The 72,089-nt window shown below is 39.6% G+C and overlaps 2 protein-coding genes and 1 non-coding gene across 3 annotated transcripts; 2 read left to right on the top strand and 1 right to left on the bottom strand.

The window, feature by feature from the left end:
- Positions 1 to 9,570: 9,570 nt before the first annotated feature.
- On the bottom strand, positions 9,571 to 12,352 carry LOC107775430 (protein STRICTOSIDINE SYNTHASE-LIKE 5). Its single transcript, XM_016595159.2, has 6 exons — positions 12,106 to 12,352; positions 11,444 to 11,656; positions 11,232 to 11,299; positions 10,397 to 10,633; positions 10,062 to 10,194; positions 9,571 to 9,978 (listed from the first exon to the last, which is right to left on the bottom strand). Exons 1-6 carry the CDS (start codon positions 12,247 to 12,249, stop codon positions 9,700 to 9,702), a joined length of 1,074 nt encoding a protein of 357 aa, XP_016450645.1. The 5' UTR covers positions 12,250 to 12,352; the 3' UTR covers positions 9,571 to 9,699.
- An 18,830-nt stretch (positions 12,353 to 31,182) lies between these two features.
- LOC142166755 (U6 spliceosomal RNA) lies at positions 31,183 to 31,285 on the top strand. Its single transcript, XR_012697132.1, has one exon. It is a non-coding gene; the product is annotated as a U6 spliceosomal RNA (small nuclear RNA).
- On the top strand, positions 31,285 to 51,223 carry LOC142166357 (uncharacterized). Its single transcript, XM_075225441.1, has 2 exons — positions 31,285 to 31,934; positions 48,430 to 51,223. The coding sequence occupies exon 2, from the start codon at positions 49,709 to 49,711 to the stop codon at positions 50,630 to 50,632; it is 924 nt and encodes a 307-aa protein (XP_075081542.1). The 5' UTR covers positions 31,285 to 31,934; positions 48,430 to 49,708; the 3' UTR covers positions 50,633 to 51,223.
- The last annotated feature ends 20,866 nt before the right edge of the window (positions 51,224 to 72,089 follow it).

Genomic DNA, 72,089 nt, shown 5'->3' with positions numbered 1-72,089 from the left:
CAGGCGCCATTCCGGCATTTTCCTCTTATTAGTTTTTTCCCCCTTTTTTCTTTTTTATTTATTATATTTTTTTATTTTGCAGTAAAAGAAATGCGACCGGATCCGATGAGGATTGCCTACGTATCACGATGCCTACGTGAATCAGATCATTACGTAGTTCGAAAAACACAAATGAGCGTAAAAGAAGCAACCTCTTTATTGTTGAAATGGTCTATTACAAACTACATTTTGCAAAAGAAAGAGCAAACTTTGAAAATAAACCTAGACTCAAAATAGACTAATGGGAAAAATAGGCAGAAGATGCTAAGATACAGACTTGACTTATGAGTGCATTATGGTTTTGAAAATTGGTGTCCGCGGGGCATCGTTCGGCCTTGCCGCGGTCCTAGGCGTGAGATCCCTCTCAAGTTGTTCCAGCTCATGCATGGTCTGCTTGACATAACCCATTACCGCCGAGAGGAAGGTAACGCTGGTCATGTTCTCACATCGTAGACATCGTCTGGTGATGGCATGGGCAATGGCCTTGATCCTATCCCTGGTTTGCTTCTTCTCTACGAGTAGGCGTTTTATCTGATCGCTACATATCTTGAATACCTGAGCATCCTGCATATGCTGATTCTTCAGTCGTCGTACTTCTAACTTCATCTGGGCTAATGAGTCATACCAGTATCTGCTCTCAATTTGGGAATTCTTGGCCTGATCAGCTGCTTTGATCTCAAGTATAGCCATCTCTTTCTTCATTTTGGCAACAGTTTTCTCGTGGTCGCCTTCCAATTGATTCAGGTATTGGCGATGCTTATCTACTCTTGTATCCCACTGTGCCCTGAGCTCTGCTATGACGTTTTCAGATTTCTCCAAACCATCTTGCCATTCCCTGATTTCACTTTTAGCCTTTTTATCATCTGCTCGTCTGATCGACGCCTTGGCTGTTTATCCACATCCACCTTTATCTGTTTGATCTGGGCTCTGAGCATTTTGTTTTCCTGAATTAACCTGTTCTGCTCTCCCAGATTGGAAGCAACTTGCACATTGTGCTCATATTTCAAGCCTTCCACTTGTTGCTTTAACCTGCTGATTTCGGCGCAATAGCCTCTTTCCTTTGCTAACCAATCCCACTGCCTTTGCGAAGATTCGGTGAAACTCCGGATGTGGGGTCTCTTAGACGGCCTTTCATGCTCAAATTCCCTTCTATGCCATGCAAGGTAACCTGGCGCCGTCTCTCCTTTGGCCCGATCCCGCACGCAAGTATCTGATTTCAAATATTGACACTCACTCCAGATTTGGCGAATCTTCGCTTCTGGGAATTGTCCGTTAGGACTTATCTCAACTGCTTGAGTGCTAAGATCTTCCTCATGAGGTACTGTCTGGCATCTTCCGAACTGTCTCAAAACTCGGCAGGGTGCGTAAGGTTGAATGCTCTTAAGCCCCATCAGTAAGAAATAAGTTTTAGCTGCCGACATATATAGGATCTCATCAACAGGCAACCATCCTAGCGTCCATTGTATTTGGCTGGCAGTAAGAGCTTGAAAGAACGAGGTCCAGGCCAGGACTCCTTTGGGCAAACTGATCTCTTTGGTTCTCGTGTAAGATTCTTCTATGCAAGTCTTTTCCGGGGAACCATGGCTCAAAATCTCGGAATGATGGCAGAGGTGCTCGGTCATCCATATCTGTAGGAGCAAGTTACAACCTTCGAAGAAATTTCCCCCAGCTTTACAAGCTATAAGAGCTCGAAAGATGTCAGATACCACCATAGGCGCGAGAGTACTGTCACTTTGCGTGAGTAAAGTGCTGACGACCCCGGATATCTTCAAATCAATGTTTCCGTCTTTCCTTGGAAATACCAGAAGGCCCAGGAACATCATTATGAACGCTACCCGTCTGTGCTTGTCCCACTTCTGACGAACACCTTTGCTGCACAGTTTGTTGATTGGATTATTGAATCCCCCCTCATGACCGTACCTATCATATATGAAGCATGAAGTACAAAATCCGGCTGCCAGATCCGGGTTGTGGACTGTTCTGGGTATCTTCAATGAATCTAGGAACCGATGTACCGTGACGACTCTTGGGGCGACCAAGTATTTTTGCCTCAACGGAAGTTCAGCATTTTCGATGTACCCAGCCATTTCTTCCAAAGTCGGGGTGAGTTCAAAATCAGAGAAATGGAAAACATTGTGCGCCGGGTCCCAGTAAGTGACTAAAGCTCTTATGATATCTCCCCGAGGCTGGATTTCCAACAAACCCACGAGACCTTTCAGATATTTCTTAACCTCATTTTATCCTTCAACACCTAGATCATTCCACCATAGTCATAACTTGACAGGGATTTTGGTCATTATTGAAAAATGTTCATTTTGCATCGTGCTCATCCTGCACATTTATTAAGGTGATTTTAACAAAATGACTTGACTCAAAAATATTTTATAAAGGGGATCAAGTTTTGAACACGTCCTTTAAGCACTTCGGGGACGAAGATTTTAAGGCTGTGTGGGTCAACTGGACAAAAATACTAAACAAAACCCAAAGGTGGCTGTTTATGCAAAGTCAGCCTTCCGGCGTCCCGTTCGGGAACATTCGGCTATTTATGACAAACCGCATCACCTGACTTATTTATGACCTTTTTTATAGTTTTTCAAATTAGAAAACTCAAATATTGCCAACACGGCCTTTCAACGCCTCGGTGACGAAGATTTTAAGGTTGTGTGGGTCAACTGGATCAAACCTTGAAAAATGACTCAAAGGTGGCCGTTTATGCAAAGTCAGCCTTCCGGCGTCCCTTTCGGGAACATTCGGCTATTTATGACAAAACAACATCACCTGACTTATTTATGACTCTTTTAAAATTTTTAAAATTTGACACGTCTTTTTCTTCTTTTTTTTATTTATTTATTGATTTTGGCTATTTTAGCAAAAATGGGGTTGAACCCGACGAGGGTTGCCTACGTATCTCACATCCGGTGAGAATCAAACCGGCGTAGTTCGGCCCATCATGAATAGAGAAAATCAATTAAACCCAGAAAGCAAGAATATTTTTTATTATTATTATTTTTTTTAAGGAAATATTTGGACTATTAGTCTGAATTTAGAAAGGAGGTACTACGAAAGAAATAGCATTTTTTTTTTGAATTATGAATTTCGTTTTTTTTTCTTTTGCTTTTAAATAAATACCCTTTTTTATTTTGAAAGTGATAAAAAAAAGGAAATTTTTTTTTATATGTTTTTTTTAATAAATCAAACTAGAAAAAAAAATTTTTTTAGGAAAACTCCGGTGAGGTTTTGACACTACTTGGGCATTGGTTTTATTTTTCCAAAATAAGTAATTATCTCCCCACACTGCTATTTTCCCCTTCTTTTTAGAAACCGGTCAGCATGCGGAATCGAAGCAAATAGATGCGCAAAACAAATAGGATGCAGCAGAGTGGTCTTTTCACTTCAGGTTGCCTGTCCTAGACGGACCCAACCCCTGTGTTGAGCCCCCTAAGTCAAATGCAACGTGATGCAAATAAATGTTCCTACTAGGGATCCGGCATGAAGTTTCGTTATACTAGATTTATACCCTGGGTATTTGTTCTAGACTATGTACCCGAGCGGACAACTCGAGTCGAGGAGGGGGCTACGTACCGGGGACCCGCGAGATCGTTCGGCTTTGTAACTTGTCCGACCTCTTTCTTATTTCAGGTATTGACACTAACAGAATAGGGAGTCTCGACCAGCGAGCTTCTCCCCGGAGGTAAGAAGAGAAAGGTTTCGGCACAGTTTATATACAGTTCAGATAATATCAAAGCGGTAAAAGACAAAATTTAGCACGTTATGCAAAAACATGTAATAAAGATCAGATAATAAAGCCAAATATAACAATTATTCTAAGCTCGAATTCTTGAACCCTGAACCAGTGGTTCTGGGTTTATCTCCCCAGCAAAGTCGCCAGAGCTGTCACACCTCCTTTTTGCGCGCCCGGCCCCGAAGGGTAAGATGCGCGAGGGAGTTTTTCCAATTTAAGTGATAATATTCGAAATGGGATTATTTATTTAATTCAGAGTCGCCACTTGGGAAAGGTTTGGTTTTTGGTGTCCCAAGTCACCGGTTTATCTTGAATCCCAAATCGAGGAAATTTTCGACTTTTCCAAATGAAGTCTTCGAACCAGAAATTCTAAGTAAGGAATTCTGTTGACCCGAGGGAAGGTGTTAGGCACCCTCGAATCCCGTGGTTCTAGCACGGTCGCTTAAATTGTTATAATGGCTAATTATCTGATTTAAATACATGTTGTGACTTACGTGCTTTTATTAAGTTTAAACCCCTTTTATTATTATCATTTATTTTTTATAGAATTGCAACGTCGTGAAAATGCATCTCGAACCACGTCACAATCAATGCACCCGTAGTTGTTGACCATTTCGACTCCGTTGAGATTTGGATTTGGGTCACATCAATGTGCACCCGAGTTTAAGAATGTAATTTAATTAAGCCGCGCCTAAAGAGTCTAGCGCGTTATTATTTTTGTAGAAGGCCATGAAATTCCTTAAACGGCCTATCCTGAATTCTAAATAATTATTATGGTTATTTATTGAGGGCCCCGCAATTTTGCATTTTTATTTGGCGAGGCTCGTCTCTATTTTAGAAAGGATATCCTAAAGTGGCTACATTTCTAATTTTGTCTCTAAAACTAGAAGAAAAAGGTACATGCTAATTTAATTATATGTTTTGGCCTAATCCGGATTCTTATCAATTTCTGATTAATTATTTACAAAGTGAAGAGACGTCATACCTTGTGAAACATGCTTTAATTGGACAAAGAAATTACATACGAGCTGACGAAGTACATCACTTAACCCGAACAAACATCCTTGAGTCGAATTTAAATTAAATTGCTTAAAAGGATTAATAGAATTCCTTACCAAAAGGATGCTACCTATGGTGTAAAAAACTTATCTTAAACATGCCTAATAAAATTGCAACCCAAGAGTCTAAAAAACTGTATTGTATTTTTTGCAAGGTTAAAAGGAACCGTCCAACCTATATATTCGAAACATGCTGAAGAACGAATTTAAATTAACAACTATACTAATGGTTGCATATTCCATGGATTGTAGTTACATCCTATATACCATTAGATCAATTGCATATTGTGGTTTAAAATCAGCATGAGCTTCAATCAGATACAAACTTACTAATGTACTTCCCTATTGAACTACAAACTAAATTTACACGATTAACAACATTTATGAAAAAGGCAGTCAGTAAACAGCGGATAATTATAACTCCTTCAGATCTTTCAATTCATGCATTCCAATGTTACAATCAGCTATACACCAATGTGAGACTCGAAATGTGTACCTGGAAATACTGAAAATGCAAAGGAGAAGAGGAAGAAGATAGGGAAATCAGCAGCAGCAAAAACAAAATAGCACCAGCAGCAACAAACGAAACAATTGGAGTAGAATCAAGATCCCAGCTAGACCAAGTCTCAAAGTGAACCAACAAACAACCAGCAGACTCAGTTGGCTTTAGAAGAAATCAGTATTGAACAAACAGGTCAAGACCAGTGAAATCAAGACAGCAAAGAAGAATGCAATTTCTAGTTTTATCTGTCTGTGTTATCAAACAGAGTTCTTTCCCAGTTTTCTGTTTTTTTTTCAGAACTTCAACTCTCAATCTCCAACTAAGTTTTCTGTGTGTATTCTCTCTGTCTCTGTCTATGTGTGTGTATCTATGTCTATCTTCTCAGATCTATATCCTCTGTATCTCTTTTTCTCTCCCTAATCTCTGGTCCCCTTTTATTTTTTATTTTTTTTTTTGCAACTGATGGAAGACCTGCTCTTTATAAGCCTTAACATCAGTCCTTTAACAGCCTGTTAGACCAACAGAACACCCCTCCCATGTGCTATCTTCTTTTCAGTTTCCACTTAGCTATTTAAGTATTAACCCCCCCATCACATTCCCTGGCAGACTTACTCTTTAGTAATGTTTATTATTTCTGAAACTTAAAGCAGAATATGGGCAGCAGGATGTAGTCTGACAGCATATGCTGTCAAACTATTTAATTCAAAAAGCACTTAGGCAGAGCACAGGCTGTGCACAAAATGCACATGTTGTGCACAAGTGCACATGCCCTCGAATTTCAGAACTGTGACTAAACAAAACATTCCTTTGGCATTTCTGATTCAAATTAACAACTATAAGTAAACAAACTTAGTTCCTAATTGATTCAAGCAAATGCTTAGCAGAAGTAAGTCGATTTGTTATTGTTCGGACAACTGAAACTAATTGACGACATATGTCGACTCGACTATACTAGTTATAACACATACAATCGAAACCAAAATCAGACATTTAACAGTATCGGACACATGATTCGAATTGTACTGACTAAGCAAAATTGTACTCGAGGAATCAGTTAGTCAGTTCAAATTTGAAAATCAGCTAATTGCACAACACATACATACATACACATTATCAGAACGAATAGAAGAAGGACTCAAGACACCGAGGTTTAGGCAAAGTGGACAGGACACAGTTGATAAAATTCGAAACAAATTACACAAAATATGAACAGCCTTTTAAACAAACATGGACTAACAGAATAAAGAAAAGAAAGCAAAACTCACCTTAAATCCCGAAAAATCAAAAGCCTTAACTTGGATTCGAAAGACCTTTCTTAAGGCTGAACGGACTTTAATCGAAGTGTTTCTCAGATGAGAAACACTTCGATTAAGGTCCATTAGACCTTAATCTCTTCGGCTTGAACAAGATACGGACCAGTGACGAGGAACCCTAAGATTCCAAAAATTAGATTCGGGATTCACGCTTCCCTGGTCAGATTCGGACCAAACCAAGCATGGTTTGGTCACGAGGGGCGTCTGGGGAGTGTCTGGTATGAATTTAGGGCAGATCGGTGTAGATCGAGTTTTGATTCGAATCTTCAAATGAAGATTCGAGAAGGTGGGATGGGATTCGAGTTAAGTAGTTAACAGATCCATGTTCAGGATGGCAAGGGGGTTCTATGGTGTTAAGGGTGGGGTTACCGGCGTCCATGCCGCCGGCTTTCATGGTGAAGAATACGGGGGCGGCTAGGGTTTTGGAGGGGAAAGGGATGAGGACGAAGGTGACCTAAGGCTGGGGTTCGGATAGGGGGGCAGGGTAAGGTTATGGGTTTATATAGTTAGTGGATAGGTGGATCCTGGCCGTTGGATGAGACGTGATGAAGGGCCAGGATCCTTCAACTAACGGAGAACGGTGTCGTTTCGAGGGTAAAGGGTTGGGGTCGGTCCGGGTGAGACGGGTCGGGTCTGTTAGTGGGTACGGGGTGTGAGATCTTGGCCGTTGGATCAGTTTGGTTTGAATGGTTGAGATGGATCGGCATTGAAACGACGTAGTTTTGGTGTTAAACTACGTCGTTTTGTGGCCTGGGGGTGGGCTGTTCGGACTGGTGGCTTGGGCCGTTCATTTGGGCTTCAGATTTTGAAATGGGCACGGCCCAAATTCATTTTAAAACAAATTTTTACCCTTTTTTTCTTTATTTCTAATTTCCTAAATACACAACCTAATTAAATAAAACTAAACACCATTAATTAACATATTTATTTCACGCGTATAAAATGTTAAAAGTAGGTAAAATTAAACAAGGCAACAAATCAGGACAAAAGAAATGCATATTTTTGTGATCTCCCATTTAACAATCGGATTACGGTTCACATTACGCACGACACATACATTTTGTATTTTGTTTTAATAAAAATGGGCAAAAATCATAAATAATTAACAAAGTGCCATGTAAAATCCAAATTTTTACAGCACGACCATTTGTTATTATTTTTTAATTCTTTTGGAGCGATTGTCGCGTAAGACAAAAATCACGTGCTCACAATGCTAAGTCCTTAAATTATATTCATTCTTTGATTTGAGAGTATGGACTATATTATTGTTGTGAGGGCACTTGTTTCATGATAGATAAGTGGAGTATGGACTATATTATTGTTGTGAGGGCACTTGTTTCATGATAGATAAGTGATGTTATTAGCTTCTTTGACAGAGCAGGTGAACGAGCTTAAATTTGGTAAGTTAGAGTCCGTCTCTGAGGTTAGAAGGTTAGAAGTTTGTTGTTTGTTTGTGACTTGTATATCTTGCATGATGATGAGGAAGTGTATATCTAATGGTTTGAGTTGCTATAGGGCCTAATTGTTAATACCAACCGAAGTGGTGATATTTCTATGCTTGATTTATTGAGAATGATTTTAATGCTTACTCGAGGACGAAGCAAGAGTCTAAGTGTGAGGTGTTGTTGTTCGGCAAAAAATACATATATTTACCCATTGTTATCTCATATTCTAGTACTTTTAATCATCTTTTGAGTGTTAATTATATTACTTTGTGCTTAATATTATACTCTAATTGTGTAGGAATAAAGCGGTATGAAGATGAAGAAATTTGGAGCAAAGTTAAATAAAACACGAAAAACAAAAATGAATAAAAAAAGGGGGGACACCCTTTTGTTTTTTTTGTCCCCCAATTTGAAGACAAGAACAAAGGATACAATTGAAATACAAATGAAGGCAAAAAACGCACCTGGGAAAGACAATCTAAAGAGCAGGCGGCAAATTCACTGTTCTCAGCGCCACGTCCAGCGCTAGGCGCGGGCCTGGACGCCAGGGCGGAGGGTTTTTTCTATTTTGCTCGGGACAAGGTTATTTCGGTCCTACATGATCCCAACTTGTATAAAAGGGGTCTTAAACCTAATTTGGAGGATATCGAACACACTTTGAAAGAGAATTCACGTGGGTCAACATACACCACGCTTGGGAGGCTTCTAACTAATTTTTCTTCTCTTCTCTTCCTTTAATTTCATAATTCATTAGTTCTAGAGTTTTGGGTGTTACATGAACATTGTGGTTTGAAGCTTGAATTGTTTTTATTATTTTATCATATTGGTTTATTTATTCAATCTTGCGCTTAATTATTTGATCGCTTGATCACCAATTGAATACTATCTACGAATCTAAGATTGAACTCGGAAGAGGGAATTCTAGATTGCATATAATATTGAGCAGAGCAAGATCTTAACTCTTAGGGAGGACGGATTTGCGGTTAGGATAGGAATATACTTAATCGCCTTGCTTGGTTACTATACAGGAATTATTAATGTGTTCTTGTTAATTCTAATTCAATAGGAATATAGGTGTTAGATTACCTTGAATAGGCGAGTTGTACTTCGGGAGAAGGATACGAGCAATATTAACTCCGTAAATCAATAAACTAGATAAATTAATTAGACGATTTAAATGGAAAACTCAATGGGATTGTTAGCTAACCCATAGCTCTAGAATATTCACTCACATTGGATTCGTCTTTATAATTCGCCAACTTGTTTTCTTTAACCTCCTAGTTTGTTTCTTTAGATTAGTTTTAGTTAAATATTCATACTTTAGAATTCGCTTGAATAGATTAATTGTTTGGGTTTAATTTAGTTGATAGTTAATCACAAGTCCCTGTGGGTACAATATCTGGACTTACAATCCTATATTACTTGTCGACCACGTATACTTGCGTGTGCGTTTGGGAGCAACAAACATCTCGTTAAAATCTTAGGACCTGTGGTTGTCCTACAGCTATGATGATATTATATTTCTCAAATTTGCTAAACATACATTCTAGGAATCAAGACGTACAATTTATAGACCATAATGTGAGCAAGTTAGCAATGGCTACACAGTTGAGGTCGTCAGTGGTAACTTTCCTATGAAGTCACAGTTGAGACTTCCCAAATATAGATGACCTTCATACTCCAGCACAGATGTCACAAATGACATGACCTTTCCAGTTGGATCATCAAAGCCTTTGATTATCTTCCCATCAGCTGCGACATTCACTACCATAGCTTTGTGGTATGCTCCAAGGACCCAGTTCATCAATTTGGGGAAAGTTGCCAGCAAATGTTTTGAAGCTCTTGACGAGTGTACAAAATTTAGTCTACGAGCTGTAAACTGTAACAGAGGCAGACACATCAGTCGTTAAATTGGCACAGCAGATGAACCTTCTCTGCTACTGAAAGATGTTTATAACTTACCTCTACTAGAGCTATCCAGAACGAACCATCTGGAGCAAGCTTGATGTTGTCGGGTAAACCAGTAAGATTATCGACGAAGATCTCTGTTTGTCCTTTGATTTCCTCCTTCAGCCAATACTTTAGGCACCTAAATCTGATTATCATGGACGAAAAGAATGTTGAATGCAACTTGAACAATCAACTTCACAAATTGGTTCCAGGTACCAAAAGAATGTGTTCATGAAGAAACCGTGCTAGTCAATGGATCGGAGAAGCATGTCTAAACATCTCATGAGCTCACCAAGTTATCTTATAGTTGGAGGTAGAAAATCATTTAATCATTCGAGAATACTTACTTCCACGTTTCACAGACAATTAAGTAATCTTGATCCGCAGAGAGAGCAACGCCATTTGCAAAGGCCAAGTCATGAAGAATTACAGAGGTCTTGTTCAATGAAGGATTATATTTGAGAAGCTGACCATGGGGCTTGGCCTCAAGCACGTCAAGGTACCATTCGTGGAGTCCAAATTTGGTGCTTGGGACACTGAAGTATAGACTCCCATCTGATGCTTCCACCACATCATCTGCAAATCTGTACACACTCTAACTTTTAGCTTGCAATGGATTTTCATTAAAATTTTATAATTGATGGACATAAGGATCCAGAGAAATTTTATAATGTTGCTGCTAACAGCATCATATAAACCATCCCTCAGGGCTTTGGTTCATTGGTGAGGACACAACACATAGATGTGTCAATTAATTAGGCGCAAGTCACAAGTTTAAACTCTGTCCCAGACAAAGCTGGGGGAGGACGGAAGAGTCGCATCTGGGCATAGTCACCTTTGCCTAACTACGCACTAATTTAATATTGTAACAGCAGTTCAAACTTTATGTCCCACGAGCATATTGTATTGTTCATATTATCTTGGATGCTATAAACAAATTACACAAATATCGTATGGTGATATTGTGAACTAATTCTTCCTTGCTCGTTAGGCATCGTTCATTTCCCGAAATTTTGTTGGATTGAAGTTACAGAATGGTACTTAATTTTTAAAAAATTCCTATTTTTTGAAATTATATCAACTCGAAAAAAAGGCCATGCTCCATCAAAGTATCATAAGATATATATTGCTCTTGGCCTCAATGGGCAGAGAATTTCAAGATAGAAAAGTGAAATCTTTTACCTTATTTTTTCACCATTGACGTGTGAAGCAAGAACACTTACGCCATCTTCACTAACCTTAAGCAACCCCTGCACATCATACAATTGTACCTATTAGAAACTTTAGGTGTGCTGCATACATATTGCCACGGAAAGACTATCTAAAATTTCTTAAAATCTATTAGGCAATCGTTACTTAGCCAAGCTATTCATTTAAGCTGCAAAATTAATTACCTCTTCAGCGTCACATACGATGACATGACCAGCAGCTGATACTATAAGTCCTAGTAAAGAATTACTCCCAATATACTTCCAACTCTCCCAAGTCCCATTCTTGTGCAATCTTTTGATCCAACCATCTCTAGTTGCTGTATATAAAACTCCCATTTTGTCCACTGCCACATCTTCTGGTCTATCCAGAAACCCTTCTCCAAGTTTACTTACCCTCTGAAATTAACAGTCCATATGTAGCATTTCGCATCACAGTTAAAAAAAAGAGTTCAAGTTTTACACACACAAAAATATAATATTACACACTCAGGTCACCTAATAGGTAATTATAGGTAAATCGTTTAAACATTAATTGGTAATCTCATAAATATATATGATAACTATCACATGCTATCACAAGTTAAAATTCATTGACAACAACAACAACAACAACAACAACAACGACCCAGTAAAATTTCACTAGTAGGGTCTGGGGAGGATAGTGTGTACGCAGACCTTAACCCTATCTCGAGGGGTAGAGAGGCTGTTTCCGAAAGGCCCTTGGCTCAAGAAGACGAAAAGAGACTTAAAATTCATAGACTGTGTATATAAATTAAATCCATAAAAAGATTGAGGCAAGTAAGAAAATATTAAGTTAAGGAACCTTTTTTTTTCTTTTAAGTTACCTGCAAATAGCTCTTTGATGTAAATGTAGCGGCAGAAGGAATTTCAAGAATCTCAGGGGATATTGGTGAGAAGAAAAAAACTTGGAGTGAAATAGCCAGCAAAATAACTACTAAAAAGCTTGAAAAAAACAGCATGGAATCCATAGTGTGTTTGCTCGAGACCTCTAGTGCAGTTTGCAGATGAGAGGCAAAGTTCAGTCCTTTATGCACTACATCTGATAAAAACAATTTCTTTGGTCCAAAATTACTATCAGCTAGCCACCAAGTTTGGAAAGTATTTGTGGCTGAAAATTGTCTATAGGGTAATTGCTATAATAATTATAAGTACCAAAAAGCACACTAATTTAGGCAGTTCTACTAGAGAAAAATGGAATATAGACACGTTTCTTGTTAATCAAGAGTTTAAAGAAGAAAACATTTGCTCATCTTTGTAACAGGGTATTTGGGAAAGAAAATATGCGTAACCAATATATTCAATCAATAACATACCCTTCCTCTTGCCCCTTTTCCCCTCCCGAAATGTAATAAAAAAATATTACTTCTAAAAAAGGCTCTTATATAAGCTACTAACTGATATTAAATATTGATTTAATTGAAGAAAAAGAAAGTATAACTTGCTATTTATTGGACTAATTAATAGTTAAAAAAAAAAAGAGATAGAGTAATAGATAGATCAACAGTATATTTTAGAGAGAAGGTCTGTCTTCTCTTTAAAACTAGCGATGATAGGTCCGTAATGGCACGGGCCAAGCACACTACTAAAATATTGAGTTGTGTTTTTTCCTGTTTTTTGGTGCCCTTACTCTTTTTTCACTTGTTGAGTAATTGAGATTTTGATGACTAACAAAGTTTGTTTAAATGCAATATTCGAAAAATCAAGTTCTCAATGTAGCTGCTTAACTGTTCTAAGAACCAGCTCCTCAAGGTAAAGGATCAGCTCCTCTAGTTGATGATTGTACGTCCGTGCAAGACAATAACTTTATCTTAAGGTTACTCAGGTCCAAGTTTGTTGGAAGAAGAATGCGCTATATGTGATAAGGGTTGTTGCCCAAGAAGATACGAATAAATCAATAAGAGACAATAGTCCCAAAACTTCTGGAGTCCTTGGAATAGTAAGAGTTCTATCAAACAAGAAGCTGACTATGCATAGGACTCCTAGAAGATCTTGAAGTCCAGGCGTTTAAATACTATCTATTTTGGACTTATGAGATTATCCTTTTACACATCAACTGAAGAACTACATTTTGTTCACTCTAGTCAATACCAGTATTGCGTTCTTTTTGAGTCAGTCTAGTGAATGTGTTTTGGGAAATCGAGTTATAATCAAGTGCTGAGGCGGCTCGACATATTTTGTGGCCTAAAGCCAAACATTAATATGAGGCCTTTTCTTTTTTGAAAAATCTTTATACATAATTATTGAAGTCTATTTTTTAGCTTTTGAGATGCAAAATTATTAATTATTTATTATAATTGATTTTTTCTAATAATTCTTTTTTCAATTGATAATATAGTTAATCAGTTTATTAAGCTTTCTTAAGACATTGTTGATCTTAGTTAGAATTATTATTAATCTTAATTTTGAAAATTTTCTTTCGGTTGCGGCAATAATTAGAGAAATTAGTTAACATTAATACATGAGAAATATAGAATTTAGAAAATAATCAAGTTTTTGTCTAATTAAGTATATCAACTAAGGTATTATTTTTGACAACACTTCTCTGTTAATTTATTCATTGAATATCTTTATCAATTGTTTTACTATTTTTTTCTCATTTCTAAATCAATTCATTCATTCATATGAAACCTGATTTTATATTGATAATTTATTTGTCATGACCCGGAATTCCCACCTTCGGGACTGTGATATCGCTTAACATTTCACTTGTTAGGCAAGCCAACGTTAGAGGATCTTTAAGACAATTTTAACCAATTCGAATAAGTAAACCAATTAAATAGAAATGAAGTTCATAATACAGTGCGAAACAACGTAATAAACCAATATCTAATAAAACCCGGATTTGGAGTCACAGGTACACGAGCTTCTAGAATTTCTACGAATAGTAATTGAAATAAGTACAATTGTCTCGAATGAAAAGAACAGTAAATAGGGAAAAAGTGGAAGGGGACTTAAGGTCTGCGGACGCCAGCAGATCTACCTCGAGTCTACAAAAGCTAATTCGAGCTGAAACGCTTCACGGATAGCTGAGACCAGCACCAAAATCTGCACAAGAAGTGCATAGTGTAGTATGAGATAACCGATCCAATGTACTCCGTAAATGTCACAACCCCGGTTCGCCCTCTGTGAACCATCGTGACGAAACCTAGTCTCTACGACTAGTTAAGCCTAAAATGCGAAAGATAAACCAAATTTGCGGAAGAAAAGAAAATAATTTAAAACAGAAATAGTGTAATAAAACAGCATTTGGAAGTGCCACTCGGTATACACAATATCAACTCTCATAAACTAATACAGTTTTCCCAAAATCCGGAAACCCATGAATCACAAGCCAATGATACTACATAGTGCTCTAACTCCATAATAGTCTAAAACAAAGTAAATACAGAAAGGCTGTAACTACAAGAGAGAATGGAAAGAGACTCCTCGGTATGAGGACGCGGCAGATATACCTCGAAGTCTCTGAAGGGTCGCCTCGCCTCAAGGATGGTAAGTTTGAGTCGAAGTACCTGGATCTGCACATGAAAAACATGCGTAGAAAGGGCATGACCATAGCGGTACTTAGTAAGTGTCAAACCTAACCTCAGTCGGGTAGTGACGAGGAAGGTCAGGGCCCTACTGAGATTAAATAAATATAGAGATGGCATAATAAGATAAGCAGTACAATTGAGAATCTACAGTAAGAATTTAATACAAGATAATAAGGAATACAATAACTGAAACAGAGATAAAGACAATCACCAGGAAATGCCACTCATAACAAGGATGATAGCCGGGGATCTCTCAGTATCCTCAATATATATATGCCGGGGATCTCTTGGTATCCCGAGGATATCTTGGTATCCTCAATGTATACAAGGGATCTCTTGGTATCCTCAATATATGCTAGGGATCTCTTGGTATCCCGAGGATCTCTTGGTATCCTCAATATACGTGTCAGGGATCTCTTGGCATCCCGAACCTCAGTTCAAATCATAACACGTACAGGGGATCTCCCGGGAAGCCGTCCCGTAGTCCCAAAGTAAAACACACAGCAACAACACAAGAATACTCAATTAAGATCAATTTCGTACCAAGTAAAACAGGTAATTCTAATTTAACATGCTTCACATAATTCAATTAAGGCAGTTTAAGTAAATAAACAATTAAGTCAATTAGACATGCTTTTTCTAAGCTAATAGCAGGTTTAAATTGCAAGTAAGATGAAACAGGAAAAAGGAACACAATTGAAATTACTTAAAGAAAACCGGATTTTCAATAATTAGCTCAAGTACGCACTCATCACCGCACGTACAGGGTTAGACAAGCCACTTACCTCGAACCAGCTCAAAATCAACCCGAAACCATGTCTTTGCCACGAGTACTCGACTCCAAATGGCCCAAATCTATTCAATTCAATTGCATAATGTAAATAACACTTCAAGTAACTGATTCTACAATTAAATTCTAAGCTAATACGCAAAATTAGGTAAAATGACCAAAACGCCCCTCGGGTCCACGTCTCGGAATCGGGTAAAATTTACATTTCCAGAATCTTCACACTTTTACGAGTTCAGTTATACCAAAAGTACCAAAATCGGACCTCAAAGGGTCCCTCAAACCATCACTCAAAAGTCTCTAATTAGTCAAGCCCTAACCACCAATTTACCACTGATTTTTCTTAATTTTTCATGCTTAAATTGATAAGAATCATTCCAATAACAAGTTTAGGGACCAAAGACCTTACCCCAATGAACTCCTTTGAAAATCCCTCTTGAAAAGTGTTCCACAAGCTTCTTCCCGTTTGAAAAGAGATGAAAAATGGCTTAATTTCACGAAGGCAAGTATTTATATGTTTCTGCCCAGCGATTTCCGCATCTGCGGTCAAGGGAGCGCACCTGTTACCGCACCTGCAGAAGAATGAATCGCAGGTGTGAAAAGTCATTTAACGGGCTGGGTCCGCATCTGCAGTCGCTTGGCCGCATTTGCAGCATCGCATTTGCGAAAAACCCAGTCGCACCAGCTTCCGGAATTCCATTCCGACCCTCGGATCAAAATCTCACTATCGAACCGGAAACTTCAAAATTCGACTTTCTGCATTTCAAGCTTAAATTAGCTACAGACCTCCAAAACACAATCCGAACATGCCCCTAAGCCCGAAATCATCCAACCGAGCTAACGGAACCATCAGATTTCCATTTCGATGACGTCTTCACACTGTTCCGACTACGGTCAAATTTCCAACACTTAAGCTCTCATTTAGGGACTAAGTATCCCAAAATTCTCCGAAACTCAAAATCGAACATCCTGGCAAATCAAAATAGTAGAAATAAACACGGGGAAAGCAGTTAATAGGGAATCAGGGCGTAAATTCTTAAAATGACCGGCCGGGTCGTTTCATCCTCCCACACTTAAACATTTGTTCGTCCTCGAACGAGCATAGAGACATACGTGAAGTAGTGAAAGGATGAGGGTAACGGCTGCGCATATCCTACTCGGTCTCCCAAGTCGCCTCCTCGACCGGCTGACCCCGCCACTGAACCTTTACATATGCAATGTTCTTTGACCTCAGCTTCCTAACTTGCTTATCCATTATTGCCACTGGCTCCTCAACATAAGATAGATCCTTGTCCAACTGGACTTAACTGAAATCCAACACGTGCGACGAATCACCGTGATACCTCCGGAGTGTCGAAACATGAAATACCTGATGAACTCCTGCCAAGCTGGGAGGTAAGGCAAGCTCATAAGAAACCTCCCCAACACGCCTCAATATCTCAAAAGGGCCAATAAACCTCGGACTCAACTTTCCCTTCTTTCCAAATCTCATAACACCCTTCATAGGCGAAACCCGAAGTATAATCCGCTCTCCAACCATACAGGAAACATCACGAACCTTCCAGTCCACATAACTCTTCTGTCTGGACTGGACTGTACAAGGTCTATCCTGAATCACCTTGACCTTCTCCAAAGCATTCTGAACCAAGTCTGTGCCCAATAATCTAGCCTTACCCGACTCAAACCAACCTACCGGGGATCTACACCGCCTACCATAGCCTCGTACGGTGTCATCTGAATGCTGGACTGATAACTATTGTTGTAGCCAAACTCTGCCAATGGCAAGAACTGATCCCAAGACCCTCCAAACTCAATCACACACGCACAAAGCATATCCTCAAGAATCTGAATAGTGCGCTCAGACTGCCCGTCCGTCTGAGGGTGAAATATTGTACTCAACTCCACCCGAGTACCCAACTCATGCTGGACAGATCTCTAGAATCTTGATGTGAACTGAGTACCTCTATCTGAAATGATGGAAAATGGAATACCATGCAGACGAATAATCTCCCGGATATAGATCTCCGCCAACCGCTCCGAAGAATAAGTAGTACACATAGGAATAAAGTGAGCGGACTTGGTCAGCCGATCCACAATCACCCAAATAGCATAGAACTTTCTCAAAGTCCGTGGGAGCCCAACTACAAAGTCCATGGTTATCCGCTTCCACTTCCACTCTAGAATCTCTATCTGCTGAAGCAACCCACTCGGTCTCTAGTGCTCATACTTCACCTGCTGACAGTTGAGGCACCGAGCTACAAACCCAACTATATCTTTCTTCATCCGCCTCCACCAATAGTGTTGTCTCAAATCTTGATACATCTTCGCGGCACCCGGATGAATGGAATGCCGCGAACTATGGGCCTCATCTAGAATCAACTCCTGAAGCCCATCAACATTGGGTACACAAATCCGATCCTGCATCCTCAATACCCCGTCATCACCAATAGTCACATCTCTGGCATCACCATGCTAAACCTTGTCCTTGAGGACAAGCAAATGAGGGTCATCATACTGACGCTCCCTAATACGATCAAATAAGGAAGACCGAGAAACCACGCAAGCTAGAACCCAACTAGGCTCCAAAAGATCCAATCTCACAACTGGATGGCTAAGGCCTGAACATCCATCGCCATAGGCCTCTCCGATGTTGGTAAATAAGCCAAACTCCCCAAACCCTCTTACCAGCGACTCAAAGCATTGGCCACCACATTGGCCTTTCCCGGGTGATACAAAATAGTGATATCATAGTCTTTCAGTAACTCTAACCACCTCCTTTGGCACAAATTTAGATCCTTTTGCTTGAACAGGTGTTGCAAGCTCCGATGATCAGTATAAATCTCACAAGGCACACCGTATAAATAATGGCGCCAGATCTTTACGGCGTGAACAATGGCAGCTAACTCAAGGTCGTGGACCGGATAATTTTTCTCGTGTACCTTCAACTGTCTGGACGCTTAGGCAATCACTATATTGTCCTGCATCAACACCGCTCCGAGGCCAATCCTCGAGGAATTACAATAGACCGTATAAGACCTCAAACCTGTAGGCAGTATCAAAATTGGGGTTGTAGTCAAAACTGTCTTGAGCTTCTGAAAGCTCGCCTCACACTCTTCCATCTATTGGCACGGAGCACCCTTCTGGGTCAACCGGGTCATAGGGGCTGCAATCGATGAAAACCCCTCCACAAAACGATGGTAGTAACCCGCCAAGCCAAGAAAACTGCGGATCTCTCAGTAGTTGAGTATGGTCTGGGCCAACTCTGCACGGCCTTTATCTTCTTCAGATCTACCTGAATACCCTCACTCGATACCACGTGGCCTAGGAATGCCACGGAATCCAACCAAAACTCACATTTCGAGAACTTAGCATATAACTTCTTCTCTCTCAGAGTTTGAAGCACAGTCCTCAGGTGCTGCTCATGATCTTCCCATCTCCGAGAATACACCAGAATATCATTAATACAGACAATGACGAACGAGTCAAGATACGGCCGGAACACACTGTGCATCAAATGCATAAAGGCTGTTGGGGCATTGGTCAGCCCAAATGACATGACAAGGAACTCGTAATGACCATACCGAGTCCTGAAAGCAGTCTTCAGGATATCGGGCTCCCGAATCTTCAACTGATGGTAACTTGAGCGCAAGTCAATCTTAGAAAACACCCGTGCACCCTGAAGCTGGTCAAACAGATCATCAATATGAGGCAAAGATAACGGTTCTTCACTGTAACCTTGTTCAGCTGGCGATAATCAATATACATAGGCATAGAACCATCATTTTTCTTCAAAAACAAGATAGGAGCACCCCAAAGTGATACACTAGGCCGAATAAAACCCTTATCAAGCAATTATTGTAACTGATCCTTCAACTCCTTCAATTCAGGATGAGCCATGCGATACGGAGGAATAGAAATGGGCTGAGTGCCTGGCAATAGATCAATGCCGAAATCAATATCTCTATCAGGCAGCATGCCCGAAAGATCAGCTGGAAACATATCGGGAAAATCCCGCACTACTAGGACTGAATCAACTGAAAGGGTATCAATATTGACATCTCTCACATAAGCTAGATATGCGTCACACCCCTTCTCAACCATTCGCTGAGCCTTAAGGAAAGAAATAACTCTACTGGGAGTATGATCTAATGCACCCCTCCACTCAATATGCGGTACACCTGGCATAGCCAGCGTCACGATTTTGGCGTGACAATCAAGAATAGCGTAATGGGCCGACAACCAGTCCATGCCCAAGATAATATCAAAATCAACCATGCTGAGCAACAATAAATCGGCTCTGGTCTCAAAACCACTAAGAACAACCAAACATGACCGATAAATGCGATCCACAACAAGAGAATCTCCCACAAGAGTAGAAACATAAATAGGGAAACTCAAAGAATCTCGAGGTACACCCAAATGCGGAGCAAAATAAAAAGACACATAAGAGTAAGTGGAGCCTGGATCGAATAGAACCGATGCATCTCTGTGACAAACCAGTATAATACCTATGATGACAGAATCGAAGCCAACAACCTCGGTACGGGAAGGAAGAGCATAGTATTTAGCATGGCCTCCCCCTCTAGGGTGACCTCTACCTCCCCAACCCCCAGCTCTAGCTGGCTGAGCAGGTGAGGTAGCAACTGGAGCTGTAACCATAGCCCGAGAATTCTGCGGGGCACGCTATGGCTGAGAAGTCTGTGGAGGTGCACCTCTCCCAAATCTAGGGCAATCCCTCACCATATGGCATGTGTCACCACACTCAAAACAAGCTCTAGGAGGTCGTGGCGAATGTGACTGGCTCGGGCCAGGTCGGCTGGACTGACCTTTGAAAGCACCCCGCACAGGAGGCGCGCTAGAAACTGGAGGTGCATAATAAGGCTCCTGAGGCCTAGGAGGAGCTGGAATACCACTGGCTGCTGGAAGAGCTGAATGAATAGGGCGACTCATATAACCCCTACTATGACGACCTGCAGCTGGGGTACGGCCACCCGAGTAATGGCCCGACTCTCGAGACCTCTTGGCCTCCCTCTCCTCTCTCTCCCTAGAATGAATACCCTCAATCCTCCTAGCAATGCTCACCACCTACTGATAAGAAATATCCATCTCCAACTCATGAGCCATGCTAGACCTGATGATGGGAATAAGCCCCTCAATAAACCGGCGAACCCTCTCGCGAACAGTAGAGACCAAGGCTGGGGCATGTCTAGCCAAGTGAGTGTAATGGACAGCATACTCTTAGACAATCATAGCACCCTAGCGCAAATGCTCAAACTCTATGCGCCATGCGTCTCTGAGGCTCTGAGAAACAAACTCTCTCAATAACATATCTGAAAACTTGGTCCAAGTTAGTGAAGCAGCCTCGTCCGGACTGTCTAGCTCATAGGTGAGCCACCACTAATAGGAGGCTCCTTGAAGCTGGAAGGCAGTGAAAGAAACCCCCCTCGATCCTAATATACCCATAGTGCGGAGGATACGGTGACACTCTTCAGAAATCCTAAGGCATCATCTGATGCTAACCCATTGAACACTGGAGGATCATACTTCTTGAACCTCTCAAGTCTCTACTGCTCATCCTCTAAAGACACTGCCATGTCCTTGGGCTGAACTGGCACCGCAGGCGGTATAGGAATAATCTCTGGGACCTGATCAACATGTACTCGCTACTCAAGAGTGCAGGCGGCGGGAGTTTGTGCTCCTTCCCCAGCCTAAGATGTGGTTGCAGCAAGGGGAAACAACCATGCCTGAGCCAAAGTGGTGTACATGCTCATGAACTGCGCAAGCGTCTCCTGAAGAGCTGGAGTAGTAGTAGCAGTAGGCGTATCAGGTGCCTGGACTCCGGTTGGAACTGCTGGTGGTACCTTGGCGACAACTCGCGCAGGTGCTCTGGCTGCACCACATGCGCTTCCTCGACCTCTACCCTGGCCCCGACCTCTGACGGCTGAAGTAGGGGGCGCGGGTGCCTGATCATCTTAGGTAGCGCATGTCCTCACCATCTATGAGAGAATAGAAGAAAGAGGTTTAAAATTGTGATATCAAAATCTCGTACGACAAGGAAATCAAATGAAGGGAAATTTTCCTAACAGTTACATAGCCTCTCGTAGATAAGTACACACGTCTCCGTACCGATCAGCGAGACTCTAATAAGCCGGCTTGTGATTCATGACTCCTATGAACCTAGAGCTATGATACCAACTTGTCACGACCCCATTTCGCCCTCCGTGAACCATTGTGACAGCACCTAGTCTCTATGACTAGGTAAGCCTAAAATGCGGAAGATAAACCAAATTTGCGAAACAAAAGAAAATAATTTAAAACATAAATAGTGTAATAAAACAGCATTTGGAAGTGCCACTCGGCATACACAGTATCAACTCTCATAAACTAAGTAAATACAGAATAGGGTAGTAACTACAACTCGGCATTTGGAAGTGCTCTAACTCCAGAATAGTCTAAAATAAAGTAAATACATAAGGGTTGTAACTACAAGAGAGAATGGAGAGAGACTCCTCGGTCTGCGGACGAGGCAGATATACCTTAAAGTCTCCGAAGGGTCGCCTCGCCTCAAGGATGGTACGTCTGGGTCGAAGGTCAGGGCCCTACTGAGATTAAAAAAAATATAGAGATGACAGAATAAGATAAGTAGTACAATTGAGAATCTACAGCAAGAGTTTCACACAGGATAATATGGAATACAATAACTGAAACAGAGATAAAGACAATCACCAGGAAATACCACTCATAACAAGGATGATAACCGGGGATCTCTCAATATCCTCAATATATATGCCGGGGATCTCTTGGCAACACCAGGAAGTACCACTCATAACAAGGATAATAGCCAGGGATCTCTTGGTATCCCGAGGATCTCTTAGTATCCTCAATATATGCTAGGGATCTCTTGGTATCCCGAGGATCTCTTGGTATCCTCAACATACGTGCCAGGGATCTCTTGGTATCCCGCACCTCAGTTCAAATCATAATACGTACAGGGGATCTCCCGGGATGCCGTCCCGTAGTCCCAAAGTAAAACACACAGCAGCAACACAAGAATACTCAATTAAGCTCAATTTCGTACCAAGTAAAATAGGTAATTCTAATTTAACATGCTTCACATAATTCAATTAAGGCAGTTTAAGCAAATAAATAGTTAAGTCAATTAGACATGCTTTTTCTAAGCTAACAGCAGGTTTAAATTGCAAGTAAGATGAAACAGGAAAAAGGAACAAAACTGAAATTACTTAAAGAAAACCGGATTTTCAACAATTAGCTCAAGTACGCACTCGTCACCTCACGTACAGGGCATTTCAATTATCAAATATACCAAATCCTAATGGGAAGGTCCCCCACACATGGTTAGGCAAGCCACTTACCTCGAACCAGCTCAAAATCAACCCGAAACCACATCTTTGCCACGAATACTCGACTCCAAAGGCCCAAAGCTATTCAACTTAATTGCATAATATAATAACACTTCAAGTAACTGATTCTACAATTAAATTCTAAGTTAATACGCGAAATTAGGTAAAATAACCAAAATGCCCCTCGAGCCCATGTCTCAGAATCGGGTAAAATTTACATTTTCAGAATTCTCACACTCTCATGAGTTCATTCATACAAAAAGTACCAAAATCAAACCTCAAAGGGCCCCTCAAATCATCACTCAAAGGTCTCTAATTAGTCAAGCCCTAACCCCCAATTTACCACTGATTTTCCTTAATTTTTCATGCTTAAATTGATAAAAATCATTCCAATAATGAGTTTAGGGACCAAAGACCTTACCCCAATGAACTCCTCTAAAAATCCTTCTAGAAAAGTGCTCTCCAAGCTTCTTCCCGTTTGAAAAGAGGTGAAAAATGGCTAAATTTCGCGAAGGCAAGTATTTATATGTTTCTACCTAGCGATTGTCACATCTGCAGTCAAAGGAGCGCACCTATGGTCCCGCACCTATGGAAGAATGCATCGGAGGTGTGAAAAGTCACTTAACGGGCTAGGTTCACATCTGCAGTCGCTTGGCCGCATCTGCGGCATTGCATTTGTGAAAAACCCAGCCGTACCTGCGGATCCTAGAGCTCTAGGCCAATCTCGCTTCTGCGGCCACATAGACGCTTCTTTGGCACCGCACCTGCGGTTCCACACTCGCATATGCGGTTATGACAGAAAACCAGGAGCTGAAGTTGCAACTCCAAACTCCAAAATCCTTCCGTCAACCATCCAAAATCATCCCGAGACCCCCAGGACCTCAACCAAAGGCACCAACAAGTCTAATACCACTGTCCAAACTTATTCCAATCCTTAAAACACCTAAAACAACATCGAAACAACGAATCAACCCTGGATTCAAGCCTAAAAATCCCAAAACTCTAAAAATACGCTTTCGATCAAAAAGTCTATCAAACCTTGTCCGAATGACCTAAGATTTTGTAAGCACGTCACATTCAACACTACGGAGCTACTCCAACTTCCAAAATTCCATTAGGACTCTCGGATCAAAATCTAACTATCGAACCAAAAAATTCTAAAATTCGATTTTTGACATTTCAAGCCTAAATTAGTTACGGACCTCCAAAACACAATCCGAACACGCCCCTAAGCCCGAAATAACCCAACAGAGCTAACAAAACCATCAGATTTCCATTTCGAGGTTGTCTTCACACTGTTCTGATTACGGTCAAATTTTCAACACTTAAGCTCTCATTTAGGGACTAAGTGTCCCAAAACTCTCCGAAACTCAAAACCGAACATCCCGACAAATCAAAATTAGCAGAAATAAACACGGGAAAAGCAGTTAATAGAGGATCGGTGTGTAAATTCTTAAAACGACCGGCCGGGTCGTTGTAGTAAATGTCGAGCCTAACCTCAATGAGGTAGTGACGAGGCTATGACAGGACACCCACGTAAATAAACCTATGAAAATAACATTATACGTACGACATAACAATAGATAAAAGCTAAACATGCACTATTATTAGGGGACACGAAAGGGGTACAAGATATGATAACTACATCAGGGAATGATAGCAAGAAATAGTCAATAAGCCTTTAACTAGTAAAACGAACAAACATAATGAATAAAACTGCACGGCATCACCCTTCGTGCTTTTACTCTCAACCTCACTATGAAACAAAAATAACGACACAGTATCACCCTTCGTGCTTTACTCTCAATTTCATCATGAATTAATAGATACGGCACAGTATCACCCTTCGTGCATTAACTCTCAAATATGATATGGCATCATCCTTCGTGCATTAACTCCCAACTATGGTACGACATCACTCTTCGTGCATTAACACTCTCCCTTATCATATAACAATGAACATATAACAACAGGGAGATAAAATAAACAAGAAAAAGCCATACATCAACAATGATTCCACAATACTAACCTCAACTTCATTAACAATACTTAATTATCATAGCTAGCCCATAAACGTGGAAAGAAAGATCAATTTAGTAATTAACTAGTCTAAGCATGGATATCATGATCAAAGAAAGCAATATATTACAAGAAACAAGTCCCACCAGCATGCTTTAGCCCAACAACAACGCAAAAGTACTCGTTACCTCAGATATATGTTGTACCCAACATTTAAACAAATAGTAAATAGGCAAACAAGTCTTAATCCTTCAAGTCAAGGTTAACCGCGACACTTACCTCGCTCCAAAAATCAACTCAAAGCTCAACCACAACTTTGTCTTTCAAACAAGCCTCCGAACCAACCAAATCTAGCAAATTATCAACTTAACGATTCAAAATAAGCCTTAGGAACTACCCACGATTGCAAAAGATTCAATTTAGGTCATTATTGAAAAAGTCAACAAAAGTCAACTCCCAGGCCCCCTTGGTCCAAACCTGAAATTCGGACCAAAACCCGATTACCCATTCACCCTCAAGCTCGATTATACAATTTATTTCGAAATCCGACCTCAATTAGAGGTCTAAATTCCAATTTTACAAAAATTCTTAATTTTACCCAAACCCCCAATTTCTACTATGAAAATCTTAGATTTTAGGTTGAAATCTTACGAAATGTAATGGAAGATTGAAAGAAAATAGGTTAGAATCACTTACCAATGAATTGGGGAAGAAGGGCTCTTGGGAAAATCGCCTCTATGGTTCTCTAGGTTTGAAAATTTGAAAGAATGGGAGAAATCTCATCTAACTCAGCTTTTGACTAGTTGCGGATGTCGCAATTGCGACCTATTGCGAACCCCCACAAATGCGAAAAATACCTTGCAATTGCGAAGCTTTCGCACCTATGCTTTTATCGCTTTTGCGATGAAATGTTCGCAAATACGAACTATGGACTTCCACAATTGCGACCCATTTAATAGAAACTGCGAACCTTGGTTGACCCACCCCCCTTCGCAATTGCGAATATTTTTCTTCGCAATTGTGACCAAGACAGGAACCTGGGTTCCTCGCAATTGCGAACACTAACCTCGCAATTGCGAGGTCAGAGACCTGCACTAGAACTGAAGCACACCAGCATTATTTCGAAGTCCAAATTCACTCTGTAGCCTATCTGAAACTCACCCGAGCCCTTGGGGCTCCAAACCAAACATGCGCACAAGTCCAAAACTATCATACGAAATCGTGATAGTTTTTACAATCGAACGTCCGAATCACGTCAAACTAACTCCGTTCTTTATGAAATTTAACAAACAAGTCAGAAATATAGTGATGGACCTATACCAGGTTCCAAAACCAAAATACGGACCTGGTATCAATAAAGTCAAATATTGGTCAAACCTTTAGATTCATTAAGCCTTTAAACTTCAAAATTTCAACAAGAAGCGATAACTCGAATTATGAACCTCCGAATTCGATTCTGGGCATACGTCAAAGTCCCAAATTACGATACGGGCCTACTTGGACCGTCAAAATATGGATCCGGATCCTTTTGCTCAAAAGGTTGACCGAAATCAACTCAAATAGATTTTAAGGTAAAATTTTATATTTTATGAATTTTTAACATAAAAGCCTTTCGGAAAAATACTCGGGCTATGCACGCAAATCGAGGAAGACCTATTGGATTTACAAAAAAAACCTAAGGAGGAAACTCTAGTGCACTTGTTTTTCACATCAAATGATGCTACTACAGTTTGGAAGTACGTTTTGTCGATGGCAGGAATAACAATGGAGGGGTTGTCAATGCATCATGCTATTATCAAGTGTTGGACTGCCCTGGTACTGCCTAGAATTAAACCAATTATGCAAGCTTTGCCTTCTTGTATTGTGTGAGAATTATGGAAGATAAGGAATAGCCTAAATTATTGAGAGGCAGTATTAGTTAGCATAGTGATCTACCAAGTCTCTACAACACTTCAAGCTCTTGTTCAAATTAGAAAATCAGGAATACATGTGCCTCACAAATGGCAAGATCTGTTAACCATGTTGGAGAACTATCCTCCACGACTGAAGTTTGAGAAATTTATCTGGGAATTTACTTTGGAGGGTTGGATCAAAGTCAATACAGATGGAGCATCTAGAGGGAATCTTGGAAGAAGTGTAATTGGTTTTTGTGTGAAGGATGAAGCTGGAGATCTAAGAAATGCACTTGGAAGGGAGACCACTGAGGGTACAAATACTGAAGTAGAGGTAGTAGCAATTGTGGAAGTACTGAGGCTATGTAGAGCACATAACTATTGGGGATGAGATCTTTGAAATGGTGAAAACTTTCTTCAATGGTCAAGAGTTACCTAAGTTTGTAACTCATACAAACTTAGTTCTCTTACCTAAGAAGAAAGAGGTGACTACATTCTCTGGGGCCAATTAGCTTGAGTAACTTCATCAATAAAGTTTTCTATATGGTGATTCATGAAAGGTTAGTTGGCTTACTCTCTAACTTAATTTATGATGAGCAGGCTGGTTTTGTGAAGGGAAGAAGCATAGTTGAAAATGTTCTATTAATTCAAGAGATCATTATTAATATTAGATTAAGAACTAAGGCTGGACCAAATGTTGTGATCAAGTTAGACATGACAAAAGATTATGATAGGTTATCTTGGTTATTCTTGACTAAGGTGTTGAGGAATATGAGTCTTAATGAGAGATTCATTGGCTTGGTGTATGGTATTGTGTTAAACAATTGGTATTCTGTGTTACTCAATGGTCAACCACATGGTTTTTTCAAATCAAGTAAGGGTGTCAAACAAGGAGATCCATTGTGTCCTACTCTCTTCATTCTAGCAGCCGAAGCCCTCTCTAGGGGATTGAATGACTTACATATGAACTTGTACTTTTGTGGTTATGGTATGCCTAAATGGAGTTCCAAGATAAATCATTTTGCTTACACAGATGATACTATTATCTTCTCATCCTCAGATGCAACATCCTTACAATTGATTATGGAAGTTTTATATGCATATGAGGTAGCTTCTGGGCAACTAATAAGCAAGTCCAAATCTTCTGTTTATTTACACCATCTTTCTAGTGATGAAGTGGTTGAAAAAGTCCAAAGGATCACATGGATTGGCAAACAGGAATTCCCTTTCACATATCTAGGGTGTCTAATATTTTATACTAGGAGGAAGATGGATCATTATTAGGGGCTAATCAATAAAGTTTTGGACAAGCTACAATCATGGAAAGGGAAATTACTATCAATAGGAGGACGAGCAGTGTTGATATCACATGTATTGTAAAGCATGCCTATTCATTTACTTTCAGCAGTAAATCCTCCTGGATTTGTGATCAACAAGTTACATAAGCTCTTTGGTAGGTTCTTTTGGAGTAATTCAGTGGATGGAAGAAGTAAGCATTGGGCTTCTTGGGACACTTTATGTATTTTACAAGAGGAAGGGTGTGTAGGCTTTAGGTCCTTACGTGATGTTTCTAAGGCACTCTTTCGTAAATTGTGATGGAACTTTAGAACAAGCCTTATGGAGTTATTTTATGAGCCAAAAATATTGCAAGAAGATTAATGCAATGGTAGTACCATGGAGGGATGGTTCACATGTGTGGAGGAAGATGCTAGTATGTAGAGATCTCATTGAACACCAAATCGGTTGGAATACAAAAATGGGATCATCCTTGCTTTGGTTTGAAAACTGGACTGGACTTGGGGTTTTATATTTGTCACTCCTCCAGAATTCTATTATGATGAGACAATTTAGAATGCATATGATGTGGTGTCTAATGATGCATGGAATGTTGCTAAGCTTCACCAAATTCTGCCACAGGATATTGCTTCTCATATCATTGACAATATTGGGCCTCCTTTAGCACATGATGTCCTTGATAAACCATACTGGATGCTTGAAATAAGAGACGAGTTTAGTGTTAAATCAGCATGGGAGTTTATAAGACGAAGAAAAAAACCCTACAATGCATACAGGAACATATGGGTGAAAGGTTTGCCATTCAAAATTGCTTTTTTCTTGTGGAAAGTATGGAGGAATAAGTGTCTCGTTTGATGATTATTTTAGGAGGCTAGGCTACCTAATGGCTTCACGATGTTGGTGTTGTGTCAACCCAGAGGAAGAGACTTTCCATCACTTGTTTTTCAGATCATATGCAGCTAACAAAGTGTGGCAGTGTTTTATTTCACGTGTAGGAATTAAAATGGAGGGCCTATCTTTACATCAAGCTGTTGTTAGATGTTGGACTTCCAAGGTGGTGTCAAGACTTCAACCCATGGTGCAGGCTCTCCCATCAATCATAGTTTGAGAACTTTGGAAAAGAAGGAATGGCAACAAATATGAGGATCCAATAATTATCAATAGAGGTATCTTCCAGATTTCTTCCACACTGCAATCATTGGTAAAGGTAAGGAAACCTAGCCTTCATAAGGTGCCTCATAACAGGGTAGAATTGCTACACGTAATGGAGAATTACACACCTGCTTTTAAGATCACAAAAGTGATTTGAAAATGTCCTGAACCAGGCTGGATTAGAGTGAATACGGATGGGGCTTCTAGAGGTAATCTAGGGAGGAGTTCAATTGGTTTTGTGCTGAGAAATAAAGAAGGTATGTGGTGTATGCAATTGGGAAAGAAATAGGAGAGGGAACTAACAATGAGGATAAAGCTAGGGCAGTGCTAGGAGCATTGAGGTATTGTGTGAATCATGATTATGTGCTTATTGAGCTGCACACAGATTCAAAGGTGATTAAAAATGTTCTTCAAGGAACATGGAATTTCCTATGGAATATAGATGCATATGTGGAGAAGATCAAGTAGTTGATGATTAATAGTAACATTCAGATATCATACACACTTAGGGAGGACAATCAACTGGCGGATCACTTAGCAAACTATGCTTTGGATGTAGGCCCTATAGTATGTCATGATTTCATGGATTTGGATGTCTTAGGGAGGAGGATTGTGAAAAATGACAAGATACAATACCCATATTTGAGGATCAAAGCTAAAATGAGATAGGGATGGAGTGGAACAAGGGAATGAAGGAAAGGAGTAGTAAGGGGCTGGAGAATACATTGGATCATCATGTTCAAATCCTAAGGGAGGAGAACATGTTGATCATTTTTTCTACTAACCTTGTGTTCTTTTTTGCAGGAAAAGTTATTGTGTCAATGCCTTACCATGTACTTCAAATTCAATGGGTGGTATGAGCACAATGTTCTCATTATGGTAAGCACAAGCATGGAGTGGAAAGAAAAAAGAATACGGCTAAGGCACTACTTCGTGGTAACGATATTTATAAATTACCAACTGTATATCAAAAGGCTTGAGCAATTAGAGGCACAATCCCAAAGTATTAGGGACAAAATTCTGTTATGGATAGGGAAGGATAGTACACGCAAGGGAAGATCACAATCCAGAAGTTTCATAGCGACAGTCATGAGAGGTATGTGCTTTTGGCTTTCAGTTGAGGGATCAATGGATGCATTATAGAAGAAAAACCTAATTCTATCCATGTATACTATATCCCGGGATGGATGCCATAATTTGGAGCATGGAAATAACTATTGGAAATCACACGTAAATTGTACCAAATAGTGCACTCCCACCATTGTGCACAAATACTGGACAATAGCTTCTATAGAGGAAGCCTGTGGTTTTATGTTATTTTATGAAAAGGCAGGTGTTATAATGTGTTACACAAATCAAAATGAAGGACTAGCTGAGTGAAATAGCTGTGGCAAATACAACAAGGCACATGAAGAAGGGACGAGGCAACAACCATACGACAAGGCAGTGTCAATGGAACATTGAAAAATGGGCTATGTTCGGCTAAATATTTGGCCTACATATACTGGAAATACATGGTAATGAGCTTACTGGATGCACAATGGGAAGTACTTATCGTGAATCTACTTCTAAAAATTGAAGATGGCCACTTATGCAACAGGAGAAGATCATACATGGGCTTCATGCATGAGGGCCTAGCGTGGCTAGTTTTTAAAGTAAAGCTACTTATTTTACTTAGCAGACATTATGTACTATCACTATTGAGGATCATGCTCAATTCTGAAAATAAGGGCTATGTAATTGTCGAAGTTTATTTCTTTCACTTTGTAAGACCTCCTAAATTTGTTTTTCAGCATTTTTTTTTATATATAAAAACTAGTCCTATGCACTCTGCCTAGTGTATTACTAAAAAAACCTAGACCCTGTCCCTTCGGGGACATCCGATAAAATTGGAACGGTACAGAGAAGATTAGCATGACCCCTGCATAAGGATGACACTCATAAATTGAGAAATGGTCACAAATTTAAAAAAAAACCCACACGTGTGAAGTGAGGAGAGAGAAGCTCTGGAGAAAAAGAGACGATCATCAGGCGATTCCCTTGTTGCTCGCTGCCATGGCCAATCTGGCCGGCATCCATCCATCTTTTCCAGCTAGTTAGCCTTCTCCCTACCTCGCCCCAACTACTACGACCACAAACAACAATTCCTAACCCTTAGATTACAGTAAAATTCTAAAACCATCCACACAAAACAGTCATATGCAGTCGTCAAACCCTTCTGTTGATTCTATCCCTTTGCGACGAGCCACTATTTTGAATGGAGAGCCTTTTGTCAAGTTTACTGAAGCTGAGGTTGATCGTATGAATGTGATTGAAGATCTACAATATGCAGTTGCTGGAAAATTATCGTATGTTGGCCAGATCTTCAAGAGTTACGTAAAATCATACCAAGTCAATATGGTATCAAAGGAGAATACAATGTTGTCTTCCTTAGAGATCAACATGTCTTGATAAGATTGATGTTATGGGAAGATTTCATTAATTTCATGTCAATAAATGCTTATTATATCAAGGATAAGGCTGGTTATTAATATCAGTTGCGACCACTAATTTACGATGCAAAATTCAAGGCCGGGGAAGAAACACCAATGGCTATGGCATGGATTTCCTTTCCAGGTTTGCTACCTAACTTTTTTGTAAAGGAATGCTTGTTTAATTAGCCTTAGCTGTGGGGAAGCCATTGTATCTTGGCATGGCCACAATAAATAAAACTCGACCTAGTTGTTCTAAAGTTAAGGTTCTTGTTGATCTCTTAGCTGATTTGCCAAAAAAGGTATGTATGGATATTGAGAATGAAGCTACGGGTGAAACAAGGATGGAATGGGTGAAGATCAGTTATAATTTTCAACCTAAATACTGTAAAGAATGTAGAATTCAAGGGCATGATATGTTTGAATGCTGGAGATTGCATCCATAACTGATGGACTCTAGTGACAAAGGAAAGCAGGTGGATCAGGCTAATGTAACAAGAAAATCAAAGCAACAGGATGTCAAGGAATATGGGAGAAACAAAGGCAAAGAACAAGGACCTTTGATGATTCTTACAAGTGGTAAAGTTGTTGGGAATATAAGAGCACAATGGAAAGAAGTTCGAGACAAGTGTGTGCAAGACAAAGGCAATGAATTTGTTAAACATGAACAAACTGGGAAAGAGATAGTTTCAGTTGATAAAAGTGTCGGTCAAGAGGTGCAAACAACTAATAAGTTTGTTGTGTTAGAAGTGGAGGATGGTGAAATCAATGAGAACAATCAATTGGCATTGGTGGAGGACAATTCTGTTCAGAAAAGTCCTATTCCTAAGGAAATTGGGAAACTGAATACAACAGTTGTTGTGTTCACACTAAGTCACCTAGGATTGAAGTTTCAAAAATAGGGAATAATCCTAATGGAAAGGGAATGATGTTACTGATGAATTACCAAAGGATTCAACAACTCAATGGGTTAGTAGAACGTTTGTTGGTAATGTTGCAACCAACCAGTCATGTTAGGAAGTCCCTTCTCAATCCTTTGACACAAATATAGGAGCTGGTGCTATCAAGGATAATGATAGGCTACAACTAGGTAAATTGTGAAGTGATCAAGTTGAAGAAGCTTCAGATGAAGGTCTAGAAGGAGTGAGTGGTGAAGAGGAATCAACAGATGATGAACAAGGAGATGAGGAACAAAGTGTAAATAGAGAGAAGAACAAGGACGATCTAAAATCAATAGACAATCTTATTGAACAAGGGGAGAATGCTAATTTGAGAATATTATCAAAGGAACAAATAGGTCAAGCAGTGGAGATTATTGACACTAATAAGTGTTTGCATCCAACTACAACAACTCACAATGTAGATAATAGGGGAGTGGAGGATTCTAATGTATTTGGAAGAACTGGAATGCATGATACAGAGGTGAGTAATGCAGGTCATACTAATGATTTGAAGAAGCAGTAGCTGAAAAATAATCCTACTGTCCAAGAAGCAGGGCGAGGTAATCAAATAGTCAGTCTAATGATTGAACCTGGTGGAAAAATAGTGGAGAACAGTAGCAAGAATTTGATCCCTAAACCTATAAGAAATCAGTTGATTCCTCAACATGAAGCCAAGGGTGATGGAGATAACATGGTAGGGAAAGGAAGAAACCTTGATGCAGAATCGACTACACAAAACTTTATCAATATTGCAAGACGAGGTGATCTTTTAATAAGGCATATGGAAAAGGTAAAGTTAGCTGGCAGAGGTAGAAAGAAGCAGCCAAAGGATAATCCTAGTCTACTTCCTTATGGGGTTCAAACGAGAAGGACTGTACCAAAATCTCATGTTTAAAGATGAATGCTTTAATACGGAATATTAGGTTAGTGAACACAAAAAAGCCTTTGAAAGGCTTGTGAATTTGTACATGCAACACCAGTTTCAATTCATAGGTTTGATGGAGCCAATGCAAAAAAAAAAACAAAAAAAAAAAAACTGGAAAGGTATAGGAGAAAACTGGGGATCTTACAAGCTTTTGCTAATGTGTCAAATAAGATATTGGCATTTGTAGATGAAGATCATGAATTGGAGGTTATTATTGATATGTAGAAGCAGCTAACACTCAAGTTGACAAATATATATACCTACAGATCATTCATTGTGACATTTGTCTATGTAAAATGTGATGCAATTGAGAGAATCGAGCTCTGGGATTTACTGTATGCATTAGCTAGGGATATGTCTATACCTTGGCTAATAGGGGGAGATTTCAATGTTATTTGGGACCAGGAAGAAAAGTTTGGTAGATTTCCTATGTCAATGAATGAAGTCGATGATTTTAGGCATTGTATGAACACTTGCAATATCACTGATCTTGGCTTCAAATGGAGCATTTATACTTGGTGGAATGGGAGAGATGAGGAAGACTGTATTTTCAAGAGGTTGGACAGATGTTTCACTAATATAGAATTCTAGCTACTATGGCATGCACTAGAGATCACACACCTTTCTAAGATAGGATCTGGCCACAGTCCCATGTTGATCTCTTGTAATCCTAATGCTACTCGATTAAGAAGGCTTTCGGATTTTTGCATTTCTGGATCAAGCATCCAACCTTTAAAGATGTTGTTAAAGAGAACTCGCAGACAGATTTTGAGGCTAATCCATTCATTTTGTTCAATCATAAGGTGAAGAAGCTAAAGAAGGCTCTATCAATCTATAGCAAAGCAACATATGAGGATGTATTCCAAAAGATAGAAAACTTGGAGGAGGTGGTGTTAGTGCATAAAAGCACAATTCGAACAAAATCCTATGCAACAGAATCGAGAAAGGGTGCAAAAAGTCCAAGCTGAAGTGATAAAATATCTAGCACTGGAGGAAATTTTTTTTAAAATCCAGGAATGAATTGGTTCCAGGATGGTGATCGTAATACTAAGTTCTTTCATGCACAGGTGAATGGAAGAAGGAGAAGATTGCAACTTAATAGGATTCAAAACAGTGATGGACATTAGCTTGAAGGAAATGACCAAATGGCTGGGGAGACAGTCAATTTCTTTGAAACTCAGTTCAGGGAGGAGAGGATTCCTACCGATTTTGGGATCATTAATCATGTTCCTACAATGGTGAATCAAGAACAAAACCCAGAACTAGTGAAGCAACCTACAAGAGAGGAGATTAAGCAGGTTGTATTTGGGCTAAATGGTGAAAGTGCAGGAGGTCCTGATTGTTTTTCTGGCAACTTCTTTCACTCTTGCTGGGACATCATTGAAGATGATATATTTGACATGGTGAAGGAATTTTTCAATGGGCAGGAATTACCTAAATTTGTGACTCACACAAATTTGGTATTATTGCCAAATAAGAAGGAAGTCAATACATTTTAAGACATGAGACCAATAAGCCTTAGCAATTTCATCAACAAAGTATTCTCCAAAGTTATTCACGAAAGGTTAGTAGGCTATCTTCCTAATCTTATCTCAGACGAGCAAGCTGACTTTGTAAAAGGTCGGAGTATTGTGGAGAATATATTATTGACACAGGAGATAATCACAGATATTAGATTGAGAATGAAGGCAGAGCCAAATGTAGTGATCAAACTCGATATGACAAATTATCTTGGCTATTTTCAATTAAGGTATTGAGGAAAACGGGATTTGGTTAGTGATTTATTGGCATTGTGTATGGGATCATATCAAACAATTTGTATTTCGTGCTACTGAATGGACAACCTTATGGTTTCTTCAAATCAACAAGAGGGGTGAATCAAGGAGATCCTCTATCTCCTACATTTTTCATATTAGCGACTGAAGCATTGTCAAGGGGCTTAAATGCACTGCACATGAATTTGTACTTCTGTGGTTTTGGTTTACCAAAGTGGAGTCTTAAGATAAATAATCTAGTAGATGCAGACTATACTATTATTTTTACATCTTCAGATGCAACTTTATTACAATTAGTAATGGAAGTTTTGACTGCATATGAAACAACATCGGGCTAGTTGATCAACAAGTCCAAATCTACCATCTATATGCATCATTCTACTGGTTCACAGGTGGTGAACAAAGTAGAAAGGATCACTGGTATATCCAAACAAGACTTCCCTTTTACCTATCTTGGATGTCCAATCTTCTATTCTAGGAGAAGGATGGACTACTATCAAGGTCTTATCGGTAAAGTAATGGATAAACTACTAGCATGGAAAGGAAAGCTATTATCCCTTGGAGGCAGGACTGTTCTTATTTCACATGTCCTCCAAAGTATGCTAATCCATTTCTTCTCAGCCGTGAATCTTCGTTCTTATGTGATAAACATATTACACAAGAGTTTTGCTTAGTTTTTTTGGAGTAATACAGTGGGAAGCAAAAGTCGGCATTGGGAATCCTGGGATACTCTATGCATGCCTTGTGAGGAAGGAGGTATGGGGTTTCGATCATTGCATGATATGTCAAAGGCATTGTTCTGTAAATTATGGTGGAACTTCAGAATTAAACCTAGCTTATGGAGCTCATTTGTGAGTCAAAAATATTATAAGAAGCTTAATCCGATGATAGTTCCTTGGAGGGATGGGTCTCATGTTTGGAGAAAAATACTTGAGTGTCAAGATCTTATAGAGCATCAAATCCCGTGGCATACAAAAATTGGGTCATCATTGTTTTGGTTTGAGAACTGGATAGGATTGGGTGCTCTTTATTTTGTTACCCCCCGCCCCCAAATTTTGTTTGTGATGAATCAATTCAAAACATCTATGATGTAGTACTGAATGGATAGTGGGATGAGGAGATGATTAAAGAAATATTGCTTGGGGAATTAGCAGATCATATACTGGAAAATATCAAACCTTCTGTTCTTTATGATGTACATGATAAACCTTCATGGATGCTTGAAACAAGAGGGGATTTTAGTGTGAAATCAGCCTGGGAATACTTGAGGAAGAGGAAAGAACCTTGCAATGCATATAGGATGATTTGGATAAAAGGATTACCTTTTAAAATATCCTTTTTTATGTGGAAGGTTTGGAAAAATAAACTGCCACTTGATGATTTTTTAGGAGATTAAGATATTTGATGGCATCTAGGTGTTGGTGTTGAGTTAATCCAAGGGAGGAAACTACGCAGCATGTTTTCTTCATGTTACACCTCGCGTTTTTGTACGTTAAAGTTTCATCTTCAATTAATCGACGTAGACCTCGGGATAAGATTATCTTGAGGTTAACATATTTATGCTATTTATAACAAGCGATAAGTAAGTGCTATGAAGGATATAGGATACACAAATTTAAAAAAATGAGTTTCATTGAAGGTTTTCGATTTGCGATAAAATACGATCCGAACTATAATACCCGATATTTATATACTAGTACCATACAAGGTTCCATATGACCGTGATATTATGATGTATAAAGTATATTAAAACTGGGTAGAATTTTAAGTAATTTGAGACAATTCCTAATTATGCGGGTAATTGGTTAATTATCGGATAACAAGACATTACCTAGTTAATTATTAAAATATAAGATAAGACTAACACACACAACCCCCTCCCCCCAAACGTGGAAGCAAAGAAGCTAACCAACATACGACTAAGTAGTCATATAAGTTTAGTGACTATCTAAAGAAAGAAAGTCTTCAATGTGTTAAACCCTCAAGATTTATAAAGTCTGGTCACTTTTAAAAGTTTGGTCTCTTTTAAAAGTTTAGTTCATTTTGATCAGAGAATAACAAAAGTGAATTAAGATTCACAATCCTCAAGAACAGACACTAAGCTCATCTGAAAAAAAGGCTTCCAACGAAATTTTTCAAACATTTTCAACGAGAATTGTTAGAACTGTAGCAGCGTAAAATTTTGCGGTTCTGAAGGGGTGCGGTACAATCTTTTCCAAGAATATTATACGGATTTTTCCCTACTCCAGGTGTGTTAAGGCTATCTCATCTTTCTTTTGGTATTATCAATTCGACAAACGAAACGAGAAAATGTGCAATTTCCATAAATGACTCTATTTATAGAAATACTAGAGATGCTTATGTTTTTGATTCCACATGTGTCATATTATTCTATCATCTGTTCATGGGTCTCAAAATACGTAAGTTGGTAAAGTTTATTTCATAATATTAATCAGAGGCATAATGGTCTTATGACGTACCGAGAGATTTTATTAATGTATTTCATATGCATTTCATGCATTTATGCATGCACATTGACTCATGACCAGATAGCGTTATATACACGTATATATATATATATATATATATATATATATATATATATATATATATATATATATATATGGGAAAGGTTATGACGTTATATATGCAACACCACTTGATCAGCTGGTATATGATAATGATTTTGCCCACAGAGGCTGAGATGATATGACAGGATGCCCTCAGAGGCTTGATGATGTTATTTACATCTATACCTATACATGACACAACATTTATGTGCACGTGCATGACATTATAAATATTTCAGAATTTACAAAGTCATTCAGATTTACAGATGGATCTCTTTATTCCATGTTTCATCTATGTCTTTTATGTACTAATTTTCATGTCTTACATACTCAGTACATTACTTATACTGACGCCCTATTTCCTGGGGCCTGCGTTTCATGCCCATAGGTGTAGGTAGGCAAGACGACAGTCCCCTTTCTTAGGACCCTTGATCAGCAAGAGTTGGCGTGCTCCGCTTGCTCTAGAGATGCTTTTGATTTTGGTACGATATACTTGTATATATATATGGGCATGACGTGGCTTAGTCCCGTCTTTGTATAGTTGTATTTCTATTAGAGGCCTGTAGATAGTTATGTATAGTTGGATAGCATGTGGCCTTGTCGGATTTCAGTTTTGGGTATATACTTGTCTATAGCAACCTTGCCGGCTCGCCCACTATATTCCGCGTGTATATGTGCATATGCCATTTTGGCAAGTTTCCTTCATATATGTTATTCTCGTAATTCAGCAGACATCATTCAGGTTCATATCTTAGACGCATGCTTAGGGGTGTTCGACAAGTAGGAGTTAGGCACCCGTCGTGGCACATCGGTTTGGATCGTGACAAAAGTGGTATCAGAGCAGTTCTGTCCTAGGGTTGTCTACAGACCATGCCTAGTAGAGTCTTGTTTATGGGTGTGTTGTGTACCACACTTATAGACAGGAGGCTACAGTACATATAGGATGTTATCCTCTCTTTTTATCTTAGATCGTGCGATATAAGAATTCATGTTCCTAACGATATGTTACATTTTCAGCAATGCCTCCGAAGACTACAATTGCCCAGAAGGGAAAGTTCGTGGCTAGTGAGACTACTAGTCGAGCGCCACGAGTTACCAGGGCTCGGGGAGGGTCTCATAGTGAGATTCCATCTCAGACTTCACATACCTCCCCTCTCCAGAAGTGTTCCGAGGGGCACCAGCTCCAGTGCCCGCCCCTGTACGTTTTGCCCCTTAGCCAGATACACCGGTTCAGGAGATGAGAGATGCTATTTAGTTATTAACTCGATTAGTAGCTGCACACTCTCGACGTCAGGAAGTAGGTATTGGTCATGCGGATAGGTCCGTTAGTGCGAGAGTTCGTGACTTCATTAATTTAGACCCTCCGGTATTCACTGGGGAAAATACGAACGAGGACCCTCAGGTATTTATTGATAGAGTGTAGAGGATGTTACGGGTAATGAAGCCCACTGCGACTGAGTCAGTTGAGCTAGCTTCCTATAGACTCTGAGATGTTGTAGTTAATTGGTACGAGTCTTGGGAATTGTCCAGAGGTGAGGATGCCCCTCCAGTAGTATGGCAGGAGTTTATAGAAGCTTTTCTTCGTCATTATCTGCCACCAGAGCTTAGACGGGCCAAAGTTGATAGGGTTCTTGACCCTTCGGCAGGGTAACATGAGTGTTCGAGAGTACAATCTTCAGGTTGATTCATTGGCTAGGTATGTTCCCACTATTGTATCTAAGATGGAGGATCGTATTCACCGGTTTGTTATGCGGTTAGATCCGTACTTGCTTAATGGTTGTATGTCAGTCTCACTTCAGCCAGACATGGAAATTTCTCATATTCAGGCATACGCTCAGGGTGTAGAGGAGCGTAAGCAGAAATAGAAGGTCGATCGTGAGCATGATAGGTCCCAGAATCAGAAAGCAAGGTCTTCGGGTCCTTCTGGTGAGTTTTGAGGTGGTCAGAGACAACACCACCCGAGGTATCCAGCCTAGCCATCAGCTAGCGCATCCCCTCAGTTTGGCGGTAAGAGATTTGATCGTTCTACATATTCAGGGCCTGGTCACAATTCTAGGGCCTCATGTTCTCAGTATATGGGTGAGTCAAGTCAGATGAGGCCGCCCTTGCCACGATGTGCTCAGTGTGGTAAGAAGCATGTCGGGCAGTATCGTATGGGATTGGGTATTTGTTATACTTGTGGTTATTCGGGCGATGTCATGAGGGATTGCTCGACGAGAGGTGATGCAAGCATAGCTCAGCCAGAGGGATCTATAGTTGGTTCGTCCTTATTAGTATGCCTCTCTGGGCAAGGTTCACAAGCACCAATGAGTTGTGTTAGAGGCAGAGGCGGAGTATCTAGTTTGAGCGGTCCTCATAACGCATTTATGCATTGGCAGGACGATAGGATCAGGAGTCATCGCCTGATGTGGTTACAGGTATATTATCAGTCTCTTCATATGATGTATATGCACTAATTGACCCAGGTTCCACCTTATCATATGTTACTCTGTTGGTTTCTAGTAAGTTTGGAATAAAACCTGAATTGGTTAAACTTTTTGAGGTGTCTACACCTGTTAGGGACTTAGTGATAGCTAAGAGAGTATATATGGGTTGTATAATAGTAGTTCATAGTCGATCTATGATAGCAGACCTAATCGAGTTAGACATGGTAGAATTTGATGTTATAATGGGTATGGATGGGTTGGCTTCTTGTTATGCCAACGTTGATTGTAGATCAAAGAAAGTCCGATTTCAATTTCCATGGGAGCCTGTTTTAGAGTAGAAAGGTAATACGAAGTCGCCGAGAGGTAGATTTATTTCCTATCTCAAGGAGAGGAAGATGATCAGAAAGGGATGTATTTATCAGTTAGTTCGGGTTTAGGATGTAGAAGTAGAGTCACCAACCATTCAGTCCATCCATGTAGTTAATGAGTTACCCGATGAGCTTCCGGGTCTTCCGCCAGAGCGAAAAATTGAGTTTTCTATTGAACTACTACCAGATACTCATCCAATATCTATTCCTCCCTATAGAATGGCCCCCGCAGAGCTGAAAGAGTTGAAGGAACAACTAAAGGATTTGCTTGAAAAAGGCTTTATCAGACCTAGTACATCACCATGGGGAGCACCTGTGTTATTTGTGAGGAAGAAAGATGGTTCCTTACGGATGTGTATTGATTAATAGATAGTTGAATAAGGTGACGATCAAGAATAAGTACCCGCTCCTGAGGATTGATGATTTATTTGATCAGTTGCAAGGTGCCGAGTGAGCATGCAGAGCATTTGCGTGTTGTGCTAAGAGTGCTACAAATGTCACACCCCAAAAGCAAGGAGTGCGACCAGTGCTCAACCGAGTAAACTCGACTAAGCAAGCATGTTAGGTTTCATTCTACCCAAACTAATTCACGAATAAAAAGGAGATGAACTCCAATAATCATACTTTGTAAATATATGATTAACGACTCCCATTTCATTTACATTAGCAACTTCGTTCATAATTTTCAAAATATTACAAGTTTTATACATCTTTGCCAAATATCAATATTTTTAATTCAATTCCCCATTATCAAACTCCACCCACAACCTGTCTACGGAGCCTCTAAATACAACTGAAGAACAGTATGGAAATGCCAGCAACAAGGCTCCGGCTATACCTCAAAATACAAGTACATGATAAACAAATGATACAGGATCCCAAAATGAAGTGGGGCTCACCAAGTCGGCTGAAAAGAGGATGCGCCACTAGCTGCGACCAACACTACCTGCTATGGAACCACCTACATCCATTTAAAGATGTAGCGCCCCCGGTAAAATGGACGTTAGCGCTGTCAAATAGCACTAGTATGAATAGCTAAAAGTCCTCTTTCAAAATAGAATGCAAATATAAGGAAAGACAATCATGTACAAAACAAGTAACAATCAATGATATCCAAAGGCCAAGTTAAACATAACAATTTTCAATATACGAAAGTTCATATGGTAATAAAAAATGAAACTCGGGATATGAATACAATACTATTATAGGATAGAAGATATTTATTACTGATTCACATAATTCACAATACCATTGTTCACAATATGCACGTCATAACCAACTCCCAATTTCAATCCCAATTTCTGTGCCAACATATACATATACATATTCCACCGTGAATCTTAGCACGGAGTTCGATCTCGACCCAATCGGCTAGGCCGTCTTATTTGAGACATGTACCTCAATTACAATTTCATTGTCACTTTCCAGTTTCAATATTAGCACAATATTTCCATGTGTGCGGCATAGCGTCCGATCACGGCCCGATCGGCTATGTCGTCTTACCAAGATGTTTTTCCTTTTCCATCATTCATCTCATTTCAATCTTTATTTCACATACATCAGTTCATCGGTACTTGGGGCCACAATTATCACATCATACTTGGCACTAGGCCACATTTCATAATTCGAGCTCTTTTCCCCCACATTTCACATCAATATTAATTTCAACAACAAGCCATTCAACCCAAGATGTCAAGTACACATGAGAGGAATCATGAATTATGGATATATACAATATTTCAGAAATCATACACCTCAAGTTCATTAGCAATGGAACTTTAAACACAAAGGATTATTCCAAAAGGAGGGGACACACCAAACCACAATAGAAACACACATCAAAGTCATAGCAAGCAATCACACCAATTATTCTTGAATTACTCTTTTCCAATCACGACAATATTCAATTTCAACATCGGAGTATGTAACAACTTAAATCACATTGGATGTACTTATAAGGCAAAACATTATCTCGAACAGCCACTTATGGGCATAAATTGAGTACAAAGCCTTTAGGCCACTTTATTTTTGAAGTCATCTACGAAAAGTAAAGTCAAGTCTCATTTCATAATCTGTTCACAGTTTCTCATGTCATAGGCATCGCCAGGCACAGTTTATAACTCAAGTTCTCGGTACGTTGGCCACACTCTATTTCCCAAATTCATTTAGTTCATTTCAAATATCTTTATAGATTACCAACAACTAGACACAATCAATTAAATATATTTGGTATGCATAAGAGCAATTAGGAGTATCAACCATATCGAGTTTTCTCACACAATTTGGTATACTAGCCTTTATTTGAAACACGACTCAAGCCGTAACATTTTAATATGCAACTCATACTTCGTATATATATATATATATATATATATATATATATATATATATATATATATATTCTTAACGGGTTAACGGATTATCCGTTTTATGGATGATAACTCGGAATATAAGATTTATGAACTTTGAGCCACCATGCTTGAACTTATGAAAATATTTATGGAATTCAATTCTAAGAGAGAAAGTTTAGTCATCATACCTTGTTTAAGCTTTCCTTAAGTTACTACAATGTTCTGAAAATTCTAGCAATCCCAATCTACTTTGAGACATAACAAAATCGAACACAAATTAGGAAGATATTAATAGTTTCAACTCATTTGAGCATTTTATCAAATACTAATTGTGCATCTTTATTTCAAAGCTCTTTTACAAGATTTTCTTCATTCCCCAATCCAATCTTTACTTATTTGTGTTCAACAATCTTCCCACAAACCTTATTTGTACATGCATGTATACATAATACTATTACACCCAAGAATCATACCTCGATAACCCATCTTATACCCCAAACTCAAAATTAATGTCTAGTGTATAGAACCTTACCTCTTAGATGAAGGTCTTGTGATTGGTTTCCTTGATTCTTGAAGATTGATGAAAGAATGAATGGTTAGAATGTTAGGCTCCCTCCTTCTCTCTCTAAAATTCTCTTACCTCTCACTAAAATCATCAGAATATCGCCCCAAATGAAGCCCCAAAGTCTATATATCAAAATGGGGTCGGGTTATGAAAATAGAAAAATTAACCCTCCGAACTCGGGTCTGCGATCGCATAATGGATCGCACAATTGATATGCAGATTGCATAATGCACCGCAAAACTGGTGCCCAGACTGGGCTACACTGGTCCATTTTGCGATCATTTTTGTCGTAGGGTGATCAGGCCAGGCCCGCAGATCAATTATGCGGACCGCATAATGATTTTGCAATTGCAGAATCTGCCACGAGATCGCATTTTGCCATCCTTTGGTAATTTAATCATAACTTTGTGTAGGAATGTCCAAATGACGAACGGTTTGAAGAGTTAGAAACTAGACTTGAAGACCTTTCATTTGATAGCTTTTGCATCACATAAAACCTCATATATATATATGCTCATCCAAAGTGTGGACTTGTGCGAACTCATTTGGAATTTTAGCCTATTATGAAATTTTCCAATTTGACTTAGACTTAGGCCTTTCTTTGGACCCCAAATTACTTATTGTATGACTTATACACTTATTTACCAAATTCAATTGATGTCCATCATATTAATAGCACGTAAATTATTATAATTATCCTACCTTGCACCACAAAATCCTAAATTACTTAGCAAACTTTTCTGGGGCCTTACAACAAAAAGGGAAGTTGTATGCAAAATTCTTTAAATGTGAATTTTGGTTGAACTCTGTAGCTTTACTTGGGCATATAATTTTGGGTGAAGGCATCCGGGTGGATACACAAAATATTGAGGTAGTAAAGACTTGACCTAGACCCATAACACCGATGGAGGTTCATAGCTTTCTCATTTTTGTAGGCTATTGCAAGAGATTTGTAGAGACATTTTCTTCCCTTTCAGCACCTTTGACAAAGTTGACTCAGAAGGGAGCAAAGTTTCAATGGACTGACACTTGTGAACAGAGTTTCCAGGCATTGAAGAATAGATTAACTTCAACACCGGTTCTAACACTCCCAGAAGGGACCGATGGTTATGTTATCTATTGTGACGCTTCAGGCGTTGGATTGGGTTGTGTGCTGATGCAGCATGGTAAGGTTGTGGCTTGTGCTTCTAGATAACTAAGAAAGCACGAGAAGAACTACTTGACCCACGATTTAGAGATAGCCGCAGTGATTCATGCACTAAAAATGTAGAGGCACTACTTGTGTGGCATTCATATTGATATCTATACAGATCATAAGATCCTCCAGTATATCTTCAAGCAAAAGGAATTGAATTTACGTCAAAAGAGATGGTTGGAGCTACTTAAAGACTATGACATTGATATTTTATACCATCCGAAAAAGGTGAACATAGTAGCCGACGGCCTCAACCGTAAATCTATGGGTAGCCTGTCATATTTATAGCCAGAAAATAGGGGAATAGCCCATGAGGTTCATCAACTAGCTAGTTTTGGAGTTCGATTATTGGACTTAGGTGATATTGGAATTACTATTCAGGATACGACAACATCCTCTTTAGTAACTGAAGTAAAGGAACGCCAGTATGAGGATCATGTGTTAGTTCATTATAGGAATACCACCCCTCATAAGGATAAGACACCGTTTGAGATTACAGAAGATAGGGTCCTCAGATATCGAGGATAATTATGTGTCCCTAATAATGCAGGGCTGCGTCGGTAGGTTGTGGGAGAAACTCGCTATTCTCATTATTCTATACATTCAAGAGCAACAAAGATATATCATGATATTAGGGAAGTATATTGGTGGGACGGAATGAAAAAGGATATAGTGGAGTTTGTTGCTTAGTGCCCTAACTATCAGCAAGTCAAGATTGAGCATCAAAAACCCGATGGATTATTGCAGGCTATAGAGATTCCGACTTGGAAGTGGGAAGTAATCAATATGGATTTCATCGTAGGCTTACCTTGTACCCACTGTAAGTTCGATTCGATATGGGTGATTGTTGATAGGCTTACAAAGTCAGCCCATTTTCTGCCCATTAGGACTATATATTCTGCAGAGGATTATGCAAGGTTTTATATTAAGGAGATAGTATGATTGCATGGTATCCCTGTATTTATTATCTCGGATAGAGGAGCTCAACTTACATCTAACTTCTGGAGGTCCTTCCAAAAAGGATTGGGGACCCATACGGACGGACAGGCTGAGCGTACCATTCATACACTGGAGGATATGTTACAAGTTTGTGTGATAGACTTCAAAGGTAGCTGGGATGATCATCTGTCGCTTGTTGAGTTCGCATGTAATATTAGCTACCATTCCAGTATTCTAATGGCGCCATACAAAGCTCTTTACGGACAGAAGTGTAGGTCGCCTATAGGGTGGTTCGATATTGGGAAAACTACATTAGTAGGACCAGAATTGGTACAGTAGGTAATCGAGAAAATTAAGCCTATACAGGAAAGGCTATTAGCAGCTCAAAGTCGTCAGAAATCTTATGCGGATAATCGACGACGAGACTTGGACTTTCAGGTTGACGATTGGATATAACTAAAGGTATCACCGATGAAAGGTGTTTGAGGTTTGGTAAGAAAGGAAAACTTAGCCCTCGGTACATTGGATCATATAGGATCATATGCAAGGTAGGCCAGGTAGCATATGAGTTAGACTTGCCTTCGGACTTGGAGTCTGTACATCCAGTCTTTCATGTGTCTATGCTTCGTAAATGTTTTAGAGGTCCTTCCAGAATCGTGTTAGTTGAAGACATTCAGGTCACAGAGCATCTATCATATGAAGAAACTCCCATTGCTATATTAGACAGACAGATTCGGAGATTGAGAACTAAAGACATAGCTTCGGTAAAAGTACTTTGGAGAAGAAACAATGTAGAAGAAATGACTTGGGAGGCCGAAGAAGACATGGAATCTAGATATCCTTACTTATTTCCTCCTCCAGAGAAGGGTCCGACTGAGACATCACAACCTTAAGGTATGTGTATGGATTATTGTACTAGTTGTTGTCATGGGTCGTGTGAGGCCATTGTCGTTATTGATGATTGTGGTCCTATATGGCATAGAATTATTGAGTTTCTACAGGAAGAGTTGGTAGTAGTGTTGTTACAAAGGCGACTCTGCCAAAGTTATATAGATCCCGGGGAGTTAAACATTCGAGGGTGAATGTTTCTATGGGGGGAAGGATGTTACACCTTGCTTTTTCGTACATTAAAGTTTCGTCTTTAGTTAATCGTCGTCGACTCAGGGATAAGATTATCTTGAGGTTAACGTATTTATGATATTTATAACAAACAGAAGCAAGTGCCATGAAGGATATAGGATATACGAATTAAAGAAAATGAATTTCATTGAAGGTTGTCGATTTAGGATAAAATACGGTCCCAGCTATAATACTCGATATTTAAGGACTAGTACCATACAAGGTACCATATGACCGTGATAGTATGATGTATAAAGTATATTAAAAATGAGTAGAATTTTAAGTAATTTGAGATAATTCCTAATTATGCAAGTAATTGATTAATTATCGGATAGTAGGACATTACCAAGTTAATTATTAAAATATAAGATAAGACTAACACCACCACCCTAAAATGTGGTGGCAAAGAAGCTAACCAAACATATGACTAAGTATTCATATAAGCTTAGTGGCTATCTAATGAAAGTAAGTCTTCAACGTGTTAAACCCTCAAGGTTTATAAAGTCTGGTCACTTTTAAAAGTTTAGTCTCTTTTAAAAGTCTAGTTCATTTTGATCAGAGAATAACAAAAGTGAATTATGATTCACAATAGTCAAGAACAGACGCTAAGCTCATCCGAAAAAAGGCTTCCAACAAAATTTTGCAAACAGTTCCAACGAGAATTGTTAGAGCCGTAGCAACATAAAATTTTGCGGTTCTGAAGGAATATGGTACAATCTTTTTCAAGAATATTATACGGATTTTTCTCTACTCTAGGTATGTTAAGCCTATCTCTTTTTTCTTTTGGCATGATCAACACGACAAACGAAACGAGCAAATGCGCAATTTTCTTAAATGACTCTATTCAAAGAAATACTAGAGATGCTTATGTTCTTGATTCCCCATGTGTCATATTATTTTATCATCTGTTCATGGGTCTCAAAATACGTAAGTTGGTAAAGTTTATTTTAAGATATTAATCAGAGGCATAATGGTCTTATGACGTACCGAGAGATTTTATAAATGTATTTCATATGCATTTCATTCATTTATACATGTGCATTGACCTATGACCAATTGACGTTATATACACGTATATATATATATATATATATATATATATATATATATATATATATATATAGCATATGGGATATGGGAAAGGTTATGGCTTTATATACGCACCACTACCTGATCAGTTAGTATATGTTGATGTTTTGCCTATAGTGGCCAAGATAATATGAAGGGATGACCTCAGAGGCTTGATGATATTACGTACATCTATACCTATGCATGACACGACATTTATACGCACGTGCATGACATTATTTGTTTCAAAATTTACAAAGTCATTCAGATTTACAGATGGATCTCTTTATTCCATGTTTCATCTATGTCTTTTATGTTCTGATTTTCATGCCTTACATACTCAGTACATTATTCTTACTGATACCCTATTTCCCGGGGCCTGCATTTCGTACCTGCAGGTGCAGGTAGGCAAGCCGACGGTCCCCTTTCTTAGGACCCTTGATCAGCGAGAGTTGGCGTGCTCCACTTGATCCAGAACTGCTTTTGAATTTGGTACGATATGCTTGTATATATATGGATATGACGTGGCTTAGTCCCGTCTTTGTACAGTTGTATTTCTATTAGAGGTCTGTAGACAGTTATGTATAGTTGGATAGTATGTGGCCTTATCGGCTTTCAGTTTTGGGTATATACTTGTCTATAGCAGCCTTGCCGGCTCGCCCACTGCATTCCGCATGTATATGTACATATGTCTTTTTGGCAGGTTTTCTTCATGTATGTTATTCTTGTAATTCAGTAGACGTCATTCAGGTTCATATCTTAGACGCATACTTAGGGGTGTTCGACAGGTAGGACTTGGGCACCCGTCTCGGCCCATCGGTTTGGGTCGTGACACTTCACTTCATATGCTGCTGTGAGAGTGTGGTTGTACTTCCTAAATAATGCAGGTATATCAATAGAAGGGATCACATTGCATCAGGCTGTGATCAAATGTTGGATTGCCATTGTAATACCTCGACTGCAACCTATAATGCAAGCATTGCCATCTATAATTATTTGGGAACATTGGAAAAGAAGAAACAACTACAAGCATGGGGATACAGTCACTGTAAATCGAGTGATCTACCAGATTTCATCCACTCTTCAATCACTTATCAAATATAGGAAACCTGCCCTTCAGCAAGTCCCTCACAAATGGCCAGTTCAGATTGAGTTGCTGGAGAAATACACACCAACGTTGCTTATTACTAAGGTTATATGGGAGTATACAAGACCAGGTTGGGTGAAGGTCCACACAGATGGGGCTTCTAGGGACAATCCTGGGAGAAGTGCTATTGGTTTTGTGCTGAGAAATGAGGAGGGAGATGTGATATATGCATCTAGCAAGGAAGTGTAGGAGGGGACCAATACAGAAGCAGAGGCAAAGGCAATTTTGGAGGCTATGAGGTAGTGTGTAGAACACGACTACATTCTTATTGATTTGCACGCTAATTCAATGTTGATTAAGAATGAAGTGACTGGAGAATGAAATTTCCCTTGGGTTGTAGCAGAGTATGTGGAGGAGATCAAGGAACTCATGCAAAGATGTAATGTCACGGTTAGCCATACACTTAGAGAAGGTAATAAGTTGGCAGATAATTTGGCTAACTATGCACTAGATGTTGGAACTATTGAGGCTCACTGTTTTGAAGAGCTGGATAGTAAAAGTAGGAGGATCGTGAATAATGACAAGCTACAATGCCCTTATCTAAGAATAAAAGTTGCAAGAAGATAGGAGGTAAGGAAGAAACAAGGAGGAGTAAGAAGATAGGGGAAACTGGAGGCAATTCTCATGATCATCATGTTCAAATCCATTTGGAGGAGAGTATGAAGATCTGTTTTTATACTAACGTGGTTTTCTATTTTGCAGGAGAAGCTACTGTATCTATGCCCTATTCTTTGAGGAACTTCCAGTTGGTGGTATTAGTACAATGTACTCATTCCACTGGAAGGGAATTGAAGGTAGGCAAAAGCATGGAAGCTAGGAAGATATGGAGGGCAGTTGGGGAGCACAGTGATATAGAAGCCTCCAAGTATCGAAGGTTTATGGTTCACATCATATACCCCATTGTCCTTGTCCACATTTTGATTAATATGAGCTTGCACTGGAGGTTACAAACAAGTGACACACAAGAATGGAATACTAAGAGAAGGTTGCCCAGAAACCTTGGCAGCACAGTATTGAATAGTATGTATGTGTGTACGAAAACACTACACTTCATTGGTACATCAGTCCACAAATGGTGCCATGCAGTAATTGCACCAGATTTTTGCTGGAAATCAATTTCACTCTTGTCCAAAAAAGACATGATCATATATGTGCAGGACTGTTCGAACAGAGTAGGAATGGAGAGGCAAACTAATGCTGATCACCATGATCAAATCCTTTGGGAGGAAATCATGGGGGTCATTGTTTATACTAACTTTGTGTTCTTTTTTGCAGGGAAAGTTACTGTCTCCATGTCTTACTCTATGATACAAACTCAATGGGTGGTATTAACACCTAGTGACCATTCCTTTGAGAGCGTATCAGTGGTAAGCGCAAGCATGGACTCACGTAATGGGACATATTATCGAATGGGAATTCTGCAAAAGGACAGTGACAATTTGACTGTCAATTAGAAAACTCATGTACTGATGATCCAACATGCTAATGGGAGTTGTATTTACGTACAAACATCAGTGGTCTATAGCTGGAGTTCACATGTAAATGGAACTAAACATTACAGCAACACCAGCTCATACAGGAAATCGACAGGTGGACTTTTCCTAAGTGCAGGGAAGTATACTACTGGATTCTAGACATCATGAGGATGGACATATGACATGGGATTGGAGTGGTAGATGCAAAGATAGACAAGATAAGCAATTGGAAAATCAAAGGCAGGGAGAATCTGCGATACAAAATGTTGTTCGTTATGTAGATGACATAGGAGTTACACACACAAGGAAGATGCATATGCAGGCTGGGAAAGGAAGTTTTTGGCGTCACAACTGAATTCACAATGTTCATATTTGGCTCGGGAAGAGGGCCAAAGTTGTAACAAAACACCACATATGAGCCTAAAGTGTGAAGACTTAGCATGGCTAGTTTTTACAGCTCTTTTTAGTTGTTTTATTAGACTGCATATTGTAATAACAGTGTTGAATACATCATTCAACATTGATAATAGGAATGATATACTCGTCAAAGTTTATTTCTTTCATCTTGTAAGACCTCCCAACACTTCATTTTATTTTTGAGTTTTATATATATAAAAACTAGCCCTAGACACCTTGCCTAGTGGATTTTCTAAAACAAAAGATCGAGGAAGGCTTAAAGAAGCTATTGGAGGCTTCGAAACATAGATTTAAGGTTTAAAACTCTAGATGACCTATCGGGTCATCACATTCTCCACTTCTAAAATAACCATTTGTCCTTGAACGAACATAGAAAAGTACTTGGACTAGTGAAAAGGTGTGGATATTTATTACGCATGCCTGACTCGGACTCCCAAGTAGCTGCCTCGATGGGCTGACCTCTCCACTGCACTCGAACTGAAGGATAACTCTTTGACCTCAACTGACGAACCTGCTAGGCTAGAATAACCACAAGCTCCTCCTCATAAGTCAAATCCTTGTCCAACCAGATTGAACTAAAATCTTACACATTGGATGGATCACCGTGATACTTCCGAAGCATGGAAACATGGAACACCGGATGGACTGCTGATAAACTAGGTGGCAATGCGAGCTTGTAAGCCACCTCACCCACTCCTTGAAGAATCTCAAAAGGTCTGATATACCTACGGCTCAACTTGCCCTTCTTTCTGAATCTCATCACACCCTTCATGGGTGAAACCCGGAGCATTACCCTCTTTCTGATCATGAATGCAATATCACGAACTCTACCATCGGCATAACTCTTCTGCCTGAACTGAGCTGTGCAAAGTCGATCCTGAATAATCTTGACCTTATCCAAGGCATCCTGTACCAAATTTGTACCCAACAACCGAGCCTCTCCCGACTCGAACCATCCGACTAGCGATCGACACCGCCTGCCCTATAATGCCTCATAGGGAGCCATCTGAATGCTCGACTGCTGACTGTTGTTGTAGGTAAACTCCGCAAGTTTCAAGAACTGATCCCACGAACTCCCAAAATCTATAGCACAAGCGCAGAGCATATTCTCCAATATCTAAATTGTGCGCTCGGACTGTCCGTCCGTCTGAGGATGAAATGTTGTGCTCAACTCAACCTGCGTGTCCAACTCATGTTGTATTACCTTCTATAAGTACGGGGTGAGCTGCGTACTTCGATTAGAAATGAACATGGAAACACCGTGAAGACGAACAATCTCGCGGATGTAAATCTCAGCCAACCGCTCTGAAGAATAGGTAACTGCCAAGGAATGAAATGCGCTGGCTTGATGAGTCTATGCACAATGACCCATACTGTATCAAAATTCTTCTGAGTCTGTGGGAGTCCGACAACAAAATCCATAGTGATGTGCTCCCAGTTCCACTCGGGAATCTCTAACTTCTGAGTCTCTGATGCTCATACTTTACTTGCTGACAATTTAGACACCGAGCTACATATGCAATTATATCCTTCTTCATCCCCATCCGCCAATAATGTTGCCGCAAGTCCTGATACATCTTGGTGGCACCTGGATGAATAGAATATCGGGAACTGTGGGCCTCCTCAAGAATAAACTCACGAAGTCCATCTACATTAGGCACACAAATATGACCCTGCATCCTCAAAACTCTATCATATCCAACAGTAACCTGCTTGGAACTACCGTGTCACACTGTGTCCCTAAGGACAAGAAAATGAGAGTCATCATATTGGCGCTCCCTGATGCGCTCAAACAAGGAAGACCGAACGACTATACAAGCTAGAACATGACTGGGCTTTGAAATATCCAACCTCACGAATTGATTGGCCAAGCCTGAACATCTGATGCAAGCGGTCTCTTATTGATTGGAATGTACGCAAGGCTGCCCATACTCACTGCCTTTTTACTCAAGGCATCGACCACCACATTGGCCTTCCCGGGATGATACAAGATGGTGATATCAGTCTTTCAATAGCTCCAAACACCCTCTTTGCCTCAAATTGAGATCCTTTTGTTTGAACAAATATTGTAGACTATGATGGTCCGTGAAAACCTTGCATGACACACCGTAAAAATAGTGCCTCCAAATCTTCAGCGCAAGAATAATGGTTGCCAGCTCTAGATTCTGAACAGGGTAATTCTTTTCATGAAGCTTCAACTGCTGCGACGCATATGCAATCACCCTGCCATTCTGCATCAACACTGCACCCAGCCCAATTCGAGATGCATTACAATACACTGTGTAAGATCCTGAACCTGTGGGCAATACCAACACTGGTGTTGTAGTCAAAGCAGTCTTGAGCTTCTGAAAGTTCTCCCACACTCGTATGACCATCTGAACGGGGCAACCTTCTGGGTCAACCTGGTCAATGGTGTGCTATAGATGAAAACCCCTCCACGAACCGACGGTAATACCCCGCCAAACCCAAGAAACTCCGGATCTCCATAACTGAAGTGGGCCTAGTACAGTTCTGAACTGCCTCAATATTCTTAGGATCCACCTGAATACCCTCTGCGGATAAGACGTGCCCCAAGAAAGCAACCGAGTCCAACCAAAACTCGCGCTTTGAAACTTGGCATATAATTGGCTATCTCTCAGAGTCTGAAGTACAATCCGAAGATGTTGCTCATGCTTCCCTCGGCTACTGGAGTAGATCAAGATATCATCAATAAACACAATCACAAAGGAATCCAAATAAGGCTTGGACATCCGGTTCATCAAATCCATAAATGTCGCTGGGGCATTCGTCAACCCAAATAACATCACTAGAAACTCATAACCCCCATACCGAGTCTGAAAAGCTGACTTAGGGACATCAGATGCCCTGTTCCTCAGCTGATGGTAGCCAGACCTCAATTCAATCTTTGAAAGCACCTTGGAACCCTGAAGCATATCAAATAAGTCATCAATCCTTGGTAATGGATACGTGTTTTTGATGGTGACTTTGTTCAACTACCGATAATCTATGCACATCCTCATCGATCCATCTTTCTTTTTTACAAACAACACATGCACACCCTAGGGCGAGACACTAGTTCTAATGAAGCCCTTATCAAGCAAATCGTGCAACTGCTCCTTCAATTCTTTCAACTCTGGCGGGGCCATATGGTATGGCGGAATAGAAATGGGTTGAGTGTCCGGAACCAAGTCAATACAGAAGTCAATATCCCTGTCGAGTGGCATCCCCAGCAGGTCTGCAGGAAACACCTCTAGAAACTCACGAACAACTGGTACTGAATCTACGTAAGCAAACTCCGCACTAGAATCGCAGACATAAGCTAAATAAGCCAGACACCCCTTCTCGACCATATGCCGAGCCTTTACATAAGAGATAACCCAGCTGGTAGAATCACCAAGAGTCCCCATCCACTCTAATCGAGGAAACCCCAACAAGGCTAAGGTCACCATCTTGGCATGACAATCCAATATAGCATGATAAGGTGACAGCCAATCCATACCCAAGATAACATCAAAACTTACCATATCGAGAAGTAGAAGATCTACGCTAGTCTCAAGACTCCCAATGGTAACCACACACGAACGATAAACACGATCTACAATAATAGAATTTCCCTCAGGTGTGGATACATACACAAGAGCACTCAAAGAATCATGAGGTATAACCAGATATAAAGCAAAATAGGATGACACGTAGGAATAAGTAGAGCCCAGATCAAATAGAACTGAAGCATCTATATGGAAAAATGGAACAATACATGTGATAACAACGTCAAATGACTCAGCCTCAGGCCTGGCTGGGAAAGCATAACATCAGGGTTGGGCCCCACCACTCTGAACTACATCTCTAGGATAGGCCCTAATTGGCTGGCCTCCACCTTTAGTAGCCTAACCTCCACCTCTAATGGCCTAACCTCCACCTCTAGCTGCCTGACCCCTATCTCTAGTTGGCTGAGCGAGCGGTAAAGCCTTTGAATGTCGGGACCATGCACGTGAAACCTAATGCTATGAGATACTTGGTGCCCGAGGGAAAAATCTAGTAATGTGTCTCGGATCACCACAAGTATAACAGGACCTCGGCTGTTGTGACTATTGACCCTGAAACTAACCCTGTCGACCTGAGTAACCACCCTGAAAACTCTGGAGCGGAGGTTCACTAATAGGAGCTGGTGGCGCAGTATAGGCTAGTTGGTTGGAATGAGACATATTAGGGCCGCGACCACCTATAGCACGGTGGGATGCCTGGAGCGCTGAATGAAATGGCCTGGGAGGATGGCCTATACCAAAAGTACCCCTGCCTCCAGATGAGGCACAACTGAACCCACCGGAATGATGAGGCCTCTTATCAGACCCCTGACCTCTCTCATGTGCAAGAACCATCTCGATCCACCTGGCGACATTAGCAGACGTCTGAAAAGAAATCTCGCCCCCAGTCTCCTTGGCCATCTGTAGCTTAATAGGGTGAGTGAGTCCCTCAATAAACCTCCTCACCCTCCCCCTCTTAGTAGGAAGAAGAAGAATAGCATAATGGGCTAGATCCACAAAATAGGTCTCGTATTGAGTAATAGTCATACTGCCCTACTAGAGACACTCAAACTACCTGTGGTAATCCTCTCTCAATGTGATAGGAAAGAAAATTTCAAGAAATAGTCGAGAGAACTGGTCCCAAGTAAGAGCATGCGACCTAGCCAGTCTGGTCGATACAAAATCCTTCCACCACCTCTTTGCAGAACCCGTCATCTGAAACACAGATAAATCGACCCTATTGGTCTCAACTATCTCCATGTTCCGCAACACCTCATGGCAGCGGTCAAGATAATCTTGTGGGTCCTCATAAGGTGCAATATTAAAGTGAATTAGAAAGAGCTTATAAACTTGCCCAATCTCAATAAGCCCTCAGAAGACATGGCAGGTCCATCACCGGCTTGTGCCGCAACAACCGGCTGAACTACCCCAATTGACGGGCTGTTGGATTCTGATACTAGGGAGCCATTTGCTCTGGAGTGTGTGTAGCAGGAGTCTGTGCTCCTTCCCCAGAGATGGTTGGTGCCATAGGAAATGTACCGTCTTGTGCCACGCTCTCATAAGGCCCACCAAACGGACTAGAGCAATCTAAAGCATTGGGGTGGCGATGAACCCCTACGGGACCTAAGCTGGTCTAACAGGTACAGTCTGAGCTGGAACCTCCTCATCAAAATCCACCTGAGGCTCCGTTGGTGCTGCTGCTGCTCAAGCTCTAGGCTGAGCTCTGCCTCTATCTCGGCCTTTGGCACGACCTCAGCCTCAACCTCTACCCCTTGTAGGAGTTGCCACTAGGGGCTCCAGCTACTATCCAGCTGAAGATGCATTACGTGTTCTCACCATCTGCGAGAGAACAAGAGTAGAAGAGTTCAGTTATTCATGAGAGAATAAAATTGCACGACAGAGAAAAATAGAAGTGAAATTTGTTCTTATACTTCATAGCCTCTGGAATATAAGTACATACTTCTCCGTACCGATCCTCCAGACTCTACTAAGCTTGCTCGTGACTTGTGAGACCTAGTAAATCTAAAGCTCTGATACCATCGTGTCATGACCCGAAATTTTCACTTTCGGGACCGTGATGACGCCTAACATTTCACTTGCTAGGGAAGCCAATGTTAGAGGATCTTTAAGCCAATTTTAACCAATTCAAATAAGTAAACCTATTAAATAGAAATGAAGTTCATAATAAAGTACAACCGACCTAATGTACTCCATAAATGTCGAGCCTAACCTCGACGAGGTAGTGACGGGGCTATGACAAGATACCCACGTAAATACACATATGCAAATAACAATATACGTACGACATAACAACGGATAAAGGCTAAACAAGTATTATTGGGAAAGGACATGCGAAAGGGGTACAAGATACGATAATTATAGCAGGGAATGATAACAAAAAAACAGTTAATAAGCCTTTAAGCAGTAAAACGAATAAACATAATGAATAAAACTGCACGACATCACCCTTCGTGCTTTTACTCTCAACCTCACTATGAAACAAAAATAACGGCACAACATCACCCTTCGTGCTTTTACTCTCAATTTCATAATAAATCAATAGATACGGCACGACATAACCCTTCGTGTATGAACTCTCAAATATGGCATGGCACCACCTTTCATGCATTAACTCTCAAATATGGCACGACATCATCCTTCATGCATTAACTCTCAAATATAGCACAACATCACCCTTCATGCATTAACATTCTCTCTTACCATATAACAATGAATACATAATAACAGGGAGATAGAATAAACAAGAACAAGGCTTACGTCAACCATCGTTCCACAATACCAACATCAACTTCAAAAACAATACTCAATTATCACAGATAGCCCATAAACGTGGAAAGAACGATCAATTTAGTAAGTAACTAGTCTAAGCATGGATATCATGATCAAAGAAAGCAATATATTACAAGAAACAAGTCATACCCGCATGCTTTAGCCCAACAATAATGCATAAGTACTCGTCACCTCACATATACGATGTACCCAACATTTAAACAAGTAGCAAATAGGCAAACAAGTCTTAATCCCTCAAGTCAAGGTTAACCGCGATACTTACCTAGCTCCAAAAATAACTCAAAGCTCAACCATAACTTTGCCTTTCAAACAAGCCTCTGAACCAAACAAATCTAGCAAATTATCAACCAAATGATTCAAAATAAGCTTTAGAAACTACCCACGATTGCAAAAGATTCAATTTAGGTCATTATTGAAAAAGTCAACAAAAGTCAACTTTGTCACACCTCCTTTTTCCACCCGAGGGGTATATAAGAGAGTTTTTCTAATTAAAGTGACATTATTCGAAATGAGATTATTTAATTTAATTTTTTCAGAGTCGCCACTTAGAATAATTTATTTTTGGTGTCCCAAGTCACCGGTTTATTTTTAAATCCCAAATCGAGGAAATTTTTGACTTTATTTAAAAGTCTGCGAACCAGAAATTCTAGATAAGGAATTTTGTTAACTCGGGGGAAGGTGTTAGGCATTCGCGGGTTCCGTGGTTCTATCACTCGCTTAGCAATTTATACTTGGCTTAAATTGTTTAACTACTCATTTTAGGACCTATGCGCATTTATCCCTTTAACCTCTTTTATTTGCTTAATTACTCATAATTACAGAATTATCTTAAAAGGAGTCACGCGTACGTGTACTCATTTCGTTTGGCACGTCAAAAATCATATCACGCGTACGTGTCCACAATTAATCACGCTTTATTAATATTAAGAAAGTTCGGTCAAAGTTGCGCGAACGCATACCTCGATTTTGTTATTAGAATCATGATCATGTCACGCGAACGTGTAAACAATCACGACGATAGATTAAGTCGCGCCTAAAGCAAGCTACGAATATTCATAGTTGTTCTTTGCTACATTTAGTACTGTCATGAGACCTTGATTTTACAAAATTAATTGTAGAAGAAGTGTATGGTTTTAAATACTTGAATAGATAAGCTATCATATACCAACACTTTATGGCCTAACCATTGAGGCCCAAACATATTATAGGATTCAAATCTTTTCAATTTTAAAGCAAGTCCAAATGCTATATTTCAGAACCAACCATTGGCCCAATTCTAAAACCATTCTATGCGGCCCATTTTATTATCAACAAAAATGCCATAAACAGTAAACATACTTCTATCTTTTTCCAAAATACAGGGTGCAAATCTTTAATTGCTTGACCTCAAAGCAATCGTTTTTTTATATTAAAATTTTAATAAATAAAATTGAGAAAAAAAAAAATAGGCATCCATGTACATATTCATATGAGGGTAGTCTTGCAGTGGTTCAACATAGTTATTTCAATTGTGGAGGAATAGCAGTTAGTGTACGTTTGACACACAAAATTGGAGATGGATATACAATAGCCAAACTTTATTCGTGATTGGACTACTATAGCACGTAATCTGTAACGATTTGACGAAGATCTGGCTACAAGATTTAGAGAGTTTTTCGGAGTTACACTTTAGTATTAAAATTAATAGTAGTTTTTTATTGTTAGGTTTTTGCACAATTTTTCCTTTCCTCTAAATACTGATGTATTGAACACTTTAAATGATGTTGAATGAAAATTGAGTCTTTTTTTTTCTCTGCATTTCGTTTCTTTCTTTTTAGTTCTTGTTTTCCATTTCCATGACGATTCCAACGGGCGAATCGTTACAATTGGTATTAGAGCCAACTATTCTCGCCCCGATTGCGCATTGCCTATCCACTATTACTCTCATCCACAAAATCCTTACGCATTTCACAGAATGGAAGAGCAGACCCATATCTTCCACGCTCCAAGTTCCGAGCAGCCTTCAAGGTGTTACCAAAATCAGTATTTCCATATCCATTCACATAATCCCTATGAGGTTCAAGGTGGGAAGACTGAGCAACAGATTTCAACTGAACCTAGCCTTATCACTAATGAACAGTCTATTTTCGCTGAAATCCTCTCGTTGGTGCGAGAGAACATTCGCCGGTCGGAGCAATTTCGGAGTGATTGTGAAGCCTACCGACAATGGAGCACCATTTTTCTGGATTCCCCTAATATCGAGTTTAATGGAGGTTCCCCAGCTTCAGCGACTTTGACGGAGTCTACTTGCTTGCTAAAAGCAAGCATTGATGAACCAAACACCAAGGTAACAGACACAACGAAAAATTGTTCTAGTGAGTCTGTTATTTTTCCTTCATCTGTGGTATCATTTGACCTCATTTCCCACGATCTTGGCGATGGACCACCATTGGAAGCTGATGATGAAGATGCTATAGTTTTGGGTAATAGCGGAGTCCATATGTTCGACAAAAGTCCTGAACAAGATGAAACTGGAGGGGTTGGACTTGTGTCGGTAAGAAGAAATGAGAAAATTTCTGAACGTAATGGGGACTTGGTGCTTGATGAAAGTCCTCAATGTGACGAAACACATGTCATATTTCAGTATAGTTTTACGCAGTTGCAGTGGTTCCAGAACATTGATGCTTCATTCCATGCTTGTGAAATCGATGGCAATGGTCCAATTGTCAAGGAAGAACTGGGATCTATAAGTGAACCTGATACTAAAACCATTTTCAGTGAGCTTTCTATGTGCCGAATTGATGGAGAAGGTGAGGTCAAAATTGGATCTCTGGTTGAACTTCAGTCCACAACAGAGATGGAAGAAGAGAGCAGTGGGAAAATAGGTTCTCCCTCAGATAACAAGCTAAATCCTAGCAGGAATCCTTGGAGACCAAGGATAATATGGAGCTGGCAGAAAATCCGATCAGTAACATTTTTAGTTCTGTTCAGTTTTCCTCCTCACTAATGTCACTTGGTCACAATTGGGAAGGCATTGCTGCGTTTAAAGCTCCAGATGACAATGATCTCAATTCTAACAAGGGTTTATTGATGGCCAATCATTTTGTTCTTATGAATGAAATGTTAGGGTATGATTACCAATATCTAAGTCCTTCAATTTTGGATTCTGGAAAACATGAAGAACCAGCTGATTGGGATAAGGATTCGCCCATAGAAGTTGAAAATGAAAAGGGAACCTCAAGAAATAAAGCAGGTAAGATGTTCGATGATTCTTCTTATCCTCATGTGAATAAGGAAGGTTCAGAGAGCAATGGAGGAATAGTTGTTAACACTACTATTGGCACTGTCAATTTTAGCGACCCGAGAAAGTATTTTCCTCCGGTAGTTGCTTCTAAGGAGGAGGAAAATTCAGAAAAAGATGCAGACCAAACATTCAGTAAATGTCTTCAAAGAGCCAGGCAGATTCCTCAAGAGGTTTTCATCCCTGAATGTGATGTAGAGAATGTTGGTTCAATTTTTAGTTATGGTCTTGATGAAAATAAAGAGGGCCAGGTGTTTGATACATATTTCCAAGGAGACAGCGGGATTTTCATCTAATATTGCGACATTGAATTATGGAGCTCTTACTAAAGCTCAAAATGAAACCAATTGGAAAAGTTTTGTGTTAATAGAACTCTGTCTATCTAAGGTAAGAGGAAAATTCTCTAGTGCTATTGATCAAACCATGCGAGAGGAGTTGAACGGAAGCGAACGACTCAAGATAATAACTCACAGGAGCTTCAAGAACAAAGTAACAAGTTGGTTCGAGACAATTAAGCTGGTACCTGACAAGTTGGTTTGTGATAGTGTGGCAAGTCGAAAAGAAGATGTGACTGAAGGTTCAAGTTCCAGTGAGATCACATTGTTGCCTCCGTTAGGTGGGAGTTCTTTTATGAATATATACTTCAAGTTTCTTGTGATTGAAAATTTCATTATATATGCCATAAGGTTTTGGGTTCACAATCCAAATCTGAAGAAGCAAATCATAATGAATTATGTTAATAGAGTTAATGCCTGGTTTGAAAGTTATTTTGGTTCATGCATTTGCGAATTGTTTGTCACCGGACAGAGAATAAAGGCCAATGGGTTCTCCCTCGATGTTTCTATCTGCAATGTTGTGATTGGAAAATATATTAAGTCTGCTAAAGTAGGAGATGTTCAGTTTGTTCCCAAGGAGGTGCCAGAGAAGTTTCATAGTAAGATGGAATGTAATTGTTGGTTATACTCTCTATTCTTTTAGTAATTCTAACTTGTTGTGGATTGTTTCCTCATTTAAAAATGTGAGAAAGAACAGAATGATGTATTTGGTGGATCTTGCTGCCTCTTTAGACTTGCGACTTGGTCCGGAAGCTGATATCTACGGATACACCATTGTGCTTTTCTGGCTAGTCTCACTAAACGGATTGAAGCTCATACTCTCCCAGTGGAATAAGGATTTTGGTTTTGGTTCATCCAAACATGTAGATCAATTTCCATTTTTGTCAATTATACACCAAAAATGGTTGCGGCAGTATTGCATTATTGATGAACAATTACTTCCTACCTGGTTGAATCATTTGTTCTATAATTCGAGCCGGGCAACGACTGAATTCTCGGTTATAATTTGTAAGATGCAAGAAATGATTGTGCTAGAATCTGGTACCTTTGATATACTTCAGATGCTACAAGCAGTTGTTTCAAATGGCATACCAATGGTTGCAAGGAGATTATACAAGTTTCGCAAAGAGGTGCAAAAAGAACTTGGAATTGGAGAAGATGTTAAGGTCATAATTCTGAAATTTGGTGGACAACTTGCAAGTTGGAAGTCGAAAATACGGCACTTGCCAACTGGTTGGTGGTGCCTGGTTTGTGTTGTATCTGAGAGACAGCAACTGTCTCCAAATATCATAAAGCTCAGAAAAGATGGTTATGGTCCTAATAGTAAGGTCCTGGCTTACAAGTTACTGATTGTACTTGTCCATAGAGACTATCTTACTGAAGAACTATTTCTCAGAAATATGCTTGACAGCTATCAAGGTGGTGAAGTTGCAGCTAGTTTACAAGATATTGCTTATGGTAAAAGCTATATAATAGACAAGCTGATCAGGCAACATGATGTAATGGTTCTTGGATATCAGTCGCAAAGAGTGCATAGAAGTGATCTTTATATTCCAGATTGGTATTCAAATGCGGACCCAACTAAGATAGAGAAGTACACCATTAGAGACCTCATAGTTGTTGCTGATCTTTTCAATTATGAAAAAGATTTTGCTGTGGCAAAAGCATCTAGAAGGCTAGCTGGCATGGGTGAAATTTCTTTTCTGAAAGCTTACAAATGCCTATTAGAGAAGATGTTTAAAGGTTCAATCCCTTACCTATACCATTTAGGTCTCATTCGGAGAAAAATTGCAGCACTATTTCAAAGAGCTTGCTATGATGTATGTAGCCTTTTGAGGTTTCAAAATTGTGGAGCATTGTCTAATCTTGAAGAAGGCCTAATGGGTTGTTGCAGTAATTCTATCGTTGGCTTCACTAATTTTCACGTTTCCAAAATTCCAACCTTGAGGACAAGGTTGTTTTAAGGGGGATGGAATGTAATGATTTGATGAAGATGTGGCTACAAGATTTAGAGAGTTTTTCGGAGTTACACTTTAGTACTAAAATTAATAGTAGTTTTTTACTTTTACCCCATAGTTAGGTTTTTGCACAATTTTTCCTTTCCTTTAAATACTGATGTATTGAACATTCTAGAGGACGTTGAATGAAAATTGAGTATTTCTTTTCTCTGCATTTCGTTTCTTTCTTTTTAGTTCTTGTTTTCCATTTCCATGACGATTCCAACGTGCGAATCATTACATAATCCAAGTTCAGAAATACAAAGTCCTCAATTTAATGTTGCGACAACATTTAGCTTCATACAATATGGCAAATAATTATAACCATTCAAATCTGACTAACAAACAACTTCACATAATAACTTATATTCAACCATAAAATAACATAAAATTAGAAATTGAGCAGATCTTCAAAGCTAAGAAGGAACCCAATAGTTTAATCATTTACTGAAAGCATAATACAGAGAAGTTTCCAAACTAACATGGTTGAACAAGAAAACTTGAATAAATCGACTAAAAACCGAGACAAACTCGGCCAAAACTCAGCAAAAATTTCAGCAATCAACAACAGCAAACAAACCCCGAACCAGAGGAAGAAAAATTCGAAATCAGAGTTAATATTTTGAGTCCGATTTGAGACTCCTTCGGCCAGATGCGGAATCCCAATGGGTCTGCCTTGTCGGATCGCCAGCGTTCAAGAGGGAGGCGATACAGCAGTGTGGTTCGATGATAGTCGTCGCTTGGCTGGTCATCACTTCCGGAAGCAGCGGTTTACAATAGAACGAGAGGGGGAGGATAAATGGTTGCCGGAGCTTTGGCGAGCATCAACAGAAAACGGATGGATCTTGAGGAATGGGGGTTGCCATTGCTATATTAGGTCCTGTATCAAATCTAAATTATGAAATAAACCTAAATAACTATTTCTAATATTTGAACAATCAATTTTAAACTAATGAAATTAAAGCTAAGGCTAAAATGTAACATGACTCATTTTATTTTATTTTTGCGATTTTCTGTTTAATAAAACTAATTTCTACATGTAAATTGAACCTAAGATGGCATTAAAATAAAAATGTGACAATTTTATGATTTTTTAATGATTTTAAAATATTAAACATGAAATGCAACCAAATAAAGAAAAACTTCTAAAATCCCTTAAAAATTATTTTTTGGTCTATTTTTAGGAGTTATTTTCATGCAGGGCAAAAATTAGGTGTTCACAAACTCTCGGGCCCGCTTGGTCCAAACCTGAAATTCGGACCAAACCCTATTACCCATTCACCCCCGAGTCCGATTATGTAATTTGTTTCGTAATTTGACCTCAATTTGATGTCTAAATTCTAATTTTACAAAAATCCCTAATTCTACCCAAATCACTCATTTCTACCATGAAAATCCTATATTTTAGGTTGAAATCTTATGAAATGTAAGGAAGGTTGAAAGAAAATATGTTAGAATCACTTACCAATGAATTGGGGAAGAAGAGCTCTTGGGAAAATCGCCTCTAGGATTCTCTAGGTTTGAAAATATGAAAGAATAAAAGAAATCCCGTCTAACTCATCTTTTGACCAGTAAGTCCCAATTGTGACCTAGGGTTCGCAATTGAACCTATGTTTTCATCGCATTTGCAATGAAATGTTTGCATATGCGAACTATGGACTTCCGCAATTGCGACCCATTTGATTGCAAATGCGAACCTTGGCTGACCCACCCGTCTTCACAATTGCAAAGATTGTTCTTCGCAATTGTGACCAAGACAGGAACCTGGGTTCCTCGCAATTGCGAACATTGTCCTCGCAATTGCAAGGTCAGAGACCTGCACCAGGACTGAAGCACACTAGCATTGTTTCCAAATCCAAACTCACTCCGTAGTGTATTTAAAACTCAGCCGAGCCTTTGTGGCTCCAAACCAAACATGCAAATAAGTCCAAAAATAACATACAAACTTACTCGTAGGATCAAATCGCTAACGTCCGAATCACGTCAAACTATTCACAAATATAGTAATAGACCTATACCGGATTCCGGAAGTAAAATATGGACCCGGTATCAATAAAGTCAAACTATCACGACCCAAGCCGATGGACCGCAAAGGGTGCCTGAGTCCTACCTATCAAACACCCCTAAGCATGCGTCTAAGATATGAACATGAATAGCATCTGCTGAATTATAAAAATAACATACATGAAGGAAACCTGCCAACAAGGCATATGTACGTATACATGCAGAATACAGTGGGCGAGCCGGTAAAGCTGCTATAGATAACTATACATCCAAAACTGAAAGCCGACAAGGCCACACACAATCCAACTAGACATACTGTCTACAGACCTCTAATAGAAACATAACTGTATAAAGACGGGACTGAGGCACGTCATACCCATAGATATATACAAACATATCGTACCAAAATCAAAAGCAGCTCCGGATCAAGTGGAGCACGCTAACTCTCGTTGATCAGGGATCCTAAGAAGGGGGACCATCAGCTTGCCTACCTGCACCTGCAGGCATGAAACGCAGGCCCCGTGAAACAGGACGTCAATACGAAAAAATGTACTGAGTATGCAAGGCATAAAAATTAGTACGTAAAAGACATAGATAAAACATGGAATAAAGAAACACATCTTTAAATCTGAATAATTTTGTAAATTCTGAAACATTTATAATGTCATGCACATACGTATAAATATCGTGTCATGCATAGGTATGGGTGTACACAATATTATCAAGCCACTAAGGGCATCCCATCATATCGTCTCGGTCACTGTGGCAACATCATGAACATATACCACCTGATCAGGTAGTGATGTGTATATAACGTTGTAACCTTTTCTCATATCCCATATACATATATTTACATATATACGCGTATATAACGTCATCTGGTCATGTGTCAATGCACATGTATAAATGGGTGAAATGCATGAAAAATACATAATAATCTCAATATTCCTTCCGGATAAACTTTTTCAACTGCGTATTATTCTGAGACCCATGAACAGAAGATAATAATAATTCTCATGGGGAATCAAGAATATAGACACCCCTAGTATTTCTATGAATAGAGTAATTTATGGAAACTATGTGTTTGCTCGTTTCTTCTGTATAATTTTGACTATGCCAAAAGAAAGAAGGTGTGGCCTTAACATACCTGAGCATATCACTGTCATTGTGATCATCTTTCTTGCATTCATTTTCATTATTATGTTCACGCTGATAACACTGGGAACGCGACATATCCATGGAGGAAGCCGAAATTTGATAAAGTCTAGACCAAATTAACTCGTATTCACTAGATAGAGTCAGAATTAACCCACTGATCTAAAATCTTGTCCCTCTTTGTTGTGAGAAGACTGAAAGGATGATCTGAACAACTAATAACTCTTCATAATAAGCAACACTTGCAATGCTTTGACTTAGCTATCTAAATCACATAAGGTAGTTCAGTACTATTGTCCGATTTTCGTGTAGTATTAACAATTCTCAATCCATCTAAACCATCTAACTAGAATAAAGCCATGTAATAAAATGTGCTTCAGCAGAAAGTAAAGTCCAAACAGAACATCTTTGCTTATTGTCATTTGCCACATTACCTTAGATGGACACCTAATTACAAGTAACTATGAGTCATTGGTTTGGTTTAGTGGCTTGCTGCCACGTGGGGGTGGGGTAAGGAAAGTTAAATCTTTATCCACTTGTTAGTTAACTGGATAATGTCTTGTTATCTGGTAATTAACCAATTACCTGCATAATTCAAAAATTGCCCCAAATTACTTAAAATTTTACTTATTTTTAATATATTTTATATATTATACTACCGTAGTCATATGGTACCTTGCATGGTACTAGTTCATAATTATTGGGTATTATCACTCAACCCGTATTTTATCCCAAATTGGGCACTTTCAACGAAACTCGTTTTCTTTAATTCGTGTACCCATTTATCCTTCATAACACTTATTTATCGCTTGTTATAATAGCGTAAATATGTTAACGTCAAGATGTTCTCATCTCCGAGTCTACGTCAATTAATTAAAGACAACTTTTAACGTATGAAAACGCGAGATGTAACATCTTTCCCCCCTTAGAAATATTCGTTCTCGAATGTTAAACTCCCCGTGATCTATATAACTTTGGCAGGGTCGGGTAGTTCTTCTCGTGCTTTCTTAGTTGTCTAGAAGCATAAGCCACAACCTTACCTTGCTACATCAGCACACAACCCAATCCAACGCCTGAAGCGTCACAATAGATCACATAACCATCGATCCCTTCTAGGAGCCTTAGAACCGGTGCTGAAGTTAATCTGTCCTTTAAGGCTTGGAAACTCCGTTCGCAAACGTCAGTCCATTGAAACTTTGCTCCCTTATGAGTCAACTTTGTTAAACTTGCTGAAAGGGAAGAAAATCTCTCTACAAATCTCCTATAATAACCTGCCAAACCAAGAAAGCTACGAACCTCCGTCGGTGTTGTGGATCTAAGCCAAGTCTTTACTGCCTCAATCTTTTGTGCATCCACCCGGATGCCTTCACCCGAAATGATATGCCTAAGGAAAGCTACAAAGTTTAACCAGAATTCGCATTTAGAGAATTTTGCATACAACTTCCCTTTTTGTAGAGTTCTGAGCACAGTATGCAAATGATCTGCATGTCCGGCCTCTGAAAGAGAATACACCAATATATCGTCGATAAATACAATTACGAATAGATCTAAAAAGGGCCTGAACACACAATTCATCAAATCCATGAAGACTGTTGAGGCATTGTTCAAATGGAATGACATAACACGAAACTCGAAGTGCCCGTATCTGGTTCTAAGTGTTGTCTTCGGAATATCTTCCTCCTTAACCCTTACCTGATGGTACCCGTACCTCAAGTCTATTTTTGAAAAATACTTGGCACCTTGCAACTGATCAATAAATCGTCAATCCTCGGGAGCGAGTACTTATTCTTGGTCGTCACCTTATTCAACTCTCATAATTGATACACATCCGTAAGGAACCATCTTTATTCCTCACAAATAACACAGGTGCTCCCCATGGTGATGTGCAAGGTCTGATAAAGCTTTTTTCAAGCAAGTCCTTTAGTTGTTATTTCAACTCTTTCAGCTCTGTGGGGGCCATTATATAGGGAGGAATAGATATTGGGTGAGTAGCTGGTAGTAGGTCAATAGTAAACTCAATTTCTCGCTCTGGCGGGAGACCCGAAAACTCATCAGGAAAAACATCGGGAAATTCATTAACCACAAGGATGGACTGAATGGTTGGTGACTCTACTTTCACATCCTGAACCCGAACTAAGTGATAAATACAGCCCTTTCTAATCATCTTTCTTGCCTTGAGATAGGAAATAAATCTACCTCTTGGTGATGTTGTATTACCTTTCCACTCCAAAATAGGCTCCCCTGGAAATTGAAATCGGATTATCTTTGATCTACAATCAACATTGGCATGACAAGAAGCCAACCAATCCATACCTATTATAACATCAAATTCCACCATATCCAACTCGATTAGGTCCGCTACGGTAGATCGACTATGAATTACTACTATGCAACCCCTATATACTCGCTTAGCTATCACTAAGTCCCCAACAGGTGTAGACACCTCAAAAGGTTTAACCAATTCAGGTTTTATTCCAAACTTACTAGCAACTAACGGAGTAACGTATGATAAGGTGGAACCTGGGTCAATCAGCGCATATACATCATATGAGGAGACTGATAATATAACTATAACAACATCAGGCGATGACTCCTGGTCCTATCGTCCTGCCAACGCATAAATGTAGTTCTGAGGACTGCTCGAGCTAGATGCTCCGCCTCTGCCTCTACCACGACTCATTGGTGCTTGTGGACCTTGCCCAGGGGGCGTAGTGATGATGATGAACTAGTTACAGATCCTGTTGGCTGAGCTATGCTTGCATCACCTCTCATTATACAATCCCTCATAACGTAGCCCGGATAACCACAAGTATAACAAACACTTAATCCCATACGACACTGCCCGGTATACTGCCTACCACATTGAGCACATCGTGGCAAGGGCAGCCTCATCTGATTTGACTCACCCCTATACTGAGAACCTGAGGCCCTTAAATCCTTACCAGACCCTGAATATGAGGAATGATCAAATCTCTTACTGCCAAATTGAGGGGGCGCGCTAGCCGATGGCTAGGCTGGATACCTCGGGTACTGTTGACTCTAACCACATCGAAACTCACCAAAAGGACCTGAAGACCTCGCTGTCTTATTTTGTGCCCTATCATACTCACGATCGACCCCTGTTTCTATTTACGCTCATCTACACCCTGAGTGTATGCCTGAATACGAGAAATATTTGGCTAAAGTAAGACTGACATACAATCGTTAAGCAAGTGAGGCTCTAATTCCATCACAAACCGGTGAACCCAATCCTCCATCTTAGATACAATACTGGGAGCATACCTAGCCAATAAATCAAACAGAAGATTGTACTCCCGAACACTCATGTTACCCTGTCGATGGGTCAAAAACCTATCAACTCTGGACCGCCTAAGCTCTGGTGGCAGATAATAACGAAGAAAAGCTTCTGTAAACTCTTTCCATACTGTTGGAGGGGCATCCTCACCTCTGGACAATTCCCAAGACTCATACCAATTAACTGCAACATCTCAGAGTCTATAGGAAGCTAGCTCAACTGACTCAGTCGTAGTGGGCTTCATTACCCGTAACATCCTCTGCACTTTATCAATAAATACCTGAGGGTCCTCATTCGGATCTGCCCTAGTGAATACCAGAGGGTCTAAATTAATGAAGTCACGAACCCTCGCACTGACGAACCTATCTGCATTACCAATACCTATTTCTTGAAACCGATCCTGCATGGCTATCAATCGGGTTAATATCTGAATAGCATCTCTCATCTCCTGAACTGGTGCATTCGGCTGAGGTGCTGAATGTACGGGGTGGGCGCTGGAGCTGGTGCCCCTCGGCACTCTTCTGGAAAGGGTGGGGTATGTGAAGTCTGAGATGGAACCTCACTATGAGACTCTTCCCGAGCCCTAGTAATCGTGGAGCTCGACTAGTAGTCTCACCAGCCACGGACTTTCCTTTCTGGGCGGCTGTAGTCTTTGGAGGCATTGCTGAAAATATAACATATCATTAGGAACATGAATTTCTTATATTGCACGATCTAGGATAAGAAGATAGGATGACATCCTATATGTCATGTAGCCTCTTGTTTATAAGTGTGGTGCACAACACCCAAAAACAAGACTATACTAAACACGGTCTAGAGACAACCCTAGGACAGAACTGCTCTGATACCACTTTTGTCACGAACCAAACCGATGGGCCGCGACTGGTGCCTAAGTCCTACCTGTCAAACACTCTTAAGCAAACGTCTAAGATATGAATCTGAATAACATCTACTGAATTACAAAATAACATTCATGAAGGAAACCTGCCAATAAGGCATATGTACATATACATGCAGAATACAGTGGACGAGCCGGCAAGGCTGCTATAGAAAACTATACATCCAAAACTGAAAGCCGACAAGGCCACATACAACCCAACTAGACATACTATCTACAAACCTTTAATAGAAATATAACTGTATAAAAACGGGACTGAGCCATATCATACTCATATATATATATATATACACAAAAGTATCGTACCAAAATAAAACGCAGCTCCAGATCAAATGGAGCACGCCAGCTCTCGCTGATCATGGATCTTAAGAAGGAGGACCGTCAGCTTGCCTACCTGCACCTGCGGGCATGAAATGCAGGCCCCGTAAAATAGGGCGTTAGTACGAAAAATGTACTGAGTATGCAAGGCATGAAACTTAGTACGTAAAAGACATAGATGAAACATGGAATAAAGAAACACATATTAAATCTGAATAATTTTGTAAATTCTGAAACATTTATAATGTCATGCACATGTCTATAAATGTCGTGCCATGCATAGGTATGGGTGTACATAATATCATCAAGCCACTAAGGGCATCCCATCATATCGTCTCGGCCACTGTGGGTAATATCATCAACATATACCAACTAATCAGGTGGTGGTGCGTATATAACGCCGTAACCTTTTCTCATATCCCATATACATATATTTACATATATACGCATATATAACGTCATCTAGTCATGGGTCAATGCACATGTATAAATGGGTGAAATGCATGAAAAATACGTAATAATGTCAATATTCCTTCTGGATAACCTTTTTCAACTGTGTATTATTCTGAGACTCATGAACAGAAGATAATAATAATTCTCATAAGGAATCAAAAATATAGACACCCCTAGTATTTCTATGAATAGAGTAATTTATGAAAACTGTGTGTTTGCTCGTTTCTTCTGTATAATTTGGACTATGCCAAAAGAAAGAAGGTGTGGCCTTAACCTACCTGAGCATATCACTGTCATTGTGATCATCTTTCTTGCATTCATTTTCATCATTATGTTCACGCTGATAATACTGGGAACGCGACATGTCCATGGAGGAAGTCGAAATTTAATAAAGTCTAAACCAAATTAACTCGTACTCATTAGATAGAGTAAGAATTAACCTACTGATCTAAAATCTTGTCCATGTTTGTTGTGAGAATACTGAAAGGATGATTTGAACGGCTAATAACTCTTCATAATAAGTAACACTTGCAATGCTTTGACTTAGCTAGCTAAATCACATAAGGTACTTCAGTACTATTATCCGATTTCTGTGCAGTATTAACAATTCTCAATCCATCTAAATCATCCAACTAGAATAAAGCCATATAATAAAATGTGCTTCAGTAGAAAGTAAAGTCCAAGCAGAACATCTTTGCTTATGGTCATTTGCCGCATTACCTTAGATGGTCATCTAATTAAAAGTAACTATGAGTCACTGGTTTGGTTTAGTGGCTTGCTGCCGCGTGGGGGTGGGGTGGGAAAGTTAAATATTTATCCACTTATTACTTAACTGGATAATGTCCCGTTACTCGGTAATTAACCAATTACCCGCATAATTTAAAAATTACTCCAAATTACTTAAAATTCTATATTTTTAATATACTTTATACAGTATACTACCGTGGTC

Source organism: Nicotiana tabacum, chromosome 11, assembly GCF_000715075.1.
Source record: "Nicotiana tabacum cultivar K326 chromosome 11, ASM71507v2, whole genome shotgun sequence".
NCBI classification, from domain to species: domain Eukaryota; kingdom Viridiplantae; phylum Streptophyta; class Magnoliopsida; order Solanales; family Solanaceae; genus Nicotiana; species Nicotiana tabacum.
The sequence above is the reverse complement of the archived record's forward strand: the minus strand, read 5'-3'. Positions and strand labels throughout refer to the sequence as shown.

Bases quoted from the DNA above. Each gene is read 5' to 3' on its own strand.
- LOC107775430 (XM_016595159.2), bottom strand. From the start codon at position 12,249: ATGGATTCCATGCTGTTTTTTTCAAGCTTTTTAGTAGTTATTTTGCTG. The intron at 11,300-11,443 runs GTAATTAATTTT...TATGATGTGCAG, and splicing joins TCGTATGTGACGCTGAAGAG to GGGTTGCTTAAGGTTAGTGA. The intron at 10,195-10,396 runs GTAAGTATTCTC...CATGATAATCAG, and splicing joins ATTGTCTGTGAAACGTGGAA to ATTTAGGTGCCTAAAGTATT.
- LOC142166357 (XM_075225441.1), top strand. From the start codon at position 49,709: ATGCCCTTATCTAAGAATAAAAGTTGCAAGAAGATAGGAGGTAAGGAA.